Here is a 72,089-nt window from a genome sequence, read left to right on the forward strand (position 1 = left end):
AGTGATTTCCAGTTCAATTATGCACGTATTATAATTGCTCAGTACAGATTATTTTCAGTATGCCTCAGGACAGGATATGTTAACTCATGCATATTTTAAATTCAGATTTTTACTCGTTACCTGCGATATATGCATGCTGAGTCTTTAGGCTCACTAGACTTGATTGTTGTAGGTACTGATGAGGCCAGGGCCGAGGGCGGGGACCAGTGAGCCAGCTTGGGTCGGCAGTAGTGGCACCCGAGGACCTCAGTGCAGCAGTTGTTATTCCGCAAACAATTTTTATCAGTCGTTGGATAATTTTTAAATTGTTATTGTTGGCAAAACTTTAATTTTCTTCCGCTGCAATATTTTGAAATATGGAACTTGATTCACCAGTGATTTTTATGAATGAGGCCATTTAAGTTCTTTTAAAAAGAAAATCTTTAATTTTCCGCAAATTTTCAAGAAAAGAGTTTTAGGCCCTTTACAGTATTGGTATGCCGTCGAAACATCAGTTGATTGATATTGATCACACTCGGTATTGGTTGAGATGGTATTGTGGTATCATATGTCGATTGGCATTGATCCGATTATGTTTTGATTTTAGTATTAATCAGAACAGGTTTTGAACTGAGTCATGTACTGATATTGTAGAACCCGTAAATCAGTAGACGTATAAGCCATGCATAATTCTAGATTTTTTTTTTAAATTTAATTGACTTCATTGCATGATTATTTTAAATGCATTTATTTGAAGTTAATTATTTATTATTTCAGTTCAGTAGTATGATTTTTAGCATTTCAGTATTTTCAGTGAGGCCGGACCGGAGTTGGAGTTTTGAGATAGAATTTAAGATTCGAGAAATATTTCCAGAAGTTAATTTAGCTAGTAACTAAGTTCATTTAAGTTAGAAAGGGAGGTTTGAAGATTTAATTTAATTATTTGAGGTGATTAAGAAATGAATTCATTTAAATTATTAATTTAATGGGTTAGCTCACTAAATTATTTAAAGGATTAGTAAGGCTTTCAAGGATTATTAGTTGACTAGATAATCAACATTTCCCTTTATTTTATCATGCATTTTTCGGCCACCCTTAGTGCTAGAAGATTCATTTTCGAACTCATCAACTTTGACCAATTCTTTGCATGTAATTAGTAGGATAATTCTAGGATTTTTGGGAGCACAATTTAATTAAATAAATGGACATATCCTAGTCTAGAATCAAGATAAATTTCGGCCACCACCTCCTAGAAGCATCCACCAACTCATTTGATATCAAACCATAATTCAAAATTCAAATTCAAAGGGAGTGGACTTGGTCTTGATCCTTCCTTATATCTTGCACCCACTTCCCTCACCCTCCTAACCATTTTTCCCCCTCTCCTTTCTTTCGAAATCTGAGTGAAAATAAGACCCTTTTCAGAGGTAAAAATTGTGAGCCATAGCTAGGGAGAAAGGCAAGAAAATCGAGTTCAAGGAAGGTAGACAAGAAGCGCTCCACCTCCTCCGTGCCGCGTCGTCGTTGTTTCGTTCGTTTTCTTTCGAAACGAAACCAGGCATGTCTAGATTTCTTTCAAACCTCAATCAAGTCATATTATCATTTATTTTTCAGTACATGATCATGTTGTAGCAAGCAAAAATCGAGATCCATGTCAAAATATTTTTGAACACACATGCAGAATTTTCGACTTCCCTTGACAAGCTTCACGTTTTTTCTGAGTTTTGATGGTTTCAGGTATTGGATCGACTCCAGGCTCCCAAGGCGGCTTGTATACATGTAGTAGGATGCATTAGGACCATGTTGTTCCATTCAAACCAGCCCCATGCTTGCTGGAAATTCAGAATGACAGCAAGTCCCCATAGGTGCAGAAAATGTTGTTCGAAAATTCAGTTTCTTGTCATGGAGGAAGGATCTGATCTTGGCTGCCCCAAGGGCCTATAGCCATGGTTGGATCACTTCCCTAGCATGTCTAAGTCGTGACTAAGTTGCCCTTTTGGTGGCTTGGTCCATGGCCCCTCGGTTTTTAATCAAAACGTGAAAACAGCCCCTTTCCCCATTCGGCCCTTCCATTTTTTCAGCATATGGTTCGTTTCTTTTGTTGCTTGGTGTGGATCTTGGTTGGCCTATGGCCCTTAGCCACGGTTCATATCATGCTCCTAGATGTCTAGATCGTGCCATGGTCAATCAAATGGCCACTGGAACGACGCAAGACATCGATCATAGCATAAACACTACACACGCACGCATGAGGGCCCTCGGTGAGAACTTTCGGGTGGTTGCTGGAATGAGGAGAATTGTGGCTGGCCTAGGGCCCTTAGCCATGGTTCAAATCATTCCTTGGGACGTTGTGGAGAGGCTTTGGTCGGTGGTTCAAGCCCCAAATGGCCAAAAGTCTCGCAAACAACGCGATGCAAGCTAGGTCGCAGCTGCTGGAAATTACAGCAAGTTGCTGTGTCGGTTCAGAGGCTCGTTCGAGTTCATGGTTGGCTTTTAGCCCATGGCCTTGGACTGGACAGTGCCTCATTGAGTTAGGAAGGTCATGTTTTCGACCGTTCGTCATTTGGATCATTTTTGAGGTCGTACGAGACTTTACGGTGCAATGTGCCAAATTGACTCTCGAAAGAGCGTTTCGTGTTTTGGCCTCCATTCCACCTAGATTTCGACCCTATCATTTTAGGAACATTATTTTATGATTTTTTAGCGTATTTTAATCATGACTATACGTCAGTTTAGTGTCGGTTCAGGTTGGCTCGGAGTCATGATTAAATGCGAAGTCATTAGGCGTCATAGTTGCATCTTTGGAACGTAAATTGCATAGTTGGTCATGTTTAAACTATTGCATATTTTTCATGGCACAGTTAGGTTGCAGCGAGCCTGGGAACGAACCAATCCAATCCAGTTGGTAAAATTACAGGAATTTTCATTATGCCAGTTAATTATTTTACGTGCATTAAACAGAAAATGATTATTTTTGAGATTTATGCGATATGGCTTGTGGTTCATTCACTATGTGGGAGTGTTATTTTTATACGGTCGCCAGTGACCGATCAGTTCAGTATGGTACCACCCGGTCGCCAGTGACCGGCCAGCTCAGTTCAGTTTCAGCCTCCCCGGTATTCAGTTACCGATCAGTTCAGCTTAGTGCAGTGGCCACAGGCGTAAAACATAATCTCAACAGAAAATTTTACCAGATATTTCAGTACAGGCTCCAAGGAGCAAATATTTTTACAGTGATTTCCAGTTCAGTTATGCACGTATTATAATTGCTCAGTACAGATTATTTTCAGTATGCCTCAGGACAGGATATTTTATCACATGCATATTTTAAATTCATATTTTTACTCGTTACCTGCGATTTATGCATGCTGAGTCTTTAGGCTCACTAGACTTGATTGTTGTAGGTACTGATGAGGCCAGGGCCGAGGGCGGGGACCAGTGAGCCAGCTTGGGTCGGCAGTAGTGGCACCCGAGGACCTCAGTGCAGCAGTTGTTATGTTTTTCCGCAAACAATTTTTATCAGTTGATGGATATTTTTAAATTGTGATTTTTGGAAAACTTTATTTTCTTCCGCTGCAATTATTTTGAAATATTGAACTTGTTTCACCAGTGATTTTATGAGCGAGGCCATTAAGTTCTAAAAAAAAAAAAAAAAAATTTTTAATTTTCCGCAAATTTTCAAGCAAGTAGTTCGAGGGCCTTTGCAGTTGGTATCAGAGCGGTGGTTCTGTATAGGGTTTCACTACTACTGACCGCGAGAAGCTCACGAAGCCACTCCTTTGGTCTGTAAGTTTTTCAGTTCAGCATTTTGTTCAGCATTTCAGTTATAGCATGAATTATTTTGTCAGCATGCTTCCAGATTTTGAGTATTTCAGTAATAAATTATGGAATTATGCATGTTAGTTACGTATGGGTTATGTTGGAACAGTATGCCCCATAGACGCATTTTAGAGCGCAACAGAGAGGAGGAGCCGCGTCGAGAAGACAGGGAGGAGCGTAGACAGGAGGGAGACCTACCACCTCCTCTAACGCCCCCACCGGACATGAGTGCCTAGATGTTAGCTGGGATGGCACAGTTCTTCGCACAGTTTGCGGGGGGCAATGCCGCAGCCGTAGCCGCAGCCGCAGCCAGGCCGACAGGGCCCGAGGCTGTGTATGAGCGATTCATGAAGATGCGCCCGAAGGAGTTCTCTGGAGCATCAGACCCCATGGTTGCCGAGGGATGGATCAAATCCCTCGAGGTTATCTTCGATTTTATGGAGCTGGGAGACGCAGACCGAGTCCGATGTGCCACCTACCTGTTCAATGGAGACGCCCGCTTATGGTGGGAAGGAGCTTCGGTAGCCCTGACATTGGCTACACTTTCTTGGACCCGCTTTACGGAGGTTTTCTACTCGAAGTATTTTGCTGAGGAGGTTCGCACCAGGCTGACCACCGAGTTCATGAGTCTGAGACAGGGGGATATGTCGGTTACGGAGTTTATCCGTAAGTTCGAGAGGGGCTGTCACTTTGTGCCCCTGATCGCGAATGATGCCAAAGCCAAGCTGATGCACTTCCTGGTGGGTTTACGGCCGATATTGCGCCGGGATGTTAGGGTATCTGACCCTGCTACTTATGAGATTGCCGTCTCCAAGGCCTTAGCCGAAGAGCAGGATCTGCGGGATATCGAGAGGGATCGCCAGGGCAAGCGCCCAGTCCAGGCACCGCACCGCCCTCCTCCTCATCAGCATCAGCAGCAGAATAAGAGGCCTTTTCATGGACCGCCCAGGAACAGAGGCCAGCAGCAGCAGCAGCGGGGACGCCCAGCCCCGAGGACTCAGGAGCACCAGGTCTGTCCCAGGTGCTCACGTCGCCATCCTGGAGCATGTATGGCTGGCTCAGGAAAGTGTTTTAAGTGTGGCAGTCCAGACCACATGTTGCTGCAGTGCCCTCAAAGGAATCTGCCTACCCAAGGCAGAGTTTTTACTCTCCATGCCGCGGAAGCCAACCCGGAGACTATGTTGTTGACAGGTACCTTTAAACTTTAAGTTATTATTTGAATTTCCGTGTTTTGGGAATCGGGATTTAGATTTTGAACCTAGAACTGTTATAGGATTGCATGCTCTACTCAGATTTATTTCGGGGAAATTAAGCTAGAGGAACCTTGACCTTTGCATGTCTATAAGTTTAGACCTTGTAGTGGGATTCAACTTAGAGCTCCGCTCTTTCAGGGAGAATTTTTATATCTGGTTCCGCTACCAAGGCCTTGATAGATTCAGGGGCCACTCACTCGTTTATTTCGGAGGTCTTTGCAAACTTTCTCAAGATCCAGACCATTGGGCTAGATACAGCCTTTTCAGTAGTGTTGCCGTCAGGAGAGGAGATGGCAGCTACCAATGTTATCCGAGATATAGACCTTGAGCTGCACGGTAATCTTGTTTATGCGGATCTGATCGTGTTACCGATGCCGGAATTTGACATCATCCTAGGGATGGACTGGCTATTGAGGAACAGAGTGTTGATAGACTTCCAGCGGAGATCCGTTCTTGTCCGACCGCCTGGAATGGAGCAGTTCTTATTTGAGCCGGACAGGTACTTTTCTTTACCGCGCATTATTCCTTATGTTCAGGCTAGGAAGCTCATGCATAGAGGGTGTCGGGCATTTCTAACAACCTTTTTATCTGTCCCCGAGTAACCCAGCCAGTCAGCCTCAGATGTTCCGATTGTTAGAGATTTCTTAGATGTTTTTCCCGAAGACGTCTCTGGTATGCCACCCGAGAGAGAGGTGGAGTTTTCCATTGAGCTTATGCCAGGTACGGCTCCGATATCCAAAGCGCCGTACCGTCTAGCACCGACAGAGATGGCAGAGCTTAAGAAGCAGATCCAGGAACTTCTCGACAAGGAGTTCATTCGCCCGAGCTTTTCTCCATGGGGCGCGCCGGTCTTATTCGTGAAAAAGAAGGATGGCTCGATGAGGCTTTGCATTGACTACCGGGAGTTGAACAGGGTTACAGTGAAGAATAAATACCCACTGCCGAGGATTGAGGATCTGGTTGACCAGTTGCAGGGAGCTTCGATTTTCTCCAAGATAGATCTGCGTTCTGGTTATCACCAGTTGAGGGTGAGAGGTGCTGATGTTTCGAAGACAGCTTTCAGGACTCGTTATGGTCACTACGAGTTCCTTGTGATGCCGTTCGGTCTGACGAATGCGCCAGCGATCTTCATGGATCTCATGAATCGCGTATTTCAGCCGTACCTCGACCAGTTTGTGATAGTGTTCATAGATGACATTCTCGTCTACTCCAAGAATCGGGAGGAGCACAGCAGGCATCTGACCACAGTGTTGCAGACATTGCAGAAGCACAAATTATTCGCAAAGTTCAGTAAGTGCGAATTCTGGTTAGAGAAGGTGGCGTTCTTGGGCCACATTGTTTCTAGCAGTGGTATTGAGGTAGACCCCGCAAAAGTTGTAGCAGTTAGAGATTGGGTTGTGCCTCAGAATGCATCCGAGATCCGCAGTTTCCTTGGACTAGCAGGATATTACAGAAAATTCATCCAGGGATTCTCCTCTATCGCCGTTCCACTCACAGCACTGACAAAGAAAAATGTGAAGTTTGTGTGGAGCGAGGAGTGTCAGAAGAGCTTCGATACTTTGAAGCAAGCTCTTATTTCAGCACCAGTTTTGGCCATGCCATCAGGGCCCGGTGAGTTTGTCCTTTATACTGATGCTTCGAAGCTTGGTTTAGGTGCAGTTTTGATGCAGCATGGGAGAGTGATAGCGTATGCTTCTCGACAGCTGAAAATCCACGAGAAGAACTACCCCACCCATGATCTGGAGTTAGCGGCCGTAGTTTTTGCTTTGAAGATTTGGAGGCACTATCTGTATGGAGAGAAGTGCCAGATCTTTACCAACCATAAGAGCCTCAAGTATTTCTTTACGCAGAAGGAGCTGAACATGCGTCAGAGGCGTTGGTTGGAGCTTGTGAAAGACTACGATTGTGACATTGGCTACCACCCGGGTAAAGCTAATGTAGTTGCGGATGCTTTGAGCAGGAAAGTCGCAGTGATGGCTCATTTGACGATGCAGAAACCTCTTCAGATCGAGATGCAGAGGTTTGATCTTGAGACTTACCCTCGAGGTAGAGTTCCTCGTTTATCTACCTTGACTATCCAGTCCTCTCTTATTGACCGTATTCGCAGCGGTCAGGCAGCAGATGAGCAGTTGGCACAGTGGAAGAAGAGAGATGAAGCTAAGGGCAGTGTTTTGTATACAGTCAGCGACGGTATTGTGAGATACCGAGATAGGATATGGGTTTCTAGCAGTGATTCTATCCGAGCAGACATCTTATCAGAGGCCCGTACGTCCCCGTACTCCATTCACCCTGGGAGTACGAAGATGTACAAAGATCTGCAGCTATTGTATTGGTGGCCAGGGATGAAGAAGGACATCAGGCGTTTTGTATCCGAGTGCCTGACTTGCCAGTTAGTGAAGGCCGAGCATCAGAGACCAGCAGGTTTGCTCAAGCCTCTTCCTATTCCCGAGTGGAAGTGGGAGAACATTACCATGGACTTTGTGACCGGATTGCCGAGGTCAGCCAGAGGATCGAATGCTATCTGGGTGATTGTAGATCGTCTTACCAAATCAGCGCACTTCTTGCCTATTAAGACGACTTTCACCATGGTTCAGTATGCAGAGCTGTATATCCGAGAGATAGTCCGACTCCATGGTATTCCAGTTTCTATCGTATCCGACAGAGATCCCAGATTCACTTCCTCATTTTGGAAGAGTTTGCATTCGACTTTGGGTACGAAGTTGCTGTTTAGCACAGCTTTCCATCCGCAGACAGATGGACAGTCGGAGCGAGTTATTCAGATCTTAAAGGATCTTCTCCGTGCTTGCGTCATTGATTTCTCTGGGAGTTGGGAGTCGAACTTACCATTGGTAGAGTTCACCTATAACAACAGTTTCCAGTCGTCTATAGGTATGGCTCCGTATGAGGCGCTGTATGGTCGCAAGTGTAGATCTCCTGTTCATTGGGATGAAGTAGGAGAGAGAGCAGAGTTGGGTCCAGAGATTGTTCAGCAGGCAGCAGATGTAGTAGTCAAGATCCGTGATAGGATAAGGACTGCTCAGAGCCGACAGAAGAGTTATGCCGATCAGCGGAGGAGAGAGTTAGAGTTTGCAGTGGGCGATCATGTCTTCCTGAAAGTGGCACCTATGAAGGGTGTCATGAGATTTGGCAAGAAAGGGAAGCTTAGTCCGAGATTCATTGGACCGTTTGAGATCCTCGACAGAGTTGGGACGCTAGCGTATCGTGTGGCTCTTCCGCCGAATCTGGCCGGAGTACACAATGTCTTTCACGTCTCCATGCTGAGGAAGTATATGGCAAATCCTTCGCATGTGCTGAATTTAGAGCCGTTGCAGCTTACTCCGAACTTATCTTATGAGGAGAGACCCGTGCAGATCCTAGACAGACAGGAGAAGAAACTTCGGAACAAGTTGGTTAAGCGAGTCAAAGTCAAATGGCTCAACCATTCAGAGGAGGAAGCTACGTGGGAGTCTGAGTCGGAGATGAGGAGTCGATACCCTGAGTTATTCGGTGAGTTCTAATTTCGAGGACGAAATTTATTTAAGGAGGGGAGGATTGTAGAACCCGTAAATCAGTAGACGTATAAGCCATGCATAATTCTAGATTTTTTTTTAAAATTTAATTGACTTCATTGCATGATTATTTTAAATGCATTTATTTGAAGTTAATTATTTATTATTTCAGTTCAGTAGTATGATTTTTAGCATTTCAGTATTTTCAGTAAGGCCGGACCGGAGTTGGAGTTTTGAGATAGAATTTAAGATTCGAGAAATATTTCCAGAAGTTAATTTAGCTAGTAACTAAGTTCATTTAAGTTAGAAAGGGAGGTTTGAAGATTTAATTTAATTATTTGAGGTGATTAAGAAATGAATTCATTTAAATTATTAAATTAAGGGGTTAGCTCACTAAATTATTTAGAGGATTAGTAAGGCTTTCAAGGATTATTAGTTGACTAGATAATCAACATTTCCCTTTATTTTATCATGCATTTTTCGGCCACCCTTAGTGCTAGAAGATTTATTTTCCAACTCATCAACTTTGACCAATTCTTTGCATGTAATTAGTAGGATAATTCTAGGATTTTTGGGAGCACAATTTAATTAAATAAATGGACATATCCTAGTCTAGAATCAAGATAAATTTCGGCCACCACCTCCTAGAAGCATCCACCAACTCATTTGATATCAAACCATAATTCAAAATTCAAATTCAAAGGGAGTGGACTTGGTCTTGATCCTTCCTTATATCTTGCACCCACTTCCCTCACCCTCCTAACCATTTTTCCCCCTCTCCTTTCTTTCGAAATCTGAGTGAAAATAAGACCCTTTTCAGAGGTAAAAATCGTGAGCCATAGCTAGGGAGAAAGGCAAGAAAATCGAGTACAAGGAAGGTAGACAAGAAGCGCTCCACCTCCTCCGTGCCGCGTCGTCGTTGTTTCGTTCGTTTTCTTTCGAAACGAAACCAGGCATGTCTAGATTTCTTTCAAACCTCAATCAAGTCATATTATCATTTATTTTTCAGTACATGATCATGTTGTAGCAAGCAAAAATCGAGATCCATGTCAAAATATTTTGGAACACACATGCAGAATTTTCGACTTCCCTTGACAAGCTTCACGTTTTTTCTGAGTTTTGATGGTTTCAGGTATTGGATCGACTCCAGGCTCCCAAGGCGGCTTGTATACATGTAGTAGGATGCATTAGGACCATGTTGGTCCATTCAAACCAGCCCCATACTTGCTGGAAAACCGAAATGGCAGCAAGTTCCCCATAAGTGCAGAAATGTGATTCGAAAATTCAGTTTGGATGTCAAGGAGGAAGGATCTGATCTTGGCTGCCCCAAGGGCCTTTAGCCATGGTTGGATCTGTAACGCCCCAGATTCGACGACTGTCCTCACTGTATCAAGACGAGTCTTTCCAGCGTGCTTATGTCCTCACTCACACGCACCCTGGGAAACTTCCCAGGAGGTCACCCATCCCAAAATTGCCCCAAGTCAAGCACGCTAACTTTGGAGTTCTTATGTGATGAGCTACCGAAAAGAAGATGCACCTTCGTGATATGAGTAGAGTACAAATCCAATCTTTTAAGCCCTCTTCAACTGTACAGTCCATTACATTGAACAGTCTCGGAATCCCTCTCATTCCCGTGTGGGTTCGGTTCATTCATGTTCCCTTCACCTAGAAGCCTGCCAGGAGCCGCTCATTGTCCGTGCAACTGATGGAACCCGGCGATCACCCCCCGCCCTCTTCGGCCCCGGGCCTCACATGCCCACCACCTTCCGCTTGGTTCGTCCCCGAACCACACCATACTAAGAGAGATCGGCTCTGATACCACTTGTAACGCCCCAGATTCGACGACTGTCCTCACTGTATCAAGACGAGTCTTTCCAGCGTGCTTATGTCCTCACTCACACGCACCCTGGGAAACTTCCCAGGAGGTCACCCATCCCAAAATTGCCCCAAGTCAAGCACGCTTAACTTTGGAGTTCTTATGTGATGAGCTACCGAAAAGAAGATGCACCTTCGTGATATGAGTAGTACAAATCAAATCTTTTAAGCCCTCTTCAACTGTACAGTCCATTAAATTGAACAGTCTCGGAATCCCTCTCATTTTCGTGTGGGTTCGGTTCATTCATGTTCCCTTCACCTAGAAGTCTGCCAGGAGCCGCTCATTGTCCGTGCAACTGATGGCACCGGCGATCACCCCCCGCCCTCTTCGGCCCCGGGCCTCAGAGGATCACTTCCCTAGCATGTCTAAGACGTGACTAAGTTGCCCTTTTGGTGGCTTGGTCCATGGCCCCTCGGTTTTTAATCAAAACGTGAAAACAGCCCCCTCCCCTCTCGGCCCCTTTGGTTTTGACAGCACATGTACTTCGAGTTGGTTGGCTTGGTGTGGATCTTGGTTGGCCTATGGCCCTTAGCCACGGTTCATATCATGCTCCTAGATGCCATGGTCAATCAAATGGCCACTGGAACGACGCAAGACATCGATCATAGCATAAACACTACACACGCACGCATGAGGGCCCTCGGTGAGAACTTTCGGGTGGTTGGTGGAATGAGGAGAATTGTGGCTGGCCTAGGGCCCTTAGCCATGGTTCAAATCATTCCTTGGGACGTTGTGGAGAGGCTTTGGTTGGTGGTTCAAGCCCCAATGGCCAAAAGTCTCGCAAACAACGCGATGCAAGCTAGGTCGCAGCTGCTGGAAATTACAGCAAGTTGCTGTGTCGGTTCAGAGGCTCGTTCGAGTTCTTGGTTGGCTTTTAGCCCATGGCCTTGGACTGGACAGTGCCTCATTGAGTTAGGAAGGTCATGTTTTCGACCGTTTGTCATTTGGATCATTTTTGAGGTCGTACGAGAATTTACGGTGCAATGTGCCAAATTGACTCTCGAAAGAGCGTTTCGTGTTTTGGCCTCCATTCCACCTAGATTTCGACCCTATCATTTTAGGAACATTATTTTATGATTTTTCAGCGTATTTTAATCATGACTATACGTCAGTTCAGTGTTGGTTCAGGTTGGCTCGGAGTCATGATTAAATGCGAAGTCATTAGGCGTCATAGTCGCATCTTTGGAACGTAAATTGCATAGTTGGTCATGTTTAAACTATTGCATATTTTTCATGGTACAGTTAGGTTGCAGCGAGCCTGGGAACGAACCAATCCAATCCAGTTGGTAAAATTACAGGAATTTTCATTATGCCAGTTAATTATTTTACGTGCATTAAACAGAAAATGATTATTTTTGAGATTTATGCGATATGGCTTGTGGTTCATTCACTATGTGGGAGTGTTATTTTTATACGGTCGCCAGTGACCGATCAGTTCAGTATGGTACCACCCGGTCGCCAGTGACCGGCCAGCTCAGTTCAGTTTCAGCCTCCCCGGTAGCCAGTTACCGATCAGTTCAGCTTAGTGCAGTGGCCACAGGCGTAAAACATAATCTCAACAGAAAATTTTACCAGATATTTCAGTACAGGCTCCAAGGAGCAAATATTTTTACAGTGATTTCCAGTTCAGTTATGCACGTATTATAATTGCTCAGTACAGATTATTTTCAGTATGCCTCAGGACAGGATATTTTATCACATGCATATTTTAAATTCAGATTTTTACTCGTTACCTGCGATTTATGCATGCTGAGTCTTTAGGCTCACTAGACTTGATTGTTGTAGGTACTGATCAGGCCAGGGCCGAGGGCGGGGACCAGTGAGCCAGCTTGGGTCGGCAGTAGTGGCACCCGAGGACCTCAGTGCAGCAGTTGTTATGTTTTTCCGCAAACAATTTTTATCAGTTGATGGATATTTTTAAATTGTGATTTTTGGAAAACTTTATTTTCTTCCGCTGCAATTATTTTGAAATATTGAACTTGTTTCACCAGTGATTTTATGAGCGAGGCCACTAAGTTCTAAAAAATAAAAATAAAAATTTTAATTTTCCGCAAATTTTCAAGCAAGTAGTTCGAGGGCCTTTGCAGATATTGTATCTATTCGATTGTCATTATCAGATTGGATATGGACAGAGTTGACTTCAATACTTCGTCTTCGTCGGACCGAGAAGATAAAGGTAATAATAAATGTTGATTCAGGATTGCACAACTCGAGTTAGGTTTGACTTGAGTTTCCCAAAATCACATACTTTACTTTATTGCATTGATATTTGCAGATTATCTGTGACACCTCTGACCCATTTTATAAAATCGCAGCGGAATTTAAAATTTTCTTAAAAATAGAGGAAGTATTCAAAATACATTTCCAATATATATACCATCAAAAGAATATACATGATCCAAAAAGTGTTGCATCAAAATACAAAATATCATTTTGATCATGTATAACAAAATAATCTTCCACTTCCTTCCATCTCTATATGCATATGACCCCGGCTTCAATCAACGTCCTGGTTCGTCGCTCTTATCTGCATCACATGAATAACTGAAATGAGTATAAAACTCAGCAAGTGGAGCTCTTACATGGCAATGTACATAGCATACTCTGTAAAACATTGCTTTAAAAACATTAAACACCATCAACTCTGAATCATGAATAACATAGCAATAATTGTTATAAGATGGTATTTCTCTTTTCTCTGTTGGATTGATATCTATATAGTATCTCTGTCTCTGTACCTATATCCCATCGATATAAATCGATAACTCTGAGGGATATAAGCCTATGGTCGTTGATCAGCTAATTTCATGCAATCTATGACTATGTATCTATCAATTCATAAATCATTTTAAACTCTCTTTGGGGCATTTAATCAAACACTTTGTAAACTCTTTTCTCTTGTATTCCCTTTTTCACAATTGAGACATTCAATTGTCTCAAATATACAATCAAGTAATTCAATACATAATATGGATCAAATAGAAGGGAATAACATGTTAAAACCATTGAAACACAATACATATACTATCATGTGAGCACAAGAATGAGAATCCACTTACAACCACTTGGAACCTTGTATCTAATCTCTTGATAGCAATCCTACAACAATAAATCATGTATTGCACCATCAACATCTCAATAATCATAAACCAAAATCAATTAATCCATAAACCAACACCAAAACTAAGAAATAACCAAACCAAAAGCTTACCTTAGCTCCTTGAACCCACAAGAACCTTAATATCACCACAAAAATCCACCAAGATGCTTGAATCAAGGGCACAAAAGTAAGAAAATGAGAACCCTAGGTCTCCCTTGAAGAGAAGAATCGAGAAGAGTGAAGAAAGAATGAGAGAAATGAGCCAACTCTTCCATTTAAATTACTTAATCTCGAAAACACGCTTATACTGTGCTGGGAGCTCGGGCGGTCATAAATTACCGCTCGGGCGCCAACGATTCTGCCCAAAACCCAAAGTTCCAAAAGTAGTGGCGCTCGGGCGGTCATAAATTAGCGCTCGGGCGCCGCTACAATAGCACTACACATCATCTATAACCAACCATACTATAAATCCTAAATCGAAACTCTGAACATCCAAACTATACTTAAACTTGACCAAGTAGTCAATAAACTTATGAAAACTTAAACCGTACCGTACACCAGACTTGGCTATTACATTATCAGATTGATATGTTTAGTCTATTGAATCATAGTAGAGCCAGAGTTTGAGTCTAGGGCAGATCAGCCTAGCTAGGGCAGAACCGCCGAGTCTTTGTCAGAACCGCGTAGACTCTAGACTTACGGTGTATCGATGAGCTTAGATGTAGATCGACGTCTATTGTAGACATTCGATACAGCATACCAAAGTCTAAATTAGATCAGGATCCCTAGATTACAATGAGAGATGAGTCGAGTCTTAGATATCGAGAATAGAACTTGATTTACAGATCCGTATTGATTTATGTTTCGTAGATTACGATTCATGTTTTATTTACAGACTGGTATTGATACATGCTGTTTGATTATGCTACATGTGATAAGATATAATTCATGCTTTTATGTTAATTCAGTTAACTTGATGTGAATCTTTGTACGAACGAATAGCAAACACGATTAAAATCAAATCGCGCCCTCAATTCAATGACGAACAAAGAATCGTTGTTGTCCCGATCTTTTGAATCAAGCGTGTGTGTTGTGATTTTCACCTCTAAACTATGAAAAGTCTAGCAACAAATAATCACGAGATAAACAACAGAGATTATAACGAACCTTCGAAGAACAAGTCGACGACAATCCGCACAAGCACGATCGACAAACGCCACAAAGTTAAAAACTTTGATAAGTTTGATTTTTGAATAACAAAGCGAAGCTTTGAAAAGTTTGAGAGAAAACTCTAAATGTAAAGGGCCTCTTAAAACTCCTTTCTTGAAATTTGCGGAAAAATTAAAAATTTTCTTTTTAAAAGAACTTAAATGGCCTCATTCATAAAATCACTGGGGAATCAAGTTCAATATTTAAAATAATAGCAGCGGAAGAAAATAAAGTTTTGCCAACAATAACAACTTAAAAATTATCCAACGACTGATAAAAATTGTTTGCGGAATAAAATAACAACTGCTGCACTGAGGTCCTTGGGTGCCACTACTGCCGACCCAAGCTGGCTCACTGGTCCCCGCCCTCGGCCCTGGCCTCATCAGTACCTACAACAATCAAGTCTAGTGAGCCTAAAGACTCAGCATGCATATATCACAGGTAACGAGTAAAAATCTGAATTAAAAATATGCATGAGTTAACATATCATGTCCTGAGGCATACTGAAAATAATCTGTACTGAGCAATTATAATACGTGCATAATTGAACGGGAAATCACTGTAAAAATGTTTGCTCCTTGGAGCCTGTACTGAAATATCTGGTAAAATTTTCTGTTGAGATTATGTTTTACGCCTGTGGCCACTGCACTAAGCTGAACTGATCGGTAACTGGCTACCGGGGAGGCTGAAACTGAACTGAGCTGGCCGGTCACTGGCGACCGGGTGGTACCATACTGAACTGATCGGTCACTGGCGACCGTATAAAATAACACTCCCACATAGTGAATGAACCACAAGCCATATTGCATAAATCTCAAAAATAATCATTTTCTGTTTAATGCACGTAAAATAATTAACTGGCATAATGAAAATTCCTGTAATTTACCGACTGGATTGGATTGGATCGTTCCCAGGCTCGCTGCAACCTAACTGTGCCATGAAAAATATGCAATAGCTTAAACTTGACCAACTATGCAATTTACGTTCAAAAGATGCGACTTTGACGCCTAATGACTTCGCATTTAATCATGACTCCGAGCCAACTTGAACCGACACTGAACCGACGTATAGTCATGATTAAAATACGCTGAAAAATCATAAAATAATGCTCCTAAAATGATAGGGTCGAAATCTAGGTGAAATGGAGGCCAAAACACGAAACGCTCTTTCGAGAGTCAATTTGGCACATTGCACCGTAAATTCTCGTACGACCTCAAAAATGATCCAAATGACGAACGGTCGAAAACATGACCTTCCTAACTCAATGAGGCACTGTCCAGTCCAAGGCCATGGGCTAAAAGCGAACCAAGAACTCAAACGAGCCTTCTAAACGACACAGAAACTTGCTGTAATTTCCAGCAGCTGCGCAACTACAAGACTTGTGTTTGTTTCGAGACTATCGGCCATTAGGGGCGTGAACCACCAAACAGAGGCTCTTACCAACATCCCAAGGAATGATTTGAACCATGGCTAAGGGCCCTAGGCCAGCCACAATCCGCATCACACCAAAACTCAACCGAAGGGTCCAACCGAGAGCAACGTGCATGCGTGTGTAGTGTTTATGCTATGATCGATGTCTCGTGTCATTCCAATGGCCATTTGATTGACCATGGCACGATCTAGACATCTAGGAGCATGATATGAACCATGGCTAAGGGCCATAGGCCAACCAAGATCCACACCAAGCAACCACAAACCGAAACCATATGCTGAACAAATGAAGAAGCCGAATGGGGAAAAGGGGCTGTTTTGATGTTTTGATTAAAAACCGAGGGGCCATGGACCAAGCCACCAAAAGGGCAACTTAGTCACGTCTTAGAATTGCTAGGGGAGTGATCCAACCATGGCTATAGGCCCTTGGGGCAGCCAAGATCAGATCCACAACCCTTGACACAAAACTGAAATTTCGAAACACAAATCTGCGCCTATGGGAACTTGCTGTCATTCTGAATTTCCAGCAAGCATGGGGCTTGTTTGAATGGACCAACATGGTCCTAATGCATCCTACTACATGTATACAAGCCGCCTTGGAGCCTGGAGTCGATCCAATACCTGAAACTCACAAACCAAAAGAAACCGTGAAGCTTGCCAAGGAATTCGAAAATTCTGCATGTGTGGTTTCAAAATGTTTTGACATGGATCTCGGTTTTTACTTGAATAAACATGATCATGTACTGAAAAATAAATGATAATATGACTTGATTGAGGTTTGAAAGAAGTCTAGACATGCCTGGTTTCGTTTTGAAAGAAAACGAACGAAACAACGACGACGCGGCCCGGAGGAGGTGGAGCGCTTCTCTTGTTCTTTCTAGTTCTCGATTTTTCTCCCTTTCTCCCTAGCTGTTATTCACGTTTTTTCTACTGAAAATGGGTCTGATTTCGGTGGGGAGGGAGTGTGATGGAGTGGTTATGAGGGGTGAGGAGGATGGTGCAAGATATAAGGATCATATCAAGACCAAGTCTTCATGCATTTGAATTTTAAATTTTGAATTATGGTTTGATATCAAATGAGTTGGTGGATGCTTCTAGGAGGTAGTGGCCGAATTCTCTCTTGATTCTAGAATAGGATATGTCCATTAATTAATTAAATTGTGCTCCCAAAAATCCTAGAATTATCCTACAACTTACATGCAAAGAAATGGTCAAAAGGTTGATGAGTTAAAATGAATTGCTTAATAAATCCAAGGGGCCGAAATCATGCTAATAAAATGAGTGGGAAGTGTTGGTTATCTAGTCAACTAATAATCCTTGAAAGCCTTAATAATCCTTTAAATAATTTAGTGAGCTAACCCCTTAATTTAATAACTTAAATGAGTTCATTTCTTAATCACCTCAAATAATTAAATTAAATCCTCAAACCTCCCTTACTAACTTAAATGAACTTACTTGCTAGCTAAATTAACTTCTGGAAATATTTCTCGAATCTTAAATTCTACCTCAAAACTCCGACTCCGGTCCGGCCTCACTGAAATAACTGAAATGCTAAAAATCAAACTACTGAACTGAAATAATGAATAATTAACTTCAAATAAATGCATTTAAAATAATCATGCAATGAAGTCAATTAAATTTAAAAATCTAGAATTATGCATGGCTTATATGTTTACTGATTTACGGGTGCTACAATCCTCCCCCCCTTAAAATAAATTTCGTCCTCGAAATTAGAACTCACCGAATAACTCTGGGTATCGACTTCTCATCTCCGGCTCAGACTCCCACGTGGCTTCCTCCTCTGAATGGTTGAGCCATTTGACTTTGACTCGCTTAACGAGCTTGTTCCGAAGTTTCTTCTCCTGTCTGTCTAGGATCTGCACGGGTCTCTCCTCATAAGATAAGTTCGGAGTAAGCTGCAATGGCTCGAAATTCAGCACATGCGAAGGATTTGCCATATACTTCCTCAGCATGGAGACGTGAAAGACATTGTGTACTCCGGCCAGATTCGGCGGAAGAGCCACACGATAAGCAAGCGTCCCAACTCTGTCAAGGATCTCAAACGGTCCAATGAATCTCGGACTGAGCTTCCCTTTCTTGCCAAATCTCATGACACCCTTCATAGGTGCCACTTTCACGAAGACATGATCGCCCACTGCAAACTCTAACTCTCTCCTCCGCTGATCGGCATAACTCTTCTGTCGGCTCTGAGCAGTCCTCATTCTATCACGGATCTTGACTACTACATCTGCTGCCTGCTGAACAATCTCTGGACCCAACTCTGCTATCTCTCCTACTTCATCCCAATGAATAGGAGATCTACACTTGCGGCCATACAGCGCCTCATACGGAGCCATACCTATGGACGACTGGAAACTGTTGTTATAGGGGAACTCTACCAATGGTAAGTTCGACTCCCAACTCCCAGAGAAATCAATGACGCAAGCACGGAGAAGATCCTCTAAGATCTGAATAACTCGCTCCGACTGTCCATCTGTCTGCGGATGGAAAGCTGTGCTAAACAGCAACTTCGTACCCAAATGCAAACTCTTCCAAAACGAGGAAGTGAATCTGGGATCTCTGTCGGATACGATAGAAACTGGAATACCGTGGAGTCGGACTATCTCTCGGATATAAAGCTCTGCATACTGAACCATGGTGAAAGTCGTCTTAATAGGCAAGAAGTGCGCTGATTTGGTAAGACGATCTACAATCACCAAGATAGCATTCGATCCTCTGGCTGACCTCGGCAATCCGGTCACAAAGTCCATGGTAACATTCTCCCACTTCCACTCGGGAATAGGGAGAGGCTTGAGCAAACCTGCTGGTCTCTGATCCTCGGCCTTCACTAACTGGCAAGTCAGGCACTCGGATACAAAACGCCTGATGTCCTTCTTCATTCCTGGCCACCAATACAATAGCTGCAGATCTTTGTACATCTTCGTACTCCCAGGGTGAATGGAGTACGGGGACGTATGGGCCTCTGATAAGATATCTGCTCGGATAGAATCACTGCTAGGAACCCATATCCTATCTCGGTATCTCACAATACCGTCGCTGACTGAATACAAAACACTGCCCTTGGCTTCATCTCTCTTCTTCCACTGTGCCAACTGCTCATCTGCTGCCTGACCGCTGCGAATACGGTCAATAAGAGAGGACTGGATAGTCAAGGTAGATAAACGAGGAACTCTACCTCGAGGGTAAGTCTCAAGATGAAACCTCTGCATCTCAATCTGAAGAGGTTTCTGCATCGTCAAATGAGCCATCACTGCGACTTTCCTGCTCAAAGCATCCGCAACTACATTAGCTTTACCCGGGTGGTAGCTAATGTCACAATCGTAGTCTTTCACAAGCTCCAACCAACGCCTCCGACGCATGTTCAGCTCCTTCTGCGTAAAGAAATACTTGAGGCTCTTGTGGTCGGTAAAGATCTGACACTTCTCTCCATACAGATAGTGCCTCCAAATCTTCAAAGCAAAAACTACGGCCGCTAACTCCAGATCATGGGTAGGGTAATTCTTCTTATGAATTTTCAGCTGTCGAGAAGCATACGCTATCACTTTCCCATGCTGCATCAAAACAGCACCTAAACCAAGCTTCGAAGCATCGGTATAAAGGACAAACTCGCCGGATCCTGACGGTACAGCCAAAACGGGTGCTGAGATAAGAGCTTGCTTCAAAGTATCGAAGCTCTTCTGACACTCCTCGCTCCACACAAACTTTACATTTTTCTTTGTCAGTGCTGTGAGTGGAACGGCGATAGAGGAGAATCCCTGGATGAATTTTCTGTAATATCCTGCTAGCCCAAGGAAACTGCGGATCTCGGATGCATTCTGAGGCACAACCCAATCTCTGACTGCTGCAACTTTCGCCGGGTCTACCTCAATGCCACTGCTAGAAACAATGTGGCCCAAGAACGCCACCTTCTCTAACCAGAATTCGCACTTACTGAACTTTGCGAATAGTTTATGTTTCTGCAATGTCTGCAACACTAAGGTCAGATGTCGGCTGTGCTCCTCCCGATTCTTGGAGTAGACGAGAATGTCATCTATGAACACTATCACAAACTGGTCGAGGTACGGCTGAAATACGCGATTCATTAGATCCATGAAGATCGCTAGTGCATTCGTCAGACCGAACGGCATCACTAGGAACTCGTAGTTGCCATAACGAGTCCTAAAAGCTGTCTTCGAGACATCAGGATCTCTCACCCTCAACTGGTGATAACCCGAACGCAGATCTATCTTGGAGAAAATTGAAGCTCCCTGCAACTGGTCAAACAGATCCTCAATCCTCGGCAGTGGGTATTTATTCTTCACTGTAACCCTGTTCAACTCCCTGTAGTCAATGCAAAGCCTCATCGAGCCATCCTTCTTTTTCACAAATAAGACCGGCGCGCCCCATGGAGAAAAGCTCGGGCGAATGAACTCCTTGTCGAGAAGTTCCTGAATCTGCTTCTTAAGCTCTGCCATCTCTGTCGGTGCTAGTCGGTATGGCGCTTTGGATATCGGAGCCGTACCTGGCATAAGCTCAATGGAAAACTCCACCTCTCTCTCAGGTGGCATACCAGAGACGTCTTCGGGAAAAACGTCTAAGAAATCTCTGACAATCGGAACATCTGAGGCTGACTGGCTGGGTTCCTCGGGGACAGATAAAAAAGTCGCTAGAAATGCCCGACACCCTCTATGCATGAGCTTCCTAGCCTGAACATAAGGAATAATGCGCGGTAAAGGAAAGTACCTGTCCGGCTCAAATAAGAACTGCTCCATTCCAGGCGGTCGGACAAGAACAGATCTCCGCTGGAAGTCTATCAACACTCTGTTCTTCAATAGCCAGTCCATCCCTAGGATGATGTCAAATTCCGGCATCGGTAGCACAATCAGATCAGCATAAACAAGATTACCGTGCAGCTCAAGGTCTATATCTCGGATAACATTGGTGGCTGCCATCTCCTCGCCTGACGGCAACACTACTGAAAAGGCTGTATCTAGCCCAATGGTCTGGATCTTGAGAAAGTTTGCAAAGACCTCCGAAATAAACGAGTGAGTGGCCCCTGAATCTATCAAGGCCTTGGTAGCGGAACCAGATATAAAAATTCTCCTTGAAAGAGCGGAGCTCTAAGTTGAATCCCACTACAAGATCTAAACTTATAGACATGCAAAGGTCAAGGTTCCTCTAGCTTAATTCCTCTGAAATAAATCTGAGTAGAGCATGCAATCCTATAACAGTTCTAAGTTCAAAAATCTAAATCCCGATTCCCAAAATGCTGAAATTCGAAGAATAACTTAAAGTTTAAAGGTACCTGTCAACAACATAGTCTCCGGGTTGGTTTCCGCGGCATGGAGAGCAAAAACTCTGCCTTGGGTAGGCAGATTCCTCTGAGGACACTGCAGCAACATGTGGTCTGGACTGCCACACTTAAAACACTTTCCTGAGCCAGCCATACATGCTCCAGGATGGCGACGTGAGCACCTGGGACAAACTCGGTGCTCCTGAGTCCTCGGGGCTGGGCGTCCCCGCCGCTGCTGCTGCTGCTGCTGCTGGCCTCGGTTCCTTGGCGGTCCATGAAAAGGCCTCTTATTCTGCTGCTGATGCTGATGAGGAGGAGGGCGGTGCGGTGCCTGGACTGGGCGCTTGCCCTGGCGATCCCTCTCGATATCCCGCAGATCCTGCTCTGCGGCTAAGGCCTTGGAGACGGCAATCTCATAAGTAGCAGGGTCAGATACCCTAACATCCCGACGCAAGATCGGCCGTAAGCCCACCAGGAAGTGCATCAGCTTGGCTCTGGCATCATTCGCTATCAGGGGCACAAAGTGACAGCCCCTCTCGAACTTACGGATAAACTCCGTAACCGTCATATCCCCCTGTCTCAGGCTCATGAACTCGGTGGTCAGCCTGGTGCGAACCTCCTCAGCAAAATACTTGGAGTAGAAAACCTCCGTAAAGCGGGTCCAAGAAAGTGTAGCCAATGTCAGGGCTACCGAAGCTCCTTCCCACCATAAGCGGGCGTCTCCAGTGAACAGGTAGGTGGCACATCGGACTCGGTCTGCATCTCCCAGCTCCATGAACTCGAAGATAACCTCGAGGGATTTGATCCATCCCTCAGCAACCATGGGGTCAGATGCCCTAGAGAATTCCTTCGGGCGCATCTTCATGAATCGCTCATACACAGCCTCGGGCCCTGTCGGTCTGGCTGCGGCTGCGGCTACGGCTGCGGCATTGCCCCCCGCAAACTGTGCGAAGAACTGTGCCATCCCAGCTAACATCTGGGCACTCATGTCCGGTGGGGGTTGTAGGTCTCCCTCCGGTCTACGCTCCTCCCTGTCTTCTCGGCGAGGCTCCTCCTCTCTGTTGCGCTCTAAAATGCGTCTAGGGGGCATACTGTTCCAACATAACCCATACGTAACTAACATGCATAATTCCATAATTTATTTTAAATGAACCCTGAAATACTGAAAATCTGGAAGCATGCTGACAAACTAATTCATGCTTTAACTGAAATGCTGAACAAAATGCTGAACTGAAAAACTTACAGACCGGAGACGTGGCTTCGTGAGCTTCTCGCGGTCAGTAGTAGTGAAACCATATACAGAACCACCGCTCTGATACCAACTGTAAAGGGCCTCTTAAAACTCCTTTCTTGAAATTTGCGGAAAAATTAAAAATTTTCTTTTTAAAAGAACTTAAATGGCCTCATTCATAAAATCATTGGGGAATCAAGTTCAATGTTTAAAATAATAGCAGCGGAAGAAAATAAAGTTTTGCCAACAATAACAACTTAAAAATTATCCAACGACTGATAAAAATTGTTTGCGGAATAAAATAACAACTGCTGCACTGAGGTCCTCGGGTGCCACTACTGCCGACCCAAGCTGGCTCACTGGTCCCCGCCCTCGGCCCTGGCCTCATCAGTACCTACAACAATCAAGTCTAGTGAGGCTAAAGACTCAGCATGCATATATCACAGGTAACGAGTAAAAATCTGAATTAAAAATATGAGTTAACATATCCTGTCCTGAGGCATACTAAAAATAATCTGTACTGAGCAATTATAATACGTGCATAATTGAACTGGAAATCACTGTAAAAATGTTTGCTCCTTGGAGCCTGTACTGAAATATCTGGTAAAATTTTCTGTTGAGATTATGTTTTACGCATGTGGCCACTGCACTAAGCTGAACTGATCTGTAACTGGCTACCGGGGAGGCTGAAACTGAACTGAGCTGGCCGGTCACTGGCGACCGGGTGGTACCATACTGAAATGACTTCGCATTTAATCATGACTCCGAGCCAACTTGAACCGACACTGAACCGACGTATAGTCATGATTAAAATACGCTGAAAAATCATAAAATAATGCTCCTAAAATGATAGGGTCGAAATCTAGGTGAAATGGAGGCCAAAACACGAAACGCTCTTTCGAGAGTCAATTTGGCACATTGCACCGTAAATTCTCGTACGACCTCAAAAATGATCCAAATGACAAACGGTCAAAAACATGACCTTTCTAACTAAATGAGGCACTATCCAGTCCAAGGCCATGGGCTAAAAGCCAACCAAGAACACAAACGAGCCTTCTAAACGACACAGAAACTTGCTGTAATTTCCAGCAGCTGCGCAACTACAAGACTTGCGTTGGTTTCGAGACTATCGGCCATTAGGGGCGTGAACCACTGACCAGAGGCTCTTACCAACATCCCAAGGAATGATTTGAACCATGGCTAAGGGCCCTAGGCCAGCCACAATCCGCATCACACCAAAACTCAACCGAAGGGTCCAACCGAGAGCAACGTGCATGCGTGTGTAGTGTTTATGCTATGATCGATGTCTCGTGTCATTCCAATGGCCATTTGATTGACCATGGCACGATCTAGACATCTAGGAGCATGATATGAACCGTGGCTAAGGGCCATAGGCCAACCAAGATCCACACCAAGCAACCACAAACCGAAACCATATGCTGAACAAATGAAGAAGCCGAATGGGGAAAAGGGGCTGTTTTGATGTTTTGATTAAAAACCGAGGGGCCATGGACCAAGCCACCAAAAGGGCAACTTAGTCACGTCTTAGACTTGCTAGGAGAGTGATCCAACCATGGCTATAGGCCCTTGGGGCAGCCAAGATCAGATCCACAACCCTTGACACAAAACTGAAATTTCGAAACACAAATCTGCGCCTATGGGAACTTGCTGTCATTCTGAATTTCCAGCAAGCATGGGGCTGGTTTGAATGGACCAACATGGTCCTAATGCATCCTAATACATGTATACAAGCCGCCTTGGGAGCCTGGAGTCGATCCAATACCTGAAACTCACAAACCAAAAGAAACCGTGAAGCTTGCCAAGGAATTCGAAAATTCTGCATGTGTGGTTTCAAAATGATTTGACATGGATCTCGATTTTTACTTGAATAAACATGATCATGTACTGAAAAATAAATGATAATATGACTTGATTGAGGTTTGAAAGAAATCTAGACATGCCTGGTTTCGTTTTGAAAGAAAACGAACGAAACAACGACGACGCGGCCCAGAGGAGGTGGAGCGCTTCTCTTGTTCTTTCTAGTTCTCGATTTTTCTCCCTTTCTCCCTAGCTGTTATTCACGTTTTTTCTACTGAAAATGGGTCTGATTTCGGTGGGGAGGGAGTGTGATGGAGTGGTTATGAGGGGTGAGGAGGATGGTGCAAGATATAAGGATCATATCAAGACCAAGTCTTCATGCATTTGAATTTTAAATTTTGAATTATGGTTTGATATCAAATGAGTTGGTGGATGCTTCTAGGAGGTAGTGGCCGAATTCTCTCTTGATTCTAGACTAGGATATGTCCATTAATTAATTAAATTGTGCTCCCAAAAATCCTAGAATTATCCTACAACTTACGTGCAAAGAAATGGTCAAAAGGTTGATGAGTTGGAATGAATTGCTTAATAAATCCAAGGGGCCGAAATCATGCTAATAAAATGAGTGGGAAGTGTTGGTTATCTAGTCAACTAATAATCCTTGAAAGCCTTACTAATCCTTTAAATAATTTAGTGAGCTAACCCCTTAATTTAATAACTTAAATGAGTTCATTTCTTAATCACCTCAAATAATTAAATTAAATCCTCAAACCTCCCTGACTAACTTAAATGAACTTACTTGCTAGCTAAATTAACTTCTGGAAATATTTCTCGAATCTTAAATTCTACCTCAAAACTCTGACTCCGGTCCGGCCTCACTGAAATAACTGAAATGCTAAAAATCAAACTACTAAACTGAAATAATGAATAATTAACTTCAAATAAATGCATTTAAAATAATCATGCAATGAAGTCAATTAAATTTAAAAATCTAGAATTATGCATGGCTTATATGTTTACTGATTTACGGGTGCTACACTAAACTTTGATAAAATATCAAATAATGAATCTGAAAAGTTCTCCAAAATTTTGTGCAACATATGTTTATATCCAAAGATAACAAAAAAAATCTAGTTGCCATAATAATTAAAACTCTAACTAGGAAACTAGGATTCTTCCCGAAACTGACTCGCAGCAGTCGCGCCCAGGCGGTAGGATATTACCGCTCGAGCGCCAGGTCTTCTGGCTTGTTCCCGCTCGGGCGGTAGAATTTGACCGCTCGAGCGCCGAGGGTTCTGGAAATTTTGCTTCCTCCAATTCATCCTCTACTTGATTGTGATGCAACCCGAACCCCTCGAGCCTTGTTTCCAACCCTTCATTGGTTGGATGAAGGACAACATTCAACATCTTCAAGCATCCTCTCGGGATTGGTTCTTGAAACGCATAGTGGCTGGCTAGATTCATATCATACTCCCTTTCTTTAAACAGATTTGTCCTCAAATCTTGTCTTTCTTGATAGCTAGGAAGATCAACACATTTTATGCCTTTTCCACAATCCTGCAAGTAGAGTTTAACAATGCTCGGGATCGAACCGGCTATTTCATTAAAATAAAATAAACCAACCTTGCACTGATGTTCCCACGTGGCTTCTTCAATCAAATGATTCCTCCAAAGGACTTTAACAATGCCGATCTCTTTGTTTCTCAACACTTTAATTTTGCGATCCAGAATATGAACTGGAATCTCTTGGTACGTCAAGTTCGGCGTCAAATCCAATGGCTCGTGGTGAAGAACATGGGAAGGATTCGCAATATACTTCCTGAGCATGGAAACATGAAAAACATTATGAACTCTGTCAAGATCTGGCGGTAGGGCTAACCTGTAAGCTCGATCACCAACTCTATCCAAGATCTCAAATGGGCCAATAAATCTCGGACTCAACTTTCCCTTTTTGCCAAACCGCATCACACCCTTAAGAGGTGTTATCTTCAAGAACACATGGTCGCCAACCTCAAACTGCAACGGCCTACGACGCACATCAGCATAACTCTTCTGTCTCGACTGCGCTGCCTTCATCCTCTCTCGAATAACAGCAACAACATCAGCTGTCTGTTGGACCAACTCTGGACACAACATCTTCCTCTCACCAATCTCATCCCAATACAAGGGAGATCTACACTTCCTGCCATAAAGTGCTTCATACGGTGCCATGGCAATCGTCACTTGGTAACTATTATTGTACGTGAACTCAACAAGAGGCAATTTGGAATCCCAGCTACCAGGATAATCAATAGTACAAGGTCTGAGCATATCCTCTAAAATCTGAATAACTCTCTCTTATTGACCGTCGCTCTGGGTGATATGCTGTACTAAATGCTAACCGTGAACCCATAGCTCTGTGCAAACTCTTCCAAAACTCTGAAGTAAATCTAGGGTCACGATCAGACACGATCGACACAGGAACACCATGAAATCTAACAATCTATGCTATGTACTCTTCGGCATACTGGTTCATAGAATACGTCTTCTTGACTGGAAGAAAATGCGCTGATTTGTTCAACCGATCAACAATAACCCAAATAGAGTTAAAACCTTTCTGCGTTCTGGGAAGACCAGTCACGAAGTCCATCGTAATATGCTCCCATTTCCATTGAGGAATCGGCAAAGATAGCAATGTCCCAGCAGGTCTCTGGTGCTCGATCTTCACCTGCTGACAAGTTAGGCACTGAGAAATAAACATGGCAATATCTTTCTTCATACCTGGCCACCAATAGAGTCTAAGAAGATCCTGATACATCTTGGTACCACCTGGATGTATCGAATATGGCGCCGGTATGAGCCTATGTCAAGACGTCTCTACGAATCTCATCACCAACAGGAATACAAATATACTTACTTGTTGAGTTCCCCATGTGTGGATGAAGTGAAGTGTCTTTCCTGTCAAAGAACCGTGGGCTCTGATACCATAAAAATGTCACACCCTAACTCTATACTTGACATGATTAATGATACTTATACTTGTAATCTAAAAATGTCACACCCTTACTCTATACTTGACATGATTAATGATACTTATACTTGTAATCAAAATAAGGTTTGAATGATATAATTATAGTATGAAGTAAATCAAACAAGAGGCATCACTTTGATGGTTTACAAAAATTTTGGCATGATGTCCCTATATTTTGTATACACCAAAACTCAAGCAATACTATTCATACACATTTATAAACATATTCTCATATACCAACATACTTTGTATCATCATACATAACATGGAACTTGTTTCAAACCCTCATATAAAATTTGCTACAATACATATGCGGAAGCTATACAATAAGAGGTCCCGGTTCTTGTCGTGGTAGGGCACGTCACAAGCATCCATTGGCGAACCGGCATCCTATGTCTCTTCACTACCTGATCCTGTAACACATGAGCTACGTGAGTTTATAAAACTCAATAAGTTGGCACTTATACGTATCAATATACATCGAAGGAACGTACATATCAAGTCGTGACAACAATGAATCTTAAAAACATGTCATACCGTAGCATATATTCAATGTTCATTTTTGTACTTGAGCCTCATTAGTTGACCTGTACTACCGTGCTTGCTTTATTATATAGCTACTACTGTGTTGGACGTCAGGGAACAATCTTTGGCATCCCCACGCCCCATGAACATATATTGGCCAATAGCTTTGGTGGACTTAAAACCACCCATGATGTCAACAAGCTCTATATCATGTAAAAATCAGTCCTTTTCCTTTCATGTCCATGTTCATGTTCATGACATAGCATCCATCTTCAATATTCATGAGTTCCTTACATATTTAATACATAACAATGGAATATGGTGCTATGTTTTCATCAATAAACATACTAAAAATGTACATATAGCAATAGAAAATGCGAAGCATTTGAAATTCATGATATTACTCATGTATTACTTCAAGAACATGCCAACTTACTGTCCAAGCGTAAGAACACTGGTTTGAGACGATGTTCCTTGTTCCTATGCTGTCAAACATATCATTAATTCAATTACTATATCTATTCTAGGTGAAAATCACTCCTCTACATGTAGAACACTAAAAGAGAAGAAAACTTACACATATATGATGTCCTTGTGATGGAGAACTAAGTTCTTACATCAAAGTGATGAAAGGAATGAAGAAAGGGGCTTTTGGAAGAAAATTTCTTGATTTCCTCTCGAGCTTTGCTGTGAAAAGGTTTGGAAAACTGATGGAAGTGCTTAGAAAAGTCGAAACTTATCTTCTTATATGAAAGGCGGCGCTCGGGCGGTCATTTTCTACCGCTCGAGCGCGGAACATTCTGTCCAAAACGAAGATTTTTCGTCCAGGGCGCTCGGGCGGTAAAATCCTACCGCTCGGGCGCCACCTATTCTGCCTCTGCCCACTGGTTCCTCAAATATTGCTCTAGAAACGTCTCTTCCCTTCATAATTTGAAAAGGTGGTAAACAGGAAAGTTGTAGATCTATGTCTTGGCTTGAATCTCCCACTGGTTTCATGCCATTTGAAGGTCTGAGTAAAAAGTTATGCCTATTATCCCAACATGTGTCATTGTAGGAGTGACGATACACACGACCCAATTCGGGGCGCTTTTGGCTTGTCTTCCACAATGATTTGTACAAAACTCAAAACGTGAAAATTGTAACCTTATATCTTAGCTTTCTAATGGTTATAACCTCACACAATTTGGATCAATATTCCAATGATTATGCTAAAACCCGTTCGAACTACCATATTTTCATCTAATTTCCTGCAGTCCTATACCAACTTTCATTACACTACTTCTACCTACACCTCTTACTACCACTATTTTAACACATATTTATTCTCAATACATCATAGATAATATAAAACTCATGTTCAATCTCAATATTGATACCTCAATCATCACGTGAAATCTGATGAGCTAAATAACTATATAATAAACGACATAAACGCATTATTATCATTTGTACGAGTAACCGGGCATTACAATTCTCCCCTCCTTCAAAGAATTTTGTCCTCGAAATTTGACGTACCATATAGTTCGGGATATCTCTGTTGGATCTCGTCTTCTCGCTCCCAAGTTGCTTCTTCAATTGCATGGTTGCGCCACAGTAGTTTTACCAAGGGTATTTCCTTGCCTCGTAACACTTTTGATTTCCTATCGAGGATTTGGACCGGTCGTTCTTCATATGAGAGATTCGATGCAAGCTCCAATGGTTCATAATGAAGAACGTGAGAAGGGTTGGCCAAATACTTTCGTAGCAATGAAACGTGAAAAACATTATGAACATTTGACAAGTTCGGTGGTGAAGCAACTCGGTAGGCTCTGTCTCCTATTCTTTCCAAGATTTCAAATGGACCGATATATCTTGGACTCAATTTTCCTTTCTTACCAAAACGCAAAATGCCCTTCAATGGTGATATCTTTACAAATACATGGTCACCAACCTGAAATTCCAATCGACGACGTCGCACATCAGCATAGCTTTTCTGTCGACTCTGGGCAGTGTGCATTCTTTCTCTGATCTTGGTTACCAATTCAGCTGTCTATTGTACCAATTCAGGGCCTAATAATTTCCTTTCTCCTATTTCATCCCAATGTACTGGAGATCGACATTTTCTACCATATAATGCAGTATATGGTGCCATTCCAATGCTTGACTGATAGCTATTGTTATATGTAAACTCAGCCAACGGTAGTTTACTGTCCCAACTACCTGGGAAGTCAATAGTACATGCCCTCAACATATCTTCTAAGATCTGATTCACTCGTTCTGATTGTCCATCAGTTTGAGGGTGGAATGCTGTGCTGAATGACAATCGAGTTCCCATAGCATGATGCAAGCTTTTCCAAAATGCAGATGTAAATTTGGGATCTCTATCTGATACAATGGACACTGGGATGCCATGAAGCCTCACTATCTCTTTGATGTATTCTTCAGCATATTGATTCATCGTGTATGTGGTCTTCACCGGAAGAAAATGAGCTGATTTTGTAAGTCGATCCACAATAACCTATATAGCATTGAAGCCTCTTTGAGTTCTTGGCAAACCAAGAATGAAATCTATTGTGATGTGTTCCCATTTCCATTCAGGAATGGGTAGTGGTTTCAGGAGTCCTGCTGGTCTTTGATGTTCAGTTTTGACCTATTGACAAGTTAGACATTGTACAACAAATTGAGCAATGTCCTTTTTCATACCTGGCCACCAAAATAATGGTTTCAAATCCTTGTACATTTTAGTGCCTCCTGGATGGATCGAATAGGGAGTAGCATGAGCATCAATAAGAATGTCGTTCCTGATCGTTCCTTGTTTTGGCACACACAATCTACCCCGATATGTCCGTATTCCTTCCCCATTCAATTCAAAGTTCGAATGTCCTTTATCCTCATCTCGCTGTCTCAATTGCTGGAATTCAGTATCTGTATTTTTTTCGGCCTTGATCCTGTCTGCAAGTGTTGGTCGAATCATGAGAGATGATAATTGGATTGCAGTGCCCTTTGGCATAACATTAATCTTCAAATTCTGCAAATCCCATAAAATTTGTTCTTGTACTTGCATTGCAGCAATAGAACTGGACTTTCGACTTAACGCATCTGCAACAACATTGGCTTTGCCTGGATGATAATTAATAACACAATCGTAATCCTTCACCAATTCCAACCAACGTCGTTGTCTCATATTCAGTTCTTTTTGCGTGAATAAATATTTCAAACTCTTGTGGTCCGTATAAATTTCACATCGTTCGCCATACAAATAATGGCGCCATATTTTCAATGCAAATACCACTGCTGCCAGTTCTAAATCATGTGTTGGATAGTTCTTTTCATATTCTTTCAATTGCCTAGAGGCATAAGCAATCACCTTCCCGTGTTGCATCAAGACTGCTCCTAAACCTTGTTTCGAAGCATCACTGTACACTATAAAATCTCCTGATCCTTCTGGAATAGCAAGGACCGGTGCTGAATCAATTTTACCTTTAACTCTTGGAAACTGCAATCACATGCTTCGTCCCATACAAATTTCACATTCTTTCGAGTTAAAGCAGTCAAAGGCAATGCTATCTTAGAAAATCCCGCTATAAACCGACGGTAATGACTAGCTAGCCCAAGAAAACTAAGTACCTCGGTAACAGTGGTAGGTCGTAGCCAGTTATTAACAGCTTCAATCTTACTTGGATCCACTGATATGCCTTCTTTTGAAATGATATGACCCAAGAATGATATTTGTTCAAGCCAAAATTCACATTTCTTCCATTTTCCATATAAATGTTTATCCTTCAAAGTCTGCAAAACTAATTGCAAATGTTCTCTATGCTCCTCTACAGTTCGTGAGTAGATGAGAATATCATCTATAAACACAATCATGAACCTGTCTAGGAATGGCTTGAAAATTCTGTTCATTAGATCCATAAATGCAGCTGGTGCATTCGTTAGTCCAAATGGCATTACAAGAAATTCATAATGCCCGTACCTGGTTCTGAAGGCAGTCTTTGAAATATCATCTGACTTCACTTTTAATTGATGATAGCCTGTTCGTAGATCAATTTTCGAAAAGATAGCAGCTCCTTGTAGTTGATCAAACAAATCATCAATTCTAGGGAGTGGATATTTATTTTTGATTGTCACTTTGTTCAACTCCCGATAATCAATGCATAGACGAAGAGTACCGTCTTTCTTTTTCACAAACAAAACAGGAGCACCCCACGGTGAAAAGCTCGGTGTAATAAACCCTTTATCAAGCAACTCCTATAACTGTTCTTTCAGTTATTTCATTTCTGTAGGAGCTAATCGATAAGGATCTTTTGAGATCGGATGAGTTCCTGCACTTGCTACGGTGAATGGTTCAGCTCCTACTGGTGCAAACTTGATCATCTTTATGCCACAGTCAATAGTAACTCTGTACTTCGAGAGCCAATCCATTCCCAATATCACATCAAAATCGGTCATTTTCAAAACAATCAATTCAACATACATCTGATGGCCTTGGGCATATATTGGACATCCTCGCACAATCTGATCTGTCTGTAATTCTTGCCCGGAAGGTAAGGCTATGGCGAGTTGTGTCTCTGTTGTACTTGGTGTAATGTCCAGTCTCTTTACAGGCGATTCCGAAATAAAAGAATGCGTGGCTCCTGAATCTAGTAAAACAATAGTAGTAATACCAGAAATCAAGAACATACCGGTGATCATCGATGTATCTGCATCCACTTCTTCTTTGGTCATGGAGAAAAGGCGTCCCTGTACTTTCTCAGAACTTCCTGGACAATTCTTGGCGAGATGTCCTGGCTTCTTGCAACGATAACAGACATTAGAACCTTGCATACACTCCCCGCCATGGAGTTTGCCACATTTAGGACAAGGTGGCCTGTCCTGTTCTTTACGTGGAGGGGGACCCTTGCTACGGGGTTCCTCTGGTCGAGCACCTTTGCTATCGGTCTTTTTGCCTTGTCCTGTTCCTTGGCTCTTTTGAAAGTATTGTTGCCTTCGTTGTTGCCTGTCTATGTCAATGTCATGTTCATCTTGTTCTGCCATAAGTGCTCTTTCTACTATCTCCCCGTATGTAGAACCTTTCGACATTCTTACATCTCTTTTAATTTCAGAGCGAAGTCCCCGCATGAAATGTTCGCCCTTACTGGTGTCATCTTGTGCAATATATGGTACATATTGGACTCCGGCCTCAAATTGTTGAATATATTCAGTCATTGACATGGTTCCTTGCTTCAAATTCAGAAAATCACTGGCTTTCTTGGCTCGTACGTCTTTACTGAAATATTTGTTATAAAACACAGTTTTGAAAGTTCCCCATGTCAATGGTCCAACTGGTAATGCCACTTTTGCACTTTCCCACCATATTCTTGCATGTTTTGTTAAGAGAAAGATGGCACAAGTCACTTGGTCAGCATCATCCATATGAAGGTAGGAGAAGATGGAATCCAATGACTTAATCCACTCTTCTGCTATTGCTGGATCGGTGCTTCCCATGAATTCCGGAGGATTCAAACGTCTAAAACGATCATATACGTCGGTTTGAACAGGCCCATGTCGGTGTACTATGGCTTGTGCTTGTGCCTGTTCTTGAGTAGTCCGTTGCATTTCCAGTAGCTGCTGTATTTGTTCACCATGGACCTTTGCTTGTTGTTGGAGTAATTGGGCGAAGTCATCTACAGGTCGTGGCGCACTACCTTCACCTTCGACTGCTGGGGCCTTGCCCTTAGATGACTCTCCCTCATGTACTTTACGTTTCGGTGGCATCGTTGCTTATCTTAACCTACATGTAGGATACATAGACACATAACTTAGCATAAACTATGGAATACAAAGATACTTACTTGTCGAGTTCCCCATGTGTGGATGAAGTGAAGTGTCTTTCCTGTCAAAGAACCGTGGGCTCTGATACCATAAAAATGTCACACCCTAACTCTATACTTGACATGATTAATGATACTTATACTTGTAATCTAAAAATGTCACACCCTTACTCTATACTTGACATGATTAATGATACTTATACTTGTAATCAAAATAAGGTTTGAATGATATAATTATAGTATGAAGTAAATCAAACAAGAGGCATCACTTTGATGGTTTACAAAAATTTTGGCATGATGTCCCTATATTTTGTATACACCAAAACTCAAGCAATACTATTCATACACATTTATAAACATATTCTCATATACCAACATACTTTGTATCATCATACATAACATGGAACTTGTTTCAAACCCTCATATAAAATTTACAACAATACATATGCGGAAGCTATACAATAAGAGGTCCCGGTTCTTGTCGAGGTAGGGCACGTCACAAGCATCCATTGGCGAACCGGCATCCTATGTCTCTTCACTACCTGATCCTGTAACACATGAGCTACTTGAGTTTATAAAACTCAATAAGTTGGCACTTATACGTATCAATATACATCGAAGGAACGTACATATCAAGTCGTGACAACAATGAATCTTAAAAACATGTCATACCGTAGCATATATTCAATGTTCATTTTTGTACTTGAGCCTCATTAGTTGACCTGTACTACCGTGCTTGCTTTATTATATAGCTACTACTGTGTTGGACGTCAGGGAACAATCTTTGGCATCCCCACGCCCCATGAACATATATTGGCCAATAGCTTTGGTGGACTTAAAACCACCCATGATGTCAACAAGCTCTATATCATGTAAAAATCAGTCCTTTTCCTTTCATGTCCATGTTCATGTTCATGACATAGCATCCATCTTCAATATTCATGAGTTCCTTACATATTTAATACATAACAATGGAATATGGTGCTATGTTTTCATCAATAAACATACTAAAAATGTACATATAGCAATAGAAAATGCGAAGCATTTGAAATTCATGATATTACTCATGTATTACTTCAAGAACATGCCAACTTACTGTCCAAGCGTAAGAACACTGGTTTGAGACGATGTTCCTTGTTCCTATGCTGTCAAACATATCATTAATTCAATTACTATATCTATTCTAGGTGAAAATCACTCCTCTACATGTAGAACACTAAAAGAGAAGAAAACTTACACATATATGATGTCCTTGTGATGGAGAACTAAGTTCTTACATCAAAGTGATGAAAGGAATGAAGAAAGGGGCTTTTGGAAGAAAATTTCTTGATTTCCTCTCGAGCTTTGCTGTGAAAAGGTTTGGAAAACTGATGGAAGTGCTTAGAAAAGTCGAAACTTATCTTCTTATATGAAAGGCGGCGCTCGGGCGGTCATTTTCTACCGCTCGAGCGCGGAACATTCTGTCCAAAACGAAGATTTTTCGTCCAGGGGCGCTCGGGCGGTAAAATCCTACCGCTCGGGCGCCACCTATTCTGCCTCTGCCCACTGGTTCCTCAAATATTGCTCTAGAAACGTCTCTTCCCTTCATAATTTGAAAAGGTGGTAAACAGGAAAGTTGTAGATCTATGTCTTGGCTTGAATCTACCACTGGTTTCATGCCATTTGAAGGTCTGAGTAAAAAGTTATGCCTATTATCCCAACATGTGTCATTGTAGGAGTGACGATACACACGACCCAATTCGGGGCGCTTTTGGCTTGTCTTCCACAATGATTTGTACAAAACTCAAAACGTGAAAATTGTAACCTTATATCTTAGCTTTCTAATGGTTATGACCTCACACAATTTGGATCAATATTCCAATGATTATGCTAAAACCCGTTCGAACTACCATATTTTCATCTAATTTCCTGCAGTCCTATACCAACTTTCATTACACTACTTCTACCTACACCTCTTACTACCACTATTTTAACACATATTTATTCTCAATACATCATAGATAATATAAAACTCATGTTCAATCTCAATATTGATACCTCAATCATCACGTGAAATCTGATGAGCTAAATAACTATATAATAAACGACATAAACGCATTATTATCATTTGTACGAGTAACCGGGCATTACAATTCTCCCCTCCTTCAAAGAATTTCGTCCTCGAAATTTGACGTACCATATAGTTCGGGATATCTCTGTTGGATCTCGTCTTCTCGCTCCCAAGTTGCTTCTTCAATTGCATGGTTGCGCCACAGTAGTTTTACCAAGGGTATTTCCTTGCCTCGTAACACTTTTGATTTCCTATCGAGGATTTGGACCGGTCGTTCTTCATATGAGAGATTCGATGCAAGCTCCAATGGTTCATAATGAAGAACGTGAGAAGGGTTGGCCAAATACTTTCGTAGCAATGAAACGTGAAAAACATTATGAACATTTGACAAGTTCGGTGGTGAAGCAACTCGGTAGGCTCTGTCTCCTATTCTTTCCAAGATTTCAAATGGACCGATATATCTTGGACTCAATTTTCCTTTCTTACCAAAACGCAAAATGCCCTTCAATGGTGATATCTTTACAAATACATGGTCACCAACCTGAAATTCCAATCGACGACGTCGCACATCAGCATAGCTTTTCTGTCGACTCTGGGCAGTGTGCATTCTTTCTCTGATCTTGGTTACCAATTCAGCTGTCTATTGTACCAATTCAGGGCCTAATAATTTCCTTTCTCCTATTTCATCCCAATGTACTGGAGATCGACATTTTCTACCATATAATGCAGTATATGGTGCCATTCCAATGCTTGACTGATAGCTATTGTTATATGTAAACTCAGCCAACGGTAGTTTACTGTCCCAACTACCTGGGAAGTCAATAGTACATGCCCTCAACATATCTTCTAAGATCTGATTCACTCGTTCTGATTGTCCATCAGTTTGAGGGTGGAATGCTGTGCTGAATGACAATCGAGTTCCCATAGCATGATGCAAGCTTTTCCAAAATGCAGATGTAAATTTGGGATCTCTATCTGATACAATGGACACTGGGATGCCATGAAGCCTCACTATCTCTTTGATGTATTCTTCAGCATATTGATTCATCGTGTATGTGGTCTTAACCGGAAGAAAATGAGCTGATTTTGTAAGTCGATCCACAATAACCTATATAGCATTGAAGCCTCTTTGAGTTCTTGGCAAACCAAGAATGAAATCTATTGTGATGTGTTCCCATTTCCATTCAGGAATGGGTAGTGGTTTCAGGAGTCCTGCTGGTCTTTGATGTTCAGTTTTGACCTATTGACAAGTTAGACATTGTACAACAAATTGAGCAATGTCCTTTTTCATACCTGGCCACCAAAATAATGGTTTCAAATCCTTGTACATTTTAGTGCCTCCTGGATGGATCGAATAGGGAGTAGCATGAGCATCAATAAGAATGTCGTTCCTGATCGTTCCTTGTTTTGGCACACACAATCTACCCCGATATGTCCGTATTCCTTCCCCATTCAATTCAAAGTTCGAATGTCCTTTATCCTCATCTCGCTGTCTCAATTGCTGGAATTCAGTATCTGTATTTTTTTCGGCCTTGATCCTGTCTGCAAGTGTTGGTCGAATCATGAGAGATGATAATTGGATTGCAGTGCCCTTTGGCATAACATTAATCTTCAAATTCTGCAAATCCCATAAAATTTGTTCTTGTACTTGCATTGCAGCAATAGAACTGGACTTTCGACTTAACGCATCTGCAACAACATTGGCTTTGCCTGGATGATAATTAATAACACAATCGTAATCCTTCACCAATTCCAACCAACGTCGTTGTCTCATATTCAGTTCTTTTTGCGTGAATAAATATTTCAAACTCTTGTGGTCCGTATAAATTTCACATCGTTCGCCATACAAATAATGGCGCCATATTTTCAATGCAAATACCACTGCTGCCAGTTCTAAATCATGTGTTGGATAGTTCTTTTCATATTCTTTCAATTGCCTAGAGGCATAAGCAATCACCTTCCCGTGTTGCATCAAGACTGCTCCTAAACCTTGTTTCGAAGCATCACTGTACACTATAAAATCTCCTGATCCTTCTGGAATAGCAAGGACCGGTGCTGAATCAATTTTACCTTTAACTCTTGGAAACTGCAATCACATGCTTCGTCCCATACAAATTTCACATTCTTTCGAGTTAAAGCAGTCAAAGGCAATGCTATCTTAGAAAATCCCGCTATAAACCGACGGTAATGACCAGCTAGCCCAAGAAAACTAAGTACCTCGGTAACAGTGGTAGGTCGTAGCCAGTTATTAACAGCTTCAATCTTACTTGGATCCACTGATATGCCTTCTTTTGAAATGATATGACCCAAGGATGATATTTGTTCAAGCCAAAATTCACATTTCTTCCATTTTCCATATAAATGTTTATCCTTCAAAGTCTGCAAAACTAATTGCAAATGTTCTCTATGCTCCTCTACAGTTCGTGAGTAGATGAGAATATCATGTATAAACACAATCACGAACCTGTCTAGGAATGGCTTGAAAATTCTGTTCATTAGATCCATAAATGCAGCTGGTGCATTCGTTAGTCCAAATGGCATTACAAGAAATTCATAATGCCCGTACCTGGTTCTGAAGGCAGTCTTTGAAATATCATCTGACTTCACTTTTAATTGATGATAGCCTGTTCGTAGATCAATTTTCGAAAAGATAGCAGCTCCTTGTAGTTGATCAAACAAATCATCAATTCTAGGGAGTGGATATTTATTTTTGATTGTCACTTTGTTCAACTCCCGATAATCAATGCATAGACGAAGAGTACCGTCTTTCTTTTTCACAAACAAAACAGGAGCACCCCACGGTGAAAAGCTCGGTGTAATAAACCCTTTATCAAGCAACTCCTATAACTGTTCTTTCAGTTATTTCATTTCTGTAGGAGCTAATCGATAAGGAGCTTTTGAGATCGGATGAGTTCCTGCACTTGCTACGGTGAATGGTTCAGCTCCTACTGGTGCAAACTTGATCATCTTTATGCCACAGTCAATAGTAACTCTGTACTTCGAGAGCCAATCCATTCCCAATATCACATCAAAATCGGTCATTTTCAAAACAATCAATTCAACATACATCTGATGGCCTTGGGCATATATTGGACATCCTCGCACAATCTGATCTGTCTGTAATTCTTGCCCGGAAGGTAAGGCTATGGCGAGTTGTGTCTCTGTTGTACTTGGTGTAATGTCCAGTCTCTTTACAGGCGATTCCGAAATAAAAGAATGCGTGGCTCCTGAATCTAGTAAAACAATAGTAGTAATACCAGAAACCAAGAACATACCGGTGATCATCGATGTATCTGCATCCACTTCTTCTTTGGTCATGGAGAAAAGGCGTCCCTGTACTTTCTCAGAACTTCCTGGACAATTCTTGGCGAGATGTCCTGGCTTCTTGCAACGATAACAGACATTAGAACCCTGCATACACTCCCCGCCATGGAGTTTGCCACATTTAGGACAAGGTGGCCTGTCCTGTTCTTTACGTGGAGGGGGACCCTTGCTACGGGGTTCCTCTGGTCGAGCACCTTTGCTATCGGTCTTTTTGCCTTGTCCTGTTCCTTGGCTCTTTTGAAAGTATTGTTGCCTTCGTTGTTGCCTGTCTATGTCAATGTCATGTTCATCTTGTTCTGCCATAAGTGCTCTTTCTACTATCTCCCCGTATGTAGCAACTTTCGACATTCTTACATCTCTTTTAATTTCAGAGCGAAGTCTCCGCATGAAATGTTCGCCCTTACTGGTGTCATCTTGTGCAATATATGGTACATATTGGACTCCGGCCTCAAATTGTTGAATATATTCAGTCATTGACATGGTTCCTTGCTTCAAATTCAGAAAATCACTGGCTTTCTTGGCTCGTACGTCTTTACTGAAATATTTGTTATAAAACACAGTTTTGAAAGTTCCCCATGTCAATGGTCCAACTGGTAATGCCACTTTTGCACTTTCCCACCATATTCTTGCATGTTTTGTTAAGAGAAAGATGGCACAAGTCACTTGGTCAGCATCATCCATATGAAGGTAGGAGAAGATGGAATCCAATGACTTAATCCACTCTTCTGCTATTGCTGGATCGGTGCTTCCCATGAATTCCGGAGGATTCAAACGTCTAAAACGATCATATACGTCGGTTTGAACAGGCCCATGTCGGTGTACTATGGCTTGTGCTTGTGCCTGTTCTTGAGTAGTCCGTTGCATTTCCAGTAGCTGCTGTATTTGTTCACCATGGACCTTTGCTTGTTGTTGGAGTAATTGGGCGAAGTCATCTACAGGTCGTGGCGCACTACCTTCACCTTCGACTGCTGGGGCCTTGCCCTTAGATGACTCTCCCTCATGTACTTTACGTTTCGGTGGCATCGTTGCTTATCTTAACCTACATGTAGGATACATAGACACATAACTTAGCATAAACTATGGAATACAAAGATACTTACTTGTCGAGTTCCCCATGTGTGGATGAAGTGAAGTGTCTTTCCTGTCAAAGAACCGTGGGCTCTGATACCATAAAAATGTCACACCCTAACTCTATACTTGACATGATTAATGATACTTATACTTGTAATCTAAAAATGTCACACCCTTACTCTATACTTGACATGATTAATGATACTTATACTTGTAATCAAAATAAGGTTTGAATGATATAATTATAGTATGAAGTAAATCAAACAAGAGGCATCACTTTGATGGTTTACAAAAATTTTGGCATGATGTCCCTATATTTTGTATACACCAAAACTCAAGCAATACTATTCATACACATTTATAAACATATTCTCATATACCAACATACTTTGTATCATCATACATAACATGGAACTTGTTTCAAACCCTCATATAAAATTTACAACAATACATATGCGGAAGCTATACAATAAGAGGTCCCGGTTCTTGTCGAGGTAGGGCACGTCACAAGCATCCATTGGCGAACCGGCATCCTATGTCTCTTCACTACCTGATCCTGTAACACATGAGCTACTTGAGTTTATAAAACTCAATAAGTTGGCACTTATACGTATCAATATACATCGAAGGAACGTACATATCAAGTCGTGACAACAATGAATCTTAAAAACATGTCATACCGTAGCATATATTCAATGTTCATTTTTGTACTTGAGCCTCATTAGTTGACCTGTACTACCGTGCTTGCTTTATTATATAGCTACTACTGTGTTGGACGTCAGGGAACAATCTTTGGCATCCCCACGCCCCATGAACATATATTGGCCAATAGCTTTGGTGGACTTAAAACCACCCATGATGTCAACAAGCTCTATATCATGTAAAAATCAGTCCTTTTCCTTTCATGTCCATGTTCATGTTCATGACATAGCATCCATCTTCAATATTCATGAGTTCCTTACATATTTAATACATAACAATGGAATATGGTGCTATGTTTTCATCAATAAACATACTAAAAATGTACATATAGCAATAGAAAATGCGAAGCATTTGAAATTCATGATATTACTCATGTATTACTTCAAGAACATGCCAACTTACTGTCCAAGCGTAAGAACACTGGTTTGAGACGATGTTCCTTGTTCCTATGCTGTCAAACATATCATTAATTCAATTACTATATCTATTCTAGGTGAAAATCACTCCTCTACATGTAGAACACTAAAAGAGAAGAAAACTTACACATATATGATGTCCTTGTGATGGAGAACTAAGTTCTTACATCAAAGTGATGAAAGGAATGAAGAAAGGGGCTTTTGGAAGAAAATTTCTTGATTTCCTCTCGAGCTTTGCTGTGAAAAGGTTTGGAAAACTGATGGAAGTGCTTAGAAAAGTCGAAACTTATCTTCTTATATGAAAGGCGGCGCTCGGGCGGTCATTTTCTACCGCTCGAGCGCGGAACATTCTGTCCAAAACGAAGATTTTTCGTCCAGGGGCGCTCGGGCGGTAAAATCCTACCGCTCGGGCGCCACCTATTCTGCCTCTGCCCACTGGTTCCTCAAATATTGCTCTAGAAACGTCTCTTCCCTTCATAATTTGAAAAGGTGGTAAACAGGAAAGTTGTAGATCTATGTCTTGGCTTGAATCTCCCACTGGTTTCATGCCATTTAAAGGTCTGAGTAAAAAGTTATGCCTATTATCCCAACATGTGTCATTGTAGGAGTGACGATACACACGACCCAATTCGGGGCGCTTTTGGCTTGTCTTCCACAATGATTTGTACAAAACTCAAAACGTGAAAATTGTAACCTTATATCTTAGCTTTCTAATGGTTATGACCTCACACAATTTGGATCAATATTCCAATGATTATGCTAAAACCCGTTCGAACTACCATATTTTCATCTAATTTCCTGCAGTCCTATACCAACTTTCATTACACTACTTCTACCTACACCTCTTACTACCACTATTTTAACACATATTTATTCTCAATACATCATAGATAATATAAAACTCATGTTCAATCTCAATATTGATACCTCAATCATCACGTGAAATCTGATGAGCTAAATAACTATATAATAAACGACATAAACGCATTATTATCATTTGTACGAGTAACCGGGCATTACAACAACATTTGCCTTTCCTGGGTGATAACTAATAGTCACATCATAATCTTTGACAAGCTCTAACCACCGCCTCTGTCGCATATTGAGTTCTTTTTGAGAAAACAAATACTTTAAACTCTTGTGGTCCGTGAAAATTTCACACTTTTCGCCATATAAATAATGTCTCCAAATCTTCAGGGCGAAAACCACAGCTGCCAGCTCCAAATCATGCGTAGGATAATTCTTCTCGTAGTCCTTCAACTGGCGAGAAGCATAGGCTATAACCTTTCCACGTTGCATCAGCACTGCACCAAGACCTTTCTTCGACGCGTCAGTATAAACAACAAAGTCCTCAGAACCACTGGGCAATGCAAGTACCGGAGCTGTCGTCAATCTATCTTTCAACTCTTGAAATCCACTTTGGCAATCATTGGACCACTCAAACTTCACAGTCTTCCTCGTCAGATTGGTTAACGGCAGGGCAATCTTGAAGAAATCTGAAATAAAACGACGATAATAACCCGCCAAACCGAGAAAACTGCGTACCTCTGATACAGTGGTAGAAATAGGCCATTTCTAAACTGCCTCTATCTTCACTGGATCGACAGCTATACCATCCTTCGAAACAAAATGGCCTAAGAAAGAAATCTGCTCCAACCAGAATTCACATTTCTTCAGCTTAGCATACAACCTCTTCTCTTTCAACAACTAAAGAACAACTCTGAGCTGCTCTGCATGAAGCTCTCTGGTCTTGGAATAGATCAATATGTCATCGATGAAAACAATGACAAAGCTATCCAAATAAGGCTTGAACACTCGGTTCATAAGATCCATGAAGACTGAAGGAGCATTAGTCAGACCAAAAGACATTACAAGGAACTCATAATGACCGTACCTGGTCTGAAACTCCGTCTTAGGGATATCAGACTCCCTAACCTTCAACTGATAATAGCCAGATCGCAGATCAATCTTCGAAAACACGGTAGCTCCTTGCAGCTGATCAAACAAGTCATCTATCCATGGTAACGGATATTTATTCTTGATAGTCACTTTGTTGAGCTCTCTGTAATCAATACACAGCCGCAAAGACCCATCTTTCTTCTTGACGAAAAGAACCGGAGCTCCCCATGGCGAAGAACTCGGCCGAATGAAATCTTTATCCAAAAGATCCTGCAACTGCGTCTTCAACTCTTTCATCTCTGTTGGGGCCATTCTATACGGAGCCTTAGAAATAGGAACCGTACCTGGAACTAGATCCATCACAAACTCTACATCTCTGTCCGGCCGTAAACCCGGAACATCATCCTCAAAAACATCAGAGAACTCTCTCACAACATCAATATCATCAATATTCAACTTCACAATTCTATCCACATCCACAATCGAAGCCAAAAACCCATCACAACCTCTAAACAACAACTTCTTAGTCTCAAGAAACGAAATAAAAGGAAGGATCAGCGAAGTACCTGCACTGGCGAGCATACCTTCCTTATTGCCATCATCTGCAAATTTCACCGTCTTAGCAACCCAATCAATCACTGCACGATAGGTTGATAGCCAATCCTTGCCAAGTATAATATCAAACGCAACCATCGGGATAACAATCAAGTCGGCATAAACCACTCGCTCATTAATTTGAACAGAGCACGCATACACAATAGATGTCGGGCACAACACATCCCCCGAAGGCAATACAACATTAAACTGGAGGGGAATAACAGAAGGAACTATATCCAAATATCTCAAAAATAGTTCAGACATAAAAGAATGAGTAGCACCTGTATCAATCAATGTCGTAGCTACTGTGCCTGAAATTAAAATAGTGCTAGAGATCACAGAAGAATTATGGTTTATACCTTCCTTCGTCATGGTAAAGATGCGACCCTGAACCTTCTCTTTACATGTTCCTCTAGGACAATCTTTGGCAATGTGGCCTGCAATGCCACATCGATAACAAGTGTGAGTACCAAATCTGCACTCTCCCCGATGATGCCTACCACACTTGGGACGCAATGGCTTCTCAAGATCAGATGGAACTGTCGGTGGTTTAGGACTCGGCTCTAACTTTCCTTTCCCCTTGAAACGATCCCTTCCTCTTTGATTCGAACCCTGGCCTCTCTGAGCAATGGCCTGCTGCCTCGCCTGTCTTTCCCTGGCAATGTCTTTCTCATCTTGTTCGGCCAACAAGGCCTTAGCCACAATCTCTTTGAATGTCACAGCCTTCGACATGTTGATGTCCCTTCTGATTTCTGCTCTAAGGCCTTGAATGAAATGAGCACCCTTGTCTTTGTCGTTGGAAGCAATGTATGGGGCAAACAGACAGCCTTCCTCGAACTTCAGAATATACTCATCAACATTCATACCTTCTTGTCGAAGCTCCAAGAACTCAGTCACCTTCCGTGCTCGAAGTGCATCTGGGAAGTACTTGTCATAAAAGAGATCAGTGAACTCTGGCCACTTCAATGTCGAAACATCCACACTAACTTTGGTAGCATTCCACCAAATGCGTGCAGCCTTGACTAACATGAACACTGCACAACTGATTCTGTCTTTGTCTTCGTAGTTGAGATGATCGAAAATCGCCTCAAGTGCCTTGATCCACTCTACGGCCACTAAAGGATCAGTGCTTCCTGCGAATTCAGGCGGATCCATCCTCTTGAAAGCAGTAAAGATCCCATCGGTTCCCACTGCCTGAGCCACTTGGCCTCTACCATGTCCTCTACCTTGGCCTGTACCTTGCATACGTAGTAACTGTCGGATCTGCTCACTATGGACCTTGGCTTGCTCTTTCAACAACTTGCCGAACTCATCGAAAACTCTAGAGGAAGAACTATCCTCACCCTCTGCAGCCTTTCTATTAGGAGGCATCTATTCCTACAATGTGCTCACACAATACATATCAATAGATAACAATGAATAGATGTAGAAGAAGACATACCCGGACCGTTGAAAGTAGACGAAGTCATATGCATTGGTCCGAAGAACAGTGCTCTGATACCACTCGATTTGACACCTCTGACCCATTTTATAAAATAGCAGCGGAATTTAAAATTTTCTTAAAAATGGAGTAAGTATTCAAAATACATTTCCAATATATATACCATCAAAAGAATATACATGATCCAAAAAGTGTTGCATCAAAATACAAAATATCATTTTGATCATGTATAACAAAATAATCTTCCACTTCCTTCCATCTCTATATGCATATGACCCCGGCTTCAATCAACGTCCTGGTTCGTCGCTCTTATCTGCATCACATGAATAACTGAAATGAGTATAAAACTCAGCAAGTGGAACTCTTACATAGCAATGTACATAGCATACTCTGTAAAACATGGTTTTAAAAACATTAAACACCATCAACTCTGAATCATGAATAACATAGCAATAATTGTTATAAGATGGTATTTCTCTTTTCTCTGTTGGATTGATATCTATATAGTATCTCTGTCTCTGTACCTATATCCCATCGATATAAATCGATAACTCTGAGGGATATAAGCCTAGGGTCGTTGATCAACTAATTTCATGCAATCTATGACTATGTATCTATCAATCCATAAATCATTTTAAACTCTCTTTGGGGCATTTAATCAAACACTTTGTAAACTCTTTTCTCTTGTATTCCCTTTTTCACAATTGAGACATTCAATTGTCTCAAATATACAATCAAGTAATTCAATACATAATATGGATCAAATGGAAGGGAATAACATGTTAAAACCATTGAAACACAATACATATACTATCATGTGAGCACAAGAATGAGAATCCACTTACAACAACTTGGAACCTTGTATCTAACATCTTAATAGCAATCCTACAACAATAAATCATGTATTGCACCATCAACATCTCAATAATCATAAACCCAAATCAATTAATCCATAAACCAACACCAAAAACTAAGAAATAACCAAACCAAAAGCTTACCTTAGCTCCTTGAACCCACAAGAACCTTAATATCACCACAACAATCCACCAAGATGCTTGAATCAAGGGCACAAAAGTAAGAAAATGAGAACCCTAGGTCTCCCTTGAAGAGAAGAATCGAGAAGAGTGAAGAAAGAATGAGAGAAATGAGCCAACTCTTCCATTTAAATCACTTAATCTCGAAAACACACTTATACTGTGCTGGGCGCTCGGGTGGTCATAAATTACCGCTCGGGCGCCGACGATTCTGCCCAAAACCCAAAGTTCCAGAAGTAGTGGCGCTCGGGCGGTCATAAATTACCGCTCGGGCGCCACTCTGCGCACCGCCACGCTAAATATTGCTTCAGAAACGCCTCTTTCCTTCCGAATTAGAAAAAGTTGTAAACTACAAAGGTGTAGCCCTATATCTTTCCTTGAATCTCTCCAAATTTCAGATCATTTGGAGGTCTGAGTAAAACGTTATGATAAATCTCCCAACATGTGTCACTGGAGAAACGACGAAACGCACGACACACTTCGGGGCTCTTTAGGCTTACATTCCACAATGATTTGAACAAAACTCAAAATAAGAAAGTTACACCTCTATGTCTTATCTAATCACTCCAATTGGCCTCATACCAATTGGCTCAACATACGAATTATCATGAATTTAATAGTAACGCCGCTACAATAGCACTACACATCATCTATAACCAACCATACTATAAATCCTAAATCGAAACTCTGAACATCCAAACTATACTTAAACTTGACCAAGTAGTCAATAAACTTATGAAAACTTAAACCGTACCGTACACCAGGCTTGGCTATTACATTATCAGATTGATATGTTTAGTCTATTGAATCATAGTAGAGCCAGAGTTTGAGTCTAGGGCAGATCAGCCTAGCTAGGGCAGAACCGCCGAGTCTTTGTCAGAACCGCGTAGACTCTAGACTTACGGTGTATCGATGAGCTTAGATGTAGATCGACGTCTATTGTAGACATTCGATACAGCATACCAAAGTCTAAATTAGATCAGGATCCCTAGATTAGAATGAGAGATGAGTCGAGTCTTAGATATCGAGACTAGAACTTGATTTACAGATCCGTATTGATTTATGTTTCGTAGATTACGATTCATGTTTTATTTACAGACTGGTATTGATACATGCTGTTTGATTATGCTACATGTGATAAGATATAATTCATGCTTTTATGTTAATTCAGTTAACTTGATGTGAATCTTTGTACGAACGAATAGCAAACACGATTAAAATCAAATCGCGCCCTCAATTCACTGACGAACAAAGAATCGTTGTTGTCCCGATCTTTTAAATCAAACGTGTGTGTTGTGATTTTCACCTCTAAACTATGAAAAGTCTAGCAACAAATAATCACGAGATAAACAACCGAGATTATAACGAACCTTCGAAGAACAAGTCGACGACAATCCGCACAAGCACGATCGACAAACGCCACAAAGTTAAAAACTTTGATAAGTTTGATTTTTGAATAACAAAGCGAAGCTTTGAAAAGTTTGAGAGAAAACTCTAAACTTTGATAAAATATCAAATAATGAATCTGAAAAGTTCTCCAAAATTTTGTGCAACATATGTTTATATCCAAAGATAACAAAAAAAATCTAGTTGCCATAATAATTAAAACTCTAACTAGGAAACTAGGATTCTTCCCGAAACTGACTCGCGGCAGTCGCGCCCGGGCGGTAGGATATTACCGCTCGAGCGCCAGGTCTTCTGGCTTGTTCCCGCTCGAGCGGTAGAATTTGACCGCTCGAGCGCCGAGGGTTCTGGAAATTTTGCTTCCTCCAATTCATCCTCTACTTGATTGTGATGCAACCCGAACCCCTCGAGCCTTGTTTCCAACCCTTCATTGGTTGGATGAAGGGCAACATTCAACATCTTCAAGCATCCTCTCGGGATTGGTTCTTGAAACGCATAGTGGCTGGCTAGATTCATATCATAACTGCATGTATACATTATTTATACTAGGATTTATTCTCACCGAAGTATCCGGCTGTTGTCCTGTTTTGTATGTGTGCATGACAACAGGGGGACAGGATCGGGGTCAAGAAGATGATGAGAGAAGACGAGTTTAGAGTGGTGATTCCGGACTTAATGTAGATTTGGTTTAATACTTGAAAATTAGTAGCTGAACCTTAGACTAGTTTGACTAATTGTTGTACATTATTGTACTTTTATACTGAGATGTATACTAGTTAAATTCCATTATGTTCCGCACTTACATTTTAAAAAGAAAAACTTTTAGACCCTGTTTATCTTAATTGATAATTAAATGCCAAAGATGATTAAGAAAATGATTAGCGTCCGGGTCCCCACAACGGAGGTACGTACTAATCTCTACCTTGGATTCGAAAATTTTTGGATTTGAGCATGTGAAAGAGTTATATTTGTTGGATGAGGATTTTAAGGAGATATTTGAAACATGTATGCATGGTCCACATGATAAATTTTATTTGCATAATGGTTTTTTGTTTAGAGAAGATAGATTGTGCATTCCTAAGTCATCGATTCGTGAATTATTTGTGAGGGAGGCACATGGTGGTTGTTTGATGGGGCACTTTGGTGTGGCTAAAACTTTGAGTTGTTTGCATGAGCATTTTTATTGGCCACATATGAAACGTGATGTTGAACGTGTTTGTGAAAAATGCATTACTTGTAGACAAGCAAAGTCTAGAACACAACCACATGGCTTGTATACACCACTTCCTGTTCCTAGTGAACCTTGGATTGATATTTCTATGGATTTTGTTTTAGGTTTGCCGAGGACTAAGAAGGGGAGAGATTCAATATTTGTTGTTGTTGGTAGATTTTCTAAGATGGCACATTTTATTGCTTGTAACAAAACTGATGATGCATCAAACATTGCGGATTTGTTCTTTAAGGAAGTCGTTAGGTTGCATGGTATGCCTAGGACAATTGTATCTGACCGTGATGTTAAATTTTTGAGTTACTTTTGGAAAACTTTGTGGGCTAAACTTGGCACTAAACTTATGTTTTCTACTACATGTCATCCACAAACGGATGGACAAACGGAAGTTGTGAATAGAACTCTAGGAACACTTTTGCGTGCTATACTAAAAAAGAACTTGAAAAATTGGGAAGAATGTTTGTCATTTGTTGAGTTTGCTTATAACCGTAGCGTGCATTCTACTACGAATTATTCACCATTTGAGATTGTTTATGGTTTTAATCCTTTAACTCCTTTGGATTTGATGTCTTTGCCTGTGAGTGAAAGGTTGAACATGGATGGCATAAAGAAAGCTGAATTCGTTAAAAGTTTGCATGAGAAGGTCAAGGATAACATCGAGAAGAAGAATTTACAATACACGAAGCAAGCCAATAAGGGGAGGAAAAAGATGGTTTTTGAAAAGGGAGATTGTGTGTGGTTGCACTTGAGGAAGGAAAGATTTCCAGAAAAACGACGTTCGAAGCTCTTACCTAAGGGTGATGGACCATTTCAAGTGATTGAAAGGATCAACGACAATGCCTACAAATTAGACCTACGAGGTGAGTACAATGTTAGTTCTACTTTTAATGTTAGTGATCTTTCATTGTTTGATGTAGGATCAGATCAAGATTTGAGGACAAATCCTTTTCAAGAAGGGGAGGATGATGAAAACATGGTTGGCCAAGCACCAAAGAAGGCATGGGAGTTGTTGGAGTTGCTCGAAGGACCTATAACAAGGGGACGTCGTAAGAAGTTTAAAGAAGCATTTCAAGGACTCATGAAATGCTATAAAGGAAGTCCTACAAGTTGGGTGTATAAATTAGAGAAGCTTGGTGAACATGGGCACAAAGATGGAAGTATTTGGAATGTTATTCAAGTGATAAAGGACCATGAGGACAGCAGCACACGCGCCACAGCGCATGATTCCGCGCAACCGCGCGCATAAAACCGAGAGCACCGCGCCCCCGCGCGACTTCCTGCGCGGCCGCGCGCGCTAGGCGCGCGCCATGGCGCCACAACCGGCGCTACCGCACGCCGGAGGCTGCCCTTGTGCAGGAACCTGGACGCATCCGCGCGAGTTCTTGCGCCACCGCGCGCCTTTCCGTGTCAAAATTGTTATCTACTTTTATTAAGCCTTTTCACACAACTTTTCTTGTATTTTATTGTTTATATAATGCATTGTAAGGACTATGAACGAAAAATTATTGAAGGATATGAAAATTGCTTGAGTTTATTCTCAACATTCAAGGCATTTCATTGCTTTGTTATTACCAAAATCAAGTTTATCAAAGATTGCATCTTTGTGGCGTTTGTGGATTGTTTTTCGCTCGGATTGTCAAAACAAGATCTTTGAAGGTTCGTTTGAAATTCAATTGTTTTATCGTTGATATTTGTTGCTAAGTTTTAATAACTTAGAGGTGAATATCACAAACCGTTACTTGTTTCAAAAGATCGGGACAACAAATCGATCCTTGTTTGTTATTGAGTGGAGGGTGCGATTTCGATAATCGTGTTTGCTTCTCATTCGTACGAGGTTTCGCATCAAGATGCTTGCGTTAGAGGATCCTGATGAGGGGTATGAGGCGGTTGTAGGTGAAGCACTAGTGATTAGGCGTATCATGAGTGCCCAAGTCAAGGAGGAGGAGACTAACCAAAGAGAAAACTTGTTCCATACTAGGTGTTCTGTGAATCAAAGGGTTTGCAACTTAATCATAGATGGGGGGAGTTGTAATAATGTGGCTAGTGTTGAAATGGTGGAGAAATTGGGTATGCCTACACTAAAACACCCTCGACCATATAGGCTTCAATGGTTGAATGATTGTGCGGAAGTGAAGGTAACAAAACAAGTGCTAGTGCCTTTTTCTATTGGGAAGTATGTGGATGAGGTTTTGTGTGATGTGGTACCCATGTATGCATGTCATATCTTGTTGGGTAGGCCTTGGCAATATGATAGGAGGGTGGCACATGATGGATACAAGAATAAGTACTCCTTTGTATTGAAGAAGGAAACCATTGTATTACTTCCTTTGTCCCCAAAGCAAGTGTTGGAGGACCAATTGAAAAAAAAAGAAGAGAGATGAGGCCGAAAAAAAGAGTGAATTAAAAAGTGAGACGGTCTTAGAAAATAAAATGAAATGGATGAAACAAAGAGTGATTAAAAGAGTGAGATAGCCATACAAAAGAAAAATGAGAAGAAAGAAATTGAGAGGAAAGAAAATGAGAGGAAAGAGGCCAAAAAGAAATCCTATATGGCCCAAAAAGGTGAGTTGAAGCAATTGATGCACACACATGAACCACTTGTGTTGATTCTTTACAAGGAGATCCTCCTTAACACAAGTGATATAGCCGGGTCCCTTGCATTGTTGTTTCACTCTTGCAGGAATTTGAAGATGTATTTCCAGAGGAACTACCTCAAGGGCTACCACCATTGAGGGGGATTGAGCACCAAATTGATTTGGTACCCGGAAGTGCATTGCCAAATCGTCCAGCTTATAGGAGCAATCCGGAGGAGGCCAAGGAGCTTCAACGGCAGGTAAGTGAGTTGTTAGATAGGGGTTTTGTGCGTGAGTCCATGTCTCCTTGTGCTGTACCTGTTTTATTAGTTCCTAAGAAAGATGGCTCATGGCGTATGTGTGTAGATTGTAGGGCAATCTATAACATAACCATTAAGTATAGGCATCTCATACCTAGACTAGATGATATGTTAGATGAATTGCATGGTGCATATGTCTTTATTAAAATTGACTTGAAAAGTGGATATTACCAAATTAGGATGAGGGAAGGTGATGAGTGGAAAACTGCTTTTAAAACCAAGTATGGGTTATATGAGTGGATGGTCATGCCTTTTGGTTTAATTAACGCTCCTAGCACCTTTATGAGGTTAATGAATCATGTCTTGCGTGCACACATAGGAAAATTTGTTGTGGTTTACTTTGATGGCATCCTTGTGTATAGTAAGAATCTAGAAGAGCATGTTAAACACTTGAGACATGTGCTAATCACACTTGGATGAGCATGTTAAGCATTTGAGACTTGTACTGACAACACTAAGGGCTGAAAATCTATATGCTAACTTAAAGAAATGTGATTTTTGTACAAGCAAACTTGTCTTCCTTGGTTTTGTGTTAAGTTCACAGGGTATACAAGTGAATGAAGACAAGGTAAGTGCTATTCGAGATTGGCCAACGCCTACTACTGTTGGTCAAGTCCGAAGCTTTCATGGACTTGCAAGCTTCTATAGGAGGTTTGTAAAGGATTTTAGCACATTGGCAGCACCAATGACGGCGGTGATTAAGAAGAACGTTCCATTCTATTGGGGCGAGGAGCAAGAGAAGTCCTTTAATATTATCAAGCAAAAACTAATTAATGCTCCTTTACTTGTTTTACCTGATGTAAGGCTCGAGATTTATGAGTCTTCATTGATGTGATATTCGGAAGATATGAGTATGCATGACATGTAATGAGAAGCACTAAATGAGATTATGAAGTGGTGCATGAAATATAGACCGCACCCGCGGTAAGGAAAGGACCGCACCTGCGGTTGAGCTCATGAATTGTGGAAGAATTAAGTAGCATGAGCGCACCCGCGCTACGAACAAGACCGCACCTGCGGTTGATGGACAGAGAGTTGGAGATTAATTACAGAAGTGACACCGCACCCGCGGTGCTAGACAGACCGTACTCGCGGTGTTGTACCAGTGAGGTCAGCGCACCCGCGTTACAGGACCGAGCGCACCCGCGGTCGAAGCTTTCGGAAAAGTTGATGTATATCATTACAATCAGCGCACCCGCGGTTATTGAATGAGCGCACCCGCGGTGTGACGTGCAACATGAAAAATAAGCCACGTTTCTTGGCGTTGCATGCAGTATATACATATAAGAATTGCACGCCTTTCCTTCACAAAATTCAGAAAAAGGTCGAAGCTTTTGAGAGAAAAATCCTTACACCTTTTGTGAGAAATCCGTCCGTCTGTTTTTGAATCCGACTTCAGTACTGTGTTCCTATCGATGCAGGCTACAACTGGACGTAAGTTTCGTTACGTTTATACATGATTTGAATTTATGATATTGTCAGAATTGAATATGAATCAGATATGATGTTTCTGCTACAGTAGACATTGTATAACTGAAGTCAGATTAAAGAATAGACTGTTTATGAAATTGTTATGAATTTCAGAGTTGATTTAGTTGAGATTCTATATCAGAGTTGTGTTATTATTCAGATTTTGAGTCGTACTGATACTAGTTATGAATTCTGGTATTATATCTGTGAGGTTGAGATAGACGGGGTTATCGTGACTGTATTATTATGCCATCGAAACATCAGTAGATTGATATTGATCAGATTAAGTAATGATTTCGATTGTATCGTGATATCATTGATATGAATTAGATTGTACCTTGTTCAGATATGGATCAGATTATATACTGATTTGAGTATTGATCAGAACAGGTCTTGAACTGAGTTATATACTGATATGGTATTTATATGATCGTCATTATCAGATTTGGATATGGACAGATTGGAATACAAGACTTCGTCTTCATCAGACCGAGAAGAGAAAGGTATAAATGGATGTCAATTGGGAGATCGACTTGAGTTAGATTTAACTCGAGTTTCCCTAAACCACATACTTGTATGGTATTGTTTTTATACCTTTGTGTTTTAATGAGTTTGTTTATTCTATTGAATTAGAAGTAGAAAGCAGAGAGCTATTAAGTAAGAGTCACTGACAGAGGGGTTAGATTTTGACAGACTTGTCACTGACCCATTGCACATTGTCAGAATAGGCTTAGTCTTGGTAGATACGCCAAGGCACTGGACGTTTGGTATATCGTTATGCTTCTTATACTGGGATTTATTCTCACCGGAGTATCCGGCTGTTGTCTTGTTTGTATGTGTGCATGACAACAGGTGGGGCAGGATCAGGGTCAAGAGGATGATGAGAGATCGAGATTAGAGTGGTGATTCCGAACTTGGATGTAGACTTGGTTTAATACTGAAAATTAGTAGTTGAACCTTAGACTAGTTTGAATAATTGTTGTACATTATTGTACTTTTAGACTGAGATGTATATTAGTTAAATTCTATTACGTTCCGCACTTATATTTTAAAAAGAAAAATTTTTAGTCCCTGTTTATCTTAATTGATAATTAAATCCCAAAGATGATTAAGAAGATGATTAGCGTCCGGGTCCCCACACCTGATTTCGCTAATACTTTGAAATTGAATGTGATGCTTCAGGTGTAGGTATTGGTGGAGTGTTGATGCAAGGAGGGCGGCCGGTGGCATACTTTAGTGAGAAGCTCAATGGAGCAGCGCTTAACTATCCCACGTATGATAAGGAGTTCTACGCACTTGTGAGGACCCTAGGAACGTGGCAGCACTACTTGAGGCCTAAGGAGTTTGTGATTCATATGGATCACGAGTCTCTAAAGCACCTTAAGGGGCAACACAAGTTGAACAAGCGGCATGCCAAGTGGGTGGCATTCATTGAAACATTCCCCTACGTCATCAAATACAAACAAGGTAAGGAAAATGTCGTAGCCGACGCACTATCACGGAGGTACGTACTAATCTCTACCTTGGAATCAAAAGTTTTGGGGTTTGAGCATGTGAAGGAATTGTATGTGCTAGATGAGGACTTTAAGAGTTTGTTTGAAACTTGTATGGATGGTCCACATGATAAATTTTATTTGCATCATGGTTTCTTGTTTAGAGAGGATAGGTTGTGCATCCCTAAATCATTAATTCATGAGTTACTTGTTAGGGAGGCACATGGGGGTTGTTTGATGTGACACTTTGGTGTGGCGAAGACTTTGAATGCTTTGCATGAACATTTTTATTGGCCACACTTGAAACGTGACGTTGAGCGTGTTTGTGATAAGTGCATTTGTAATGCCCTAGATTGTATGTGGATAAAATGAAAAGATGAAGTGTTGCTTGAAGAAGGGACCGCACCCGCGCCTAGAGAAGCACCGCACCCGCGATGCATGGACAGAAAGTTAACCATTTTTACAGTAGGGTCACCGCACCCGCGGTCCAAAACAGAGTGCACCCGCGGTTGATGGACAGAGAGTTGAGAATTAATTACAAAAATGACACCGCACCCGCGGTGCTAACGTAACCGCACCCGCGGTAATGTCACCGCACCTGCGGTAATGTCACCGCACCTGCGGTCTTATATGTACCGCACCCGCAGTCGTCGAATTTCAGAAAATGAAAGGCATGCCGTGGGCACAGCGCACCCGCGGTGAAGAGTGACCGCACCCGCGGTGCTGCACGCGAGAAATCCACCTTTGTTTCTTAAGTTGACACATGGCATGGTATATATATATAATTCAAGCAGGAGTCATTCTCTATTCATTTCAGCAGCCGAGGATAAGAACAAGAGAGAGTTCCTTCAAGCTTTCTTTGTGGGAAATTTAGAATTGTGAAAGAATTACATGTCCAAATTTTGAACCAAGTGGAGATTCTTGCTCCTTGCATCAAGGGCTTCAAAAGGATTTGTATTGGCGACTTTGACATCGAGACTTCGATATCGACAGAGATTGTGCGACGAAAGGTATAATTCATGTTTGTTTGGGGAAGACACAAGTCAAATGAGATTCAATTTGAGCTTCCCAACAAAATCACATACTAGAATTATTGTTTATCTTTTGCTATGATTGTGATTTGTTTATAGATTTATATTCAAATCTCTTGATATGATGATGTCTTGTTTATAAATTTATATTCAAGCCTTTGAGATAGGAAGTCATTGGCAGACTTGCCAAACTAGATGTTCGGTGGTATCGACGCTTCAGATCAGATTCACTCCGATTGCAGACATTCGATACAGACTTGACCAAAGTCAGTTACCCCGATTGGGAGGGTAGGTGACAGACAGTGACGTCTTATTCACACCGGGATCCCTAGAGTAGAGTCGATTCAAGTCAAGACATGATTTGATTTGAATTGCATGTTTAGATAGATCGGTTTCCTAGACTATGGAGCCATTGTTATTGCTTTCATGCATGATTTATGATTTCGTATCAGCATGTATACATGTTTTATACTGGGATTTGTTCTCACCGAAGTTTCCGGCTGTTGTTATGTCTGTATGTGTGCATAACAACAGGTGGGGCAGGATCAGGGTCGCGACAGAGATGAGAGATGGACATAGCATGGTGATCTCGGACGTAGCAGATGAACTAGTTGTTGTACTTTTGATATGGACTGTATTTAATTACTGGTTTGTAGAATATGAATAAAACGAGACATGTAATTATGTTTATTGAAATAAAATGAAGAACTATCTTGTGCTTGTTTATATACATTTGAATTAATATTAAAAAGCAAAAATTTGACCCACATTTTTGAATAAAGATCCTATTAATCCCGAAAAGAATTGAGTTAGAGCCCGGGTCCCCACAACAGGTGGTATCGGAGCAGTAGGTTCTGTAGACTGAGATAGAATAGAATGAGCGGGGTAGATCGAGTCTTCTTCCTTGCTTTTGATGTGCTAGCCTGATTTAATGCATTCCCTATTATATGTTGTATTGTATCTGAGTTGATTTACAGCATATACTTGTAAAGACTGAATCAGAACCGATTCTGGATCAGAGGTATATGATCAGAGGAGGGCTGAGACAGATTGTATAGCAATTATCTTAATCTGTTTGATAATCAGATATGCCGCCTAGAAGGATACCGCAATCAGCTGCAAGACAAGTGCTAGAACAGGGTAGTACGTCAGGTACTCAAATGGACGTTACTGCGACACCGATGGAGACTTTGTTGAAGAGATTTCAATCATTCCATCCACCTACCTTGAAGGGCACAGAAAATGCAGTGGATTGTGAAAGCTGGTTGGATGATATAGAGATGTTATTTGAATCACTTGCCTATACAGATGAACGTAGAGTGAAGCTGATTGGGCATCAATTGCAAGAAGTGGCCAAGAGTTGGTGGCTAACAGCGAAACGAGCCTTAGAACATCGAGGTATTGATATTACTTGGAAAGTCTTTAAAGATGAATTTTATCAACGTTTATTTCCAGTGTCGTATCGAAAAGACAAAGGGGCCGAGTTCGCCAATTTGAAACAGGGCCAGTGGAACATAGAGGAGTATGTTGCCAAATTCTCGTCCTTACTTCTATTTGCACCTCACGTAGCAGGGAATGATGAGGCAGTTGCCGATCAGTTCATAAATGGTTTGAATCCGGATATCTTCACTTTAGTGAACACGGGGCGACCCAACACTTTTTCTGAGGCGCTGAATCGAGCGAAGGGAGCAGAGGTTGGCTTGATTAGGCAGCGAGGAGCTTCCTATAGTGTTCAGGGTCAAAGACCACCACCGTTCGCCACACAGTTTCCAGCACCTCCTCCTCGATTTGATAGTGGAATCAGTAGTAGTGGGAAGAAAGATTCTTTGAAGGCTAAGGGTAAGCAGTTCAAGAGAGCAGGGAGCAGTTCATCGAGCTCCAGTGGGTCAAGACAGAGAGGTCCTGGCCAGAGTATAGAGGTGACAGGTGTGTATTGCACTACTTGTGGAGGCCGACATGCCACAGAGCAGTGTCAGGGAGTGATGGGCAGATGTAATATATGCAGGCAACAGGGACACTTTGCCAGAGTTTGTCCCCAGAGAGGTGCCCAGAGATTTCAGAGTGCAGGGTCATCAGCATCAGTGACTCAGCCTGAGAGGCAAGCTTCGTCTGTCCATTCCTTCCAGCTCACGCCTACACAGTCTCAACCTAGAGCTAGAGGTGGCCAGACAGTGAGCCAACCTCCCAGACAACAAGCTCAGGTATTTGCATTGACGGAAGAGCAAGCCCAAGATGCACCAGACGATGTGATTGCAGGTAACTGTTTTCTTTGCGGTTATCCTGCATATGTATTGATAGATACAGGTGCATCACATACATTCATATCAGAACATTTTGCATTGACACATGCATTGCCTGTAGAGTCATTGTCTACTGTAGTGTCTATTTCTTCTCCGTTGGGAAGTGGTCTGATATCTGTGACTTCATTTAGAACAATGTGTACTGCAGTTTGAAGGGCATGAGATCGATTTAGAATGTATTGTACTTAGTTTTTCTTATTTTGATGGTATTGTCGGGATTGACATGTTGACTAAGTACAGAGCCACCAGTAGACTGTTTTCACAAGATTGTCAGATTCAGACCTGAAATAACAGAGGAGTGTAAATTCTATGGTAAGGGTTCCAGATCTCGGATTCCTTTAGTATCTGCTCTGACTATGAGTAGATTGTTGCAGCAAGGAGCAGAAGGGTTCCTTATTTATTCAGTAGATTTACTGAAATCGAGCCCGGCATTGGCAGATTTGCCAGTAGTACGGGAGTTTGCAGATGTATTTCCTGACGAGATTCTAGGGTTACCTCCAGCCCGAGAGGTAGATTTTAGTATTGATCTTATTCCAGGTACCGCTCCTATATCTCGAGCTTCGTATAGGATGGCGCCTATAGAGTTGAAGGAATTGAAAGCACAACTGGAAGATCTTCTAGCCAAGGGATATATCAGACCCAGTGTATCTCCTTGGGGTGCTCCAGTGCTATTCGTTCACAAGAAAGACGGTTCTATGAGATTGTGTATAGATTACAGGCAGCTAAACAAGGCAACGATAAAGAACAAATATCCTTTGCCTCGTATCGACGACTTATTTGATCAGTTGCAAGGATCATCTATCTATTCTAAGATCGATCTGAGATCTGGATATCACCAGCTGCGAGTACGAGATATTGATATACCAAAGACAGCATTGTCATGCCTTTTGGTTTAACGAATGCTCCAGCGGTGTTTATGGGACTAATGAACCGTGTCTTTCAGAGGTAGTTAGATGAATTCGTGATTGTTTTTATTGATGATATTTTGGTGTATTCAAAGAATTTGAATGAGCATGCCAATCATTTGAGAATTGTGTTGCAAACACTAAGAAATGAAAGATTATATGCGAAACTGTCAAAGTGTGAGTTTTGGCTGAGACAGGTTGTCTTCTTGGGTCATATCATATCTGGAGACCGGTATTTCTATAGATCCGAGTAAAGTTGAAGCTGTGATCAGTTGGCCGAGACCGATTTCTGTGCCAGAGATACGCAGTTTCATGGGTCTAGCAGGGTACTATAGACGATTCATCAAAGATTTCTCCAGTATTGCAAAGCCGATTACCCAGTTGACACAGAAAAATGCGCCGTTTGTGTGGTCTGCGGATTGTGAATCTAGTTTCCTAGAGTTGAAGAAGAGGCTGACCAGTGCACCTGTCTTGATGATTCCTTCGGGTACTGGTGATTTCGTTGTATATTGTGATGCATCTAACAGAGGGTTGGGATGTTTTCTTATGCAGTGTGGTCATGTGATCGCATATGCCTCTAGACAGCTGAAGCCACACGAGATTCGATACCCCATTCATGATCTTGAATTGGCGGCTATCGTATTTGCCTTGAAGATCTGGTGTCATTATCTTAAAGTGAGAAATTTGAGATTTATTCTGACCATAAAAGCCTGAAGTATCTGTTTTCTCAGTCAGAGTTGAACATGAGGCAGCGTAGATGGCTTGATCTATTGAAAGATTTTGATTGCGAGATCAAGTACTATCCAGGGAAGTCAAATGCCGCAGCAGATGCCTTGAGTCGAAAGGTTTGTGCCCTATCCTTATCGACGATAGGTGTTTCGAATCTAGTTGAAGATTGTTGTTTGTCTGGTTTAGCATTTGACACGGATAGTAGACCGCTGAGACTTGTTTCGATTCAAGTTGAGCCAGATTTGATGATGAAATTAAAGAGGCACAAAGAACTGATCAGAATGTGCAGCAGTCAATTCAGATGGTCAGATCAGGACATCAGTCTGAATATCAGGTACGTGATTTTGTCCTGTATGTGAACAACCGTATTGTAGTGCCAGATGTTTCAGAGTTGAAACAACAGAATATTGTCAGCAGCGCACTGTAGTCCGTTCAGCATTCACCCTGGTGGCAGAAAGATGTATAACGATCTAAAGACACAGTTCTGGTGGAAACAGATGAAATCAGATATTGCCGAATATGTGTCTAAGTGTTTAAATTGCCAACAGGTGAAGGCCGAAAGAAAGAAGCCCGGAGGTTTACTTCAGAGTTTGTCTATTCCTGAATGGAAATAGGATCACATTTCCATGGATTTCGTGACGAAGTTACCTCGATCATCCCGGGGCTGTGATGCGATTTGGGTCATTATTGACAGATTAACCAAATCAGCGTGTTTTATTCCATACAGAATGACATATCGACACGATCAGATGGCAGAATTGTATGTCACAGAGGTAGTTAGATTACATGGTGTGCCGAAGTCTATCGTATCAGATCGTGATCCACGATTCACTTCTCACTTTTGGCACAGTCTGCAGCAGGCCTTAGGTACGACATTACACCTGAGTATTGCTTATCATCCCCAGACAGATGGACAGTCAAAGCGGACTATCCAGACTTTAGAGGATATGTTGAGGGCTGTAGTGCTAGATTTCGGCACTAGTTGGCAAGATTCACTACCGTTGTGTGAATTCTCGTACAACAACAGCTATCAAGCGAGCATAGAGATGGCACCGTTTGAGGCATTGTATGGCAAGAAGTGCAGATCTCCTCTGTACTGGGATGATATATCTGAAGTACCAGAACTTGAGCCTGATATGATTCGGGAAATGACTAAGAAGGTGAAGATCATTCAGAAAAGAATGATGACGGCACAGGATAGACAGGCCAAGTAATGGCAATATCAGACGTAGACCGTTAGTATTTGAACAGGGAGACAGAGTATTCTTGAAGATTTCTCCTTTCAGAGGCGTTGTCAGATTTGGCAAACGCGGGAAATTGTCTCCTAGATACATCGGTCCATACGAGATTCTTGAAAATGATTGGCGATCGAGCATATCGATTGGCTCTTCCTCCGTCTCTATCCTGGATACATGATGTTTTTCATGTATCGATGCTGCGTAGATACATGCCAGATTATTCTCATGTCATTCAGCCTGACGAAGCTGAGCTAGATCAGACATTGAGTTATGTTTAACAACCGATACAGATTCTTGATCGGAAAGAAAAACAGCTCAGAACGAAGACTATTCCGCTAGTGAAAGTCCAGTGGAGTCGTCATGGCACTGAAGAAGCGACTTGGGAGACAGAAGCAGATATGAAACAGAAATATCCCGAGTTATTCTCATGATGTGAGTATTTATTCAGATTTTGACTATACTGATGTTCGTACATACTTTGATTAATTGATTTCACGTTCGAGGACGAACGAATATCTAAGAGGGGGAGAAATGTAATGCCCTAGATTGTATGTGGATAAAATGAAAAGATGAAGTGTTGCTTGAAGAAGGGACCGCACCCGCGCCTAGAGAAGCACCGCACCCGCGGTGCATGGACAGAAAGTTAACCATTTTTACAGTAGGGTCACCGCACCCGCGGTCCAAACAGAGTGCACCCGCGGTTGATGGACAGAGAGTTGAGAATTAATTACAGAAATGACACCGCACCCGCGGTGCTAACGTAACCGCACCCGCGGTCTTATATGTACCGTACCCGCGGTCGTCGAATTTCAGAAAATGAAAGGCATGCCGTGGGCACAGCGCACCCGCGGTGAAGAGTGACCGCACCCGCGGTGCTGCATGCGAGAAATCCACCTTTGTTTCTTAAGTTGACACATGGCATGGTATATATATATAATTCAAGCAGGAGTCATTCTCCCTTCACTTCAGCAGCCGAGAATAAGAACAAGAGAGAGTTCCTTCAAGCTTTCTTCGTGGGAAATTTTGAATTGTGAAAGAATTACATGTCCAAATTGTGAACCAAGTGGAGATTCTTGCTCCTTGCATCAAGGGATTCAAAAGGATTTGTATTGGCGACTTTGACATCGAGACTTCGATATCGACAGAGATTGTGCGACGAAAGGTATAATTCATGTTTGTTTGAGGAAGACACAACTCAAATGAGATGAGTTTCCCAACAAAATCACATACTAGAATTATTGTTTATCTTTTGCTATGATTGTGAGATTTGTTTATAGAATTATATTCAAATCTCTTGATATGATGATGTCTTGTTTATAGATTTATATTCAAGCCTTTGAGATAGGAGAGTCATTGGCAGACTTGCCAAACTAGATGTTCGGTGGTATCGACGCTTCGGATCAGATTCACTCCGAATGCAGACATTCGATACAGACTTGACCGAAGTCTAGGAATAAGACGTACAGTTACCCCGATTGGGAGGGTAGGTGACAGACAGTGACATCTTATTCACACCGGGATCCCTAGAGTAGAGTCGATTCGAGTCAAGACATGATTTGATTTGAATTGCATGTTTAGATAGATCGGTTTCCTAGACTATGGAGCCATTGTTATTGCTTTCATGCATGATTTATGATTTCGTATCAGCATGTATACATGTTTTATACTGGGATTTGTTCTCACCGGAGTTTCCGGCTGTTGTTATGTCTGTATGTGTGCATAACAACAGGTGGGGCAGGATCAGGGTCGCGACAGAGATGAGAGATGGACATAGCATGGTGATCTCGGGCGTAGCAGATGAACTAGTTGTTGTACTTTTGATATGGACTGTATTTAATTACTGGTTTGTAGAATATGAATAAAACGAGAGATGTAATTATGCTTATTGAAATAAAATGAAGAACTATCTTGTGCTTGTTTATATACATTTGAATTAGTATTAAAAAGCAAAAATTTGACCCACATTTTTGAATAAAGATCCTATTAATCCCGAAAAGAATTGAGTTAGAGCCCGGGTTCCCACAGCATTACTTGTAGGCACGCTAAATCTAAAACACAACCACATGGCTTGTATACACCACTTCCCGCCCCTAGTGAACCTTGGGTTGATATTTCTATGGACTTTGTTTTGGGATTGCCTAGGACAAAGAAGGGGAGGGATTCTATATTTGTAGTGGTGGATCGGTTTTCTAAGATGACACATTTTATTGCTTGTCACAAAGCCGATGATGCTTCTAACATTGCGGACTTGTTCTTTAGAGAAGTTGTTAGGTTGCATGGCATGCCTAGGACTATTGTGTCTGACACTGATGTTAAGTTTTTAAGTTACTTTTGGAAGACTTTATGGGTTAAACTTGGCACAAAATTGTTATTTTCTACTACTTGTCATCCTCAAACGGATGGGCAAACTGAAGTTGTTAATAGGACTTTAGGAACACTTTTGCGTGCTATTTTTAAAAAGAACTTAATGAATTGGGAGGATTGTTTGCCTTTTGTTGAATTTGCTTATAATCGTTACGTGCATCGTACTACAAATTATTCGCCATTTGAAATTGTTTATGGTTTTAATCCTTTGACTCCGTTGGATTTGTTGTCTTTACCTGTGAGTGAAAGGCTAAATATGGATGGCAAGAAGAAAGCTGAATTTGTTAGGGGGTTGCATGAAAAGGTCAAGGCCAACATAGAGAAGAGAAATGAGCAATATGCCAAGCAAGCTAACAAAGGGAAGAAGAAGGTGATATTTGAGAAGGGAGATTGGGTGTGGCTACACTTGAGGAAGGAAAGGTTCCCTGAGAAGCGACGTTCAAAGCTATTACCTAGGGGCGATGGACCATTTCAAGTCCTTGAAAGGATCAATGACAACGCCTACAGACTCGACCTACCAGGTGAGTATAACGTGAGTTCTACTTTTAATGTTAGTGACTTGTCGTTGTTTGATGTAGGTGACGAGCAAGATTTGAGGACAAATCCTTTTCAAGAAGGGGAGGATGATGCAAACACGGGTGGTCAAGCGCCAAGGAAGGCATGGGATCCTTTACAGTTGCCGGAGGGACCAATCATGAGGGGACACCTAAAGAAGTTCAAGGAGGCACTACAAGGAGTCATGAGCAAACATGAAGGGGTCGTGATGCATGGGAGCACGTTTGGAGGCCAGCGGAATGTGATTCAAGCATTGTTGGAGCCGGCCGAGTCTACACGGATGTGCACATGGACCTGCACACGGGGTCCGTGTCCTTTACAGCCGAGGATGAAGAATTCCAGTGCCTACACGGACCCGAGCACGGACCAGTACACGGGGTCCGTGTCCTATGATATTTGCGAAGACAGTGTCTACACGGACCTGTACACGGAGGTGAGCACAGGGGTCCGTGTCCTGTGTTTTCAGCCGAAGTTATTTTCGAGTGTACACAGACCCGGGCACGGAGGGCTACACGGGGTCCGTGTCTGAGCCGGCTGCGCGAGAAAGTTTCCTTTCTAGAGTTTTATTATTTTGGGAGACTAGATTTTTTATATCTTTTGTTATTAAAACATAGTTTGGACGAAATTTTGAACATTATTCAGATTATTATTGATATTTTATCATTGTTCTTGAGTTTTCTCTCAAACAATTAAAGCTTTTGCTTTGTCAAACAAAAATCAAACTTATCAAAGTTTTTAACTTTGTGGCGTTTGTCGATCGTGCTTGTGCGGATTGTCATCGACTTTTTCTTCGAAGGTTCGTTATAATCTCGGTTGTTTATCTCGTGATTATTTGTTGCTAGACTTTTCATAGTTTAGAGGTGAAAATCACAACACACACACTTGATTCCAAAGATCGGGACAACAACGATTCTTTGTTCGTTATTGAATTGAGGGCGCGATTTGATTTTAATCGTGTTTGCTATTCATCGTACAAAGATTCACATCAGAACTCGAAAAATTGGGAAGAATGTTTGTCATTTGTTGAGTTTGCGTATAATCGTAGCGTGCATTCTACTACGAATTATTCACCATTTGAGATTGTATATGGTTTTAACCCTTTAACTCCTTTGGATTTGATGTCTTTGCCTGTGAATGAAAGGTTAAACATGGATGGAAAGAAGAAGGCTGAATTTGTTAGGAGTTTGCATGAGAAGGTTAAGGCTAATATCGAGAAGAAGAATTTACAATACACGAATCAAGCCAACAAGGGAAGGAAAAATATGGTTTTTGAAAAAGGAGATTGGGTGTGGTTGCACTTAAGGAAGGAAAAATTTCCATAAAAGCGATGTTCGAAACTCTTACCAAGGGGTGATGGACCATTTCAAGTGCTTGAAAGAATCAACAACAATGCTTACAAACTAGACCTACCAGGTGAGTATAATGTTAGTTCTACTTTTAATGTTAGTGATCTTTCAGTTTTTGATGTAGGAGATGATCAAGATTTGAGGACAAATCCTTTTCAAGAAGGGGAGGATGATGCAAATGTGGTTGGTCAAGCACCAAAGAAAGTGTAAGGTTCGAGATTTATTCGTCTTTATTGATGTGATATTCGGAAGATATGAGTATGCATGACATGTAATGAGAAGCACTAAATGAGATTATGAAGTGTTGCATAAAGTCTAGACCGCACCCGCGCTACGAACAAGACCGCACCCGCGGTTGATGGACAGAGAGTTGGAGATTAATTACGGAAGTGACACCGCACCCGCGGTGCTAGACAGACCGCACCCGCGGTGTTGTACCAGTAGGGTCAGCGCACCCGCGTTAAAAGACAAAGCGCACCCGCGGTCCAAACTTCGGGGAAAGTTGATGCATATCAATACATGGAGCGCACCCGCGGTGCAAAAGTGAGCGCACCCGCGGTGCGACGTGCAGTGTAAATGTTTAGCCATTTGTTTGACATGCAAATGAGATATATATATATATGTATTGATTCTCACGATTTCAGCATAAGAAATCGTGGGTTTTCCTCCAACAAATTTCTTAAAGCCTTTCATATCTTCAAATAGTGATTTTGAGATATCCGTGTATCAGAAGTCGAATCCGAACACAGTATCGTACTCCTCTCGCCACGAGCTATACAAAGACGTAAGTTTCGTTACGTTTAGACATGATTTGAATTTATGATATTGTCAGAATTGAATATGAATCAGATATGGTGTTTCTGATACAGTAGACATTGTATAACTGAAGTCAGATTAAAGAATAGACTGTTTATGAAATTGTTATGAACTTCAGAGTTGATTTAGTTGAGATTCTATATCAGAGTTGTGTTATTATTCAGATTGAGAGTTGTACTGATACTGGTTATGAATTCTGGTATTATATCTGTGATGTTGAGATAGACGGGGTTATCGTGACTGTATTATTATGCCGTCGAAACATCAGTAGATTGATATTGATCAGATTCAGTAATAATTTCGATTGTATCGTGATATCATTGATATGAATTAGATTGTACCTTGTTGAGATATGGATCAGATTATATACTGATTTGAGTATTGATCAGAACAGGTATTGAACTGAGTTATATACTGATATGGTAATTATATGATCGTCATTATCAGATTTGGATATGGACAGATTGGAATACAAGACTTCGTCTTCATCAGACCGAGAAGAGAAAGGTATAAATGGATGTTCATTGGGGAGATCGACTTGAGTTAGATTTAACTCGAGTTTCCCTAAATCACATACTTGTATGGTATTGTTTTTATACCTTTGTGTTTTAATGAGTATGTTTATTCTATTGAATTAGAAGTAGAAAGCAGAGAGCTATTAAGTAAGAGTCACTGACAGAGGGGTTAGATTTTGAAAGACTTGTCACTGACCCATTGCACATTGTCAGAATAGGCTTAGTCTTGGTAGATACGCCAAGGCACTGGACGTTTGGTATATCGTTATGCTTCAGATACAGATAGCATTCTATTCGATATAGATTAGACCAAAGTCCAGAAATAAGAACGTACCGCCACTGCGACTGGTAGTAGTAGGTGGGAGACTTGTTACGTTCTTATTCACCGGGATCCCTATATTAGAATGAGAGATGAGTCGAGTTTTAGATATTGAGAATAGAATTTGATTTACAGATCCGTATTGATTTATGTTTCGTAGATTACGATTCATGTTTTATTTACAGACTGGTATTGATACATGTTGTTTGATTATGCTACATGTGATAAGATATAATTCATGCTTTTATGATAATTCAGTTAACCTGCATCTATACATTATTTATACTGGGATTTATTCTCACCGGAGTATCCGGCTGTTGTCTTGTTTGTATGTGTGCATGACAACAGGTGGGGCAGGATCAGGGTCAAGAGGATGATGAGAGATCGAGATTAGAGTGGTGATTCCGGACTTGGATGTAGACTTGGTTTAATACTGAAAATTAGTAGTTGAACCTTAGACTAGTTTGAATAATTGTTGTATATTATTGTACTTTTATACTGAGATGTATAATAGATTGATTCCATTACCTTCCGCATTTTAAAGAAAAATTTTTAGACCCGGTTTATCTTAATTGATAATTAAATCCCAAAGATGATTAAGAAGATGATTAGCATCCGGGTCCCCACAACAGGTGGTATCAGAGCGATAGATCCTTTAGACTGAGATAGAAGAGATTGAACGGGGTAGATTGAGTTTTCTTTCCTTGCATGTGATTGCTAGCATGAGATTTATTTTAATGTTGACTTACATTGTGTGTGCTAGCATGACATTATGCTTTACTGCTTTAAAATACATGTTATCTAATTATCTGATTTGAATTGGTAATATGTATTATTGAGTATAAATCAGATTTGATTCTTGATCAGCAGTACGATGATCAGAGAAAGATTGGAACAGATTTGTAGTATTTGAGTACTAATGTTTTGATAAGCAGATATACCTCCACGGAGAATTCCAGAAAGGGGTAGTACTTCGACTGAACAGATAGATGTATCAGAAATTCCGATGGAAACACAGATGAAGAGGTTTCAGTCGTTTCAACCGCTGATTTTAAAGGGTACTGAGACGCCAGTAGATTGTGAGAATTGGCTTGAAAGCATAGAAATGCTATTTGAATTTCTGGGTTTCACAGATGATTTAGAGTTACACTGATTGGGAACCAGCTAAAAGAGACTGCAAGAAGTTGGTGGCTAATAACCAAAGAAGCTTTGGAACAACGTAGTTCACTAATTACGTGGAAAATTTTTAAGGTTGAATTCTATCAAAGATTTTTCCCCGTATCATACAGACAAGACAAGAGTGCAGAGTTTTCAAATTTGAGACAGGGTCACTTGAGTATTGATGAGTATTTGGGCCAGTTCTTTACCTTGTTACGTTTTGTCCCTCATGTTGCTACAAATGATGAAGCTATATCTGATCAGTTCATTCAGGGATTGAATTCGGAGATACGTACATTGGTAAATGTGAAACGATCGATTAATTTTGCTGATACCTTGAACAAAGCCAAAAGAGCAGAAACAGTTCTGAGAGGACAAAAGAGAGCATCGTATGTTCTTCCAATATCGAGTTCACAGCAACTGCCCCACAGAGTTGAGATGGGCAGTAGCAGTAGTGGGACGAAAGAACAGTTACAAGCTCGAAAGAAGCAGTTTAAGAAGTTAGGGAGCGGGTCATCTAGCTCCAGTGGTTCTAGCTCGGATTACATTGTAGGGTATTGCAGAACTTGTGGAGGAAGACATCCTACCGAGCAATGCCAGGGAGTGACTGGTATATGCAATATCTGCAAACAACGGGGACACTTTGCTAAAGTTTGTCCACAGAGAGATTCCCGAAGATTTCAGGGATCATGACCATCTGGTGGTAGTGACCGAGGAACAGACCCAAGAGGCACTTGATGATATAGTGACAGGTACTGTTCTTTTATGATTATATTGCATAGGTATTGATATATACTAATGCATTCCTTACGATCATCTTTGACTGAGTTGCATTGAGATATGCTGTATCTGTTGCGTGTGATTGTATTGTAGTATTGATTCCCTTACTTGTTGGGAAAGAAAAATTGATATCAGAGATTTCTGTGATATATTGTATACTACAGTAAGATGAGAATGAGGTCGAGTTAGATTATGATGTGCTTGTATTTCTGAGTTGACCGCAATATTGATATTAATATGCTGAACAAGTACAGAACTATTATAGATTCTTGTCAGGAGAGTATAAGATTCAGACCAGATATAGCTGATGAGTAGAGATTTCCCGGTAAGGATGCTAGATTCAGAGTTCTTTTGATATTTATGTTGTCTAGGGACTCGATTGTTACAGAAAGGAGCAGATGGCATCCTTATGTATTCAGTAGACATACTGAAATCAAGTCTAGCATTGGTAGATTTCCCAGTGATGTACGAGTTGGCTGATAATTGCCCGATAAGATTTCAGATTTGCTTTATATCAGAAAGATAGATTTCAGAATTGAATTGATACCAGGTACTGGTTGTGTTTTAGAATTCAGTACAGAATGATATTGAATGTACAGAATGACACTCAAAGAATTGAAAGATCAGTAGAAGAGTGCAGGCCCGGAGTTACATTTGATTTAGTGTTTCTCGGTCGCATATTTCAGTATGTTCAGAGATATTATGATAATTTAATGCTCGTTGTATCTATGACATTTTGATATACTTACAGCATCTGATTGACTGAATCGAATATCTGAAAATTGTATTGAATACTCTGAGAACTGTGAATATTATATACAGAAATTATTCAGATAAGAATCTTGCTTTAAAACAGATTGTAGTCAGAATAAGCAATATCTGAAGTCAATATACCGATTGATTTTGACGCAGTTGAGCTTGTGATCAGTGACTGAGAACGATACCGATATCAGACAGAGCAGAAATGTCAGAAATGTTGTAAGGCTCGAGATTTATTAGTTTTCATTGATGTGATATTCGGAAGATATGAGTATGCATGACATGTAATGAGAAGCACTAAATGAGATTATGAAGTGTTGCATAAAGTCTAGACCGCACCCGCGCTACGAACAAGACCGCACCCGCGGTTGATGGACAGAGAGTTGGAGATTAATTACGGAAGTGACACCGCACCCGCGGTGTTGTACCAGTAGGGTCAGCACACCCGCGTTACAGGACTGAGCGCACCCGCGGTTGAAGCTTTTGGAAAAGTTGATGTATATCATTACACTGAGCGCACCCGCGGTGTGACGTGCAACATGAAAAATAAGCCACGTTTCCTGGGGTTGCATGCAAGATATATATATAAGAATTGCACGCCTTTCCTTCACAAAATTCAGAAAAATCCTTACGCCTTTTGTGAGAAATCCGTCCGTCTGTTTTTGAATCCGACTTCAGTACTATGTTCCTATCGACGCAGGCTACAACTGGACGTAAGTTTCGTTACGTTTATAAATGATTTGAATTTATGATATTGTCAGAATTGAATATGAATCAGATATGATATTTCTGCTACAGTAGACATTGTATAACTGAAGTCAGATTAAAGAATAGACTGTTTATGAAATTGTTATGAATTTCAGAGTTGATTTAGTTGAGATTCTATATCAGAGTTGTGTTATTATACAGATTTTGAGTTGTACTGATACTGGTTATGAATTCTGGTATTATATCTGTGAGGTTGAGATAGACGGGGTTATCGTGACTGTATTATTATGCCATCGAAACATCAGTAGATTGATATTGATCAGATTCAGTAATGATTTCGATTGTATCGTGATATCATTGATATGAATTAGATTGTACCTTGTTCAGATATGGATCAGATTATATACTGATTTGAGTATTGATCAGAATAGGTCTTGAACTGAGTTATATACTGATATGGTATTTATATGATCGTCATTATCAGATTTGGATATGGAAAGATTGGAATACAAGACTTCGTCTTCATCAGACCGAGAAGAGAAAGGTATAAATAGATGTCAATTGGGAGATCGACTTGAGTTAGATTTAACTCGAGTTTCCCTAAACCACATACTTGTATGGTATTGTTTTTATACCTTTGTGTTTTAACGAGTTTGTTTATTCTATTGAATTAGAAGTAGAAAGCAGAGAGCTATTAAGTAAGAGTCACTGACAGAGGGGTTAGATTTTGACAGACTTGTCACTGACCCATTGCACATTGTCAGAATAGGCTTAGTCTTGGTAGATACGCCAAGGCACTGGACGTTTGGTATATCGTTATGCTTCAGATACAGATAGCATTCTATTCGATATAGATTAGACCAAAGTCCAGAAATAAGAACGTACCGCCACTGCGACTGGTAGTAGTAGGTGAGAGACTTGTTACGTTCTTATTCACCGGGATCCCTATATTAGAATGAGAGATGAGTCGAGTTTTAGATATTGAGACTAGAATTTGATTTACAGATCCGTATTGATTTATGTTTCGTAGATTACGATTCATGTTTTATTTACAGACTGGTATGGATACATGTTGCTTGATTATGCTACATGTGATAAGATATAATTCATGCTTTTATGTTAAGTCAGTTAACTGCATGTATACATTATTTATACTGGGATTTATTCTCACCGGAGTATCCGGCTTTTGTCTTGTTTGTATGTGTGCATGACAACAGGTGGGGCAGGATCAGGGTCAAGAGGATGATGAGAGATCGAGATTAGAGTGGTGATTCCGGACTTGGATGTAGACTTGGTTTAATACTGAAAATTAGTAGTTGAACCTTAGACTAGTTTGAATAATTGTTGTACATTATTGTACTTTTATACTGAGACGTATAATAGATTGATTCTATTACCTTCCGCATTTTAAAGAAAAATTTTTAGACCCGGTTTATCTTAATTGATAATTAAATCCCAAAGATGATTAAGAAGATGATTAGCGTCCGGGTCCCCACATAAAGCATGGGAGTCGTTGGAGTTACACGAAGGACCTATAACAAGGGGACGTAGCAAGAAGTTTAAAGAAGCACTTCAAGGATTCATGTTGAGTTACCAAGGAGGGTTTACAAATTGGGTGTATAAATTAGAGGAGCTTGGTGAACATGGGCACAATGATGGAAGTGTTTGGAATGTAATTCAAGTGCAAAATGACCATGAG

At 41.3% G+C, this 72,089-nt stretch overlaps 2 protein-coding genes across 2 annotated transcripts; both read right to left on the reverse strand.

Annotated features, from left to right (window-relative positions):
• Positions 1-31,455: 31,455 nt before the first annotated feature.
• Positions 31,456-33,789, reverse strand: LOC142550594 (uncharacterized). Its single transcript, XM_075659667.1, has 2 exons — positions 32,718-33,789; positions 31,456-31,727 (listed from the first exon to the last, which is right to left on the reverse strand). Exons 1-2 carry the CDS (start codon positions 33,787-33,789, stop codon positions 31,456-31,458), a joined length of 1,344 nt encoding a protein of 447 aa, XP_075515782.1.
• Positions 33,790-37,389: 3,600 nt separating this feature from the next.
• Positions 37,390-40,242, reverse strand: LOC142550596 (uncharacterized). The gene is made up of 4 exons (XM_075659668.1): positions 39,066-40,242; positions 38,113-38,309; positions 37,853-37,981; positions 37,390-37,437 (listed from the first exon to the last, which is right to left on the reverse strand). Exons 1-4 carry the CDS (start codon positions 40,240-40,242, stop codon positions 37,390-37,392), a joined length of 1,551 nt encoding a protein of 516 aa, XP_075515783.1.
• Positions 40,243-72,089: the final 31,847 nt, after the last annotated feature.

The sequence above is a fragment of the Primulina tabacum genome, chromosome 7, assembly GCF_025594145.1.
Source record: "Primulina tabacum isolate GXHZ01 chromosome 7, ASM2559414v2, whole genome shotgun sequence".
In the NCBI taxonomy this organism is placed as follows: Eukaryota; Viridiplantae; Streptophyta; class Magnoliopsida; order Lamiales; family Gesneriaceae; genus Primulina; species Primulina tabacum.

Excerpts from the sequence above, each read along its gene's own strand:
- LOC142550594 (XM_075659667.1), bottom strand. The coding sequence starts at position 33,789 with ATGCCACCGAAACGTAAAGTACATGAGGGAGAGTCATCTAAGGGCAAG. Across the intron at positions 31,728-32,717 it reads AGATACATCGATGATCACCG|GCATATCAGTGGATCCAAGT; the intron begins GTATGTTCTTGA and ends TTTCAAAAGAAG.
- LOC142550596 (XM_075659668.1), bottom strand. The coding sequence starts at position 40,242 with ATGCCACCGAAACGTAAAGTACATGAGGGAGAGTCATCTAAGGGCAAG. Across the intron at positions 37,982-38,112 it reads GACCTACCACTGTTACCGAG|TTTCCAAGAGTTAAAGGTAA; the intron begins GTACTTAGTTTT and ends ATGTGATTGCAG. Across the intron at positions 37,438-37,852 it reads TCTTGATGCAACACGGGAAG|ACAGGATCAAGGCCGAAAAA; the intron begins GTGATTGCTTAT and ends CAACACTTGCAG.